The sequence below is a fragment of the Lutjanus erythropterus genome, chromosome 19 (genome assembly GCF_056507025.1).
Source record: "Lutjanus erythropterus isolate fLutEry1 chromosome 19, fLutEry1.hap2, whole genome shotgun sequence".
In the NCBI taxonomy this organism is placed as follows: Eukaryota; Metazoa; Chordata; class Actinopteri; order Lutjaniformes; family Lutjanidae; genus Lutjanus; species Lutjanus erythropterus.
This window is the reverse complement of record NC_139335.1, coordinates 3,394,907-3,466,296: the sequence shown is the minus strand read 5'-3', so window position 1 is coordinate 3,466,296 and position 71,390 is coordinate 3,394,907. Positions and strand designations below refer to the sequence as shown.

Sequence of the window (71,390 nt, the reverse complement as noted above, 5' to 3'; positions counted from 1 at the left end):
CCTCCACTCAGCCACACATGCCTTAAGTCTATTTTTTTCTTTTTAGGTGAACTTAATGCACTTACCATCTGGTGGTGGTGACTGGGGATGTTGGCCTCCTGGAAGAAGGAGCTTAAGGCCGTCTGCAGAGACAGAGACAGAGAGGAGACTGTAATGAGCATTTTAATTCATTTAAAATAAAAACACAACATACAGAAGTGAAGATATCACATTTGTCTTCTTTCTCCACCGACCACAGAGAGGAAGAACTGACCCATCCCCCTCCTCTAACCATCAGCCCACGGGTCAGTTAACACAACTGGTCACATGAGCTCAGGGTTAAAACTATTATCTCCACGCTGGGATCTAAACAGGGTCTGCAGAGAACAGAGAGGCTTTTTCAGATTAGCTGCGAGCAAACTGACTGACTGAGTGTGAGAGTTGAATCATTCAGCTGGGACTTCCTCTAAAACCTGTTTTGTTTTTTTTTAATAAAACTGCAAAATTGTCTTTCTGAGGTGCAACAAAGTTGAACTGGAACAGGCGGTTCATAAAATGCCAGAAAAAGTTAAAAACACCCATTGCAACTTCTAAAAAGTCAAAAGTGACCTATTCAAATTGTTTTTTCCCCCATCAAACAGTCAAAAACCAAAGTTGTTCAGTTTAATCTCACAGAAGACAAAGAAAACAGAAACAAGTTTATTTGTTTCTTTTCTCAGGCAACATTATTCAGAAGAGAAGATCATTTTGAAACGCTGAGCCAAAAAATTAAGTATGAAGAAATGTCAGTTCCTGGTACTCAGCTGATACTGAGATGTAATTGTTTTAATATTACCTTACTTCTTTTTTATGTATTACTTCTTGAAATCGGGGGTGAATTACTTATGAACTTAGGTAGAATTGATTTCTTTCATAATAGTTAAGATTTATGTAAATATGTGTATGTATATGTTTACTTATGTTTACTGTAAATTTATGGCTGAATATTCATATTAACTTCAATATTTGATTATTAAAATCGTTGGAGACTAATTTATAGTCGACTGATTAATCTACTCTGAGTTTGTTGTTCATTTTGGCACAACAATAAAACTGAGCAACTTATTTCTCAAGTACAACTAAGCAGAGCTGAGAACAACAGCTGCAATAAAACTGTAAAAATATCTTCCTGAGGCACAACAAAGTCAAACTGAATTACAGGGTTCACACAGCCACATTCAAGCACCTTCAAGGTACGTAAAAAAAAAAACATTTCTAGACTCTCGAGGGATTTATAATCACATCTAAATAGTTAAATTCTTCTTCACTACCTGCCTGTTAGGGCTGAATTTACTAATCCAATATGGCGGTTTACTTGCCCCAGGCAACCTGCTGACTCTTATTATTGAGCTCTATAGTTGATCGCCAGAAAAATAATCAGCTTCTTCTTTAAAACTTAATTAAACGTTTATGAAACGGTTCCAGCTGCTGATGTGTGGATTTTCAGTTTTTCTTCAGTTCGTATGAAGTTAAATTGAATATTTTTGGACTGTTGGTCACAAAATACAAGACTTCAGCTAAGATGAAGATTTCCACTGTATTTTATGCACCAAACTGATTAACCAATGAACTGAGAAAGTAATTCTTAATGAAAATCATCTTGATTGTCTGGTGTTGGAGGTGCAGACGTCGACTGGGTGGAAAACAGAGACACTATAAAATGTAAACAGCAGGTTTCATGGCTGCCTCCCTGTGCAAACAAGGAAATGAGCTGGCTTCTTGTATTGTTCCTCTTTGTTGTGAGCAGAGCCAAGGCCAGCGTGAACACAAACACACTTCATGACCTCTGAGAGACAGAAACAACAGGCCGATAACTGAGGCAGCCTAAACACGTCAGCGAGGAGAAAACATTCCTGTGCAGCCTGATTCATGTTGATGATGGGAAAGACTGAGGTGACGTCAGTCTGTAGATAGAAAACAACTCGTGTGTGAAGTGAAGATGGTCGACTTTACAACCGTGTGGACTTTATTCAGTGTCACAAGATTCGTGTTTGTCCAGAGGAAGTTCCAGCGGTCCCTCAGGCGCTGTTACACGTTTGAAAGGCTGAAAATCGGCCTCTTATGTTGAATGCAAGTGTTCTGAAAACTTGTTTTTCATGACCTCCTGAGACAAAGAGACTTCAGTTCAGACAGAGAGGGAAGTGAATTTTCATGTTTACATATACGCAAAACACGGTGGATGAAAACAAAAGTTTGTGTTTGTTGTCACATCTAATTTGTAGTATGTTGGGGCCAGGTATCATTCAAAGACAGTTACAGTTAACATTACGGATGGGCACCAATTTGGTGTCCACAGGGAGACATTGCCGGGCTGGCTGTCCAACAACGGAAAAGCCGACTTGCTCACAGGTAAAAATTAAATAACTGTGGGCGGGCAGCAGGTAAGAACCATTATACTACATGTACAATACAATATTATCTTTTGCCCCTGGTGTAATCAGGAATAAAAATGATTATTGCAGTATTTTTAACATTTATATCCACTGATACAGTAATATCAAGCATACTGAGCCTACAGGCTTTTATTGTGAAATCCCTTGACACAACCTTTGACCCTACATCCTGCCAAACAATGGGACGTTACTGTATGATTTAACAGCTATGGAGGGCTAGTTTCTGGTTAAAACAAAAGACTTAAAGGCAAAAAATAGCCAGTGGAGGATACCAGATTGTGGACAACACATCGTCAAAGACCAACCTGGACATCCGAGAGGACTTTGGTGTGTTCAAAGACAGTGATAATAACGTTGATTATCGTGAAAAGTTTTAAAAAGTATTAACTTTTGATAGTTGCAAGGTAGGCTTGACATCACTACTGAAACACATCAACAGCTGCAGGAGCAGAGGTTTTCACACTGTACGTGTGTTTAATTGGATGCTGAGGTGTATGAATATAATATAATGGGACCACATGACAAACAGAAAATAGTGTGAAGCCACAAGATATTTTTACCAGGACAGAAAGTATCAGACAGGGAGTGTGAGCTTGTTTTACTGCTCAGCGTAGCCTCCATTTCCCCTTCACTGGAGGCCTCTCTCTGGCCAACACTTCAATGAATGCAGTGGTCCCCCCACCCCCACCCCCGGTCTGGTTGTTTGACAACAGCAGCGGCGGTGCAGGAATGTCTGCCGTACAACGTGACACACATATCAAAGCGTGAAAGTGCTCTGCTGCTATTGTGTGAAGAGCCACCGAGTCCACGCCGCTCTTTGTCTCCTCTCAGTTTATTTTTCAGGACCAGGTTTGGTGAGCGTCACTTACTAATGTCACACTGTCAGCTCACATTTCCTGCTGCTGCCGCTGCACACACAAACACTTTGTTACAGAGGAACTAACCTACAACTGTGTTTACCAAGACTCTTTAAATGTTCCCTCACTGCAAAGAGGGCCGATTCATTTCCTCAGAAACACACAGAGGAAACTGACAACATGGTTTATGTAACATGACCACCAGCTCCTGTTAGTATAATGTAGCAGGGTATTTTTAAAGTGACACATTTTACTTTTAATTCAGTTAGCTGTTACTTAAAGGGATAGTTCAGAGTAGGGCTGGGCAATATATTAAGATCATATTGTATCGTGAAATGAGATTCTGATGGTCTCTACTGAACAAACATGTTTTCTTACATCTACAGAAGATATTTGGACCAGAGCATCTCTGCAGCACTACAGTACTTCAGTGTTATAAACACATTTTCCTTGTAAAACATGTCATGTAAATGACACACGTCAGGGCACAAAACAAATGATCTGCTGATCTTAACAAATCAAGACTTGATTGTATTTTTTTAAGTTAAAATTGAAGCCAAACATCACTTTCTTCTAAGCAACCAAACTCCACTGACAAAAACAGTCATTTTACCTCACAGAACAGTGGAATTGCTGGTCTCTCGCTGCCTCAACTGGGTAGTTTGTTTGTGTCGTGGTGATTCTGGTGTGTCTGAACCAACCTTTTAAAAATACTGAAGTCACACAAAAACACAAACAAACTAAGAGATTGAGGCAGCAGTAGACCAGCAACTCCTGTGTTCTGTGGGGTAAAATTGATGATTTTTTTAATGGAGTTTGGTTGGTTTGGAGACAGTGATATTTGGGGTCAGTCAGAGTACAGTTAAACTGATATTAATTTAAGGTGTCTTAAACATATTTGCTGCTGACTCCATTAACAGATGTGGCTTAGCTTCCTACACTGGCTCATGTCAAAGTTATTATACTATCAACATACTGCATCTATGATGTCTTATGAATGCAGTGTTCATGTTGTTGTGGAGTGACAGCCCTCAGGGTGCCAGCTGAGGACAGAAGCAGAACACCGAGAAAAAAACAAACAAAACAAAAACAAAAATCAGGCCACTGCTGTCACACAGAAACAAACAATAGCCTGTTTACTACGTTCTCACACTGAGCTTACAGACAGAGAGCAGCCAAACATCGTCTCCGATCTCAGATATTGAGCCGAGAAAGATTAGCCAAATAACAGATAAGTGGTTCGACAGACAATTAATTGTTTAAGCCGTTTATTGATACCAAACCATATCCAGTTCCAGCTTTTACCGGTTTAGTAATGAACTACATGTAACAAGATTACATGATTAGTACCCAAAATAAAGGTAACTGTATTCCATTCAAGTAAAAAAAAAAATACATAATCAGATTGAAGTTACATTTACTAACAATGGGGATAATCAGAAGGATTACAATATTAAAACACATTTTAAATAACATCTAATTTTAAGAGACATTTACAGGTAAGACCAACAACTCCACCTTCACAGACCAATCACTAACCGACAGAAATCTAGTTAGCTATCTAACCTGTTAATACTACTACTACTACAACTGAAAAATAAATAAATTTGAGGACTGTAGGTGGTGACGCTGGTGACCAGGATGGAGTGTTTGTGTGTGAATAAGTTTATGCCAGTTTACTTTAAGTTTGAGAGTGAAGTGTGGATAACATAATGTTATTAAACAAAGTACTTTTAAATGCTCATTATTGCAGTTATTAACCTAAATTTGCACATAACATAGAGAGGAATATTTGGATAAAAAAATAATAAAATCAACAACAAACATAAAAGACTATATTGAGTTTAACGATTTCACCATACTTGGTATTGAAATAATTCCAAAGTAACGGCAAGTAATCAAGTTAAATTATTTTTATAGTGTGATATTTCAATCCTCCAAATCCTGGATAAGAGAAGATATTCCTTTAGTCCCACCACAGGGAAATTTTCACTGTTACCGCAGCAAAGGAGGAAAAAAGAAGGAGCATCAATGAAAAGCAATGATGAACAGGAAGCTGTCAGTCTGGCAGTAAATGTACAGCGACGGCGCTGTAAATGTACAGCAGAAATACTGCTGCTATGACAATCTGTGTTGAGGGAGTACTACAGTACAGTGAAGTACAGAACTGTTGTACACAAATACTGGCGTGATACTGTATACTCCAGGGCGATATCAGCCTAGTTGCTGCCCTATATGATCCATATTGTTGTATATAACTCTTCGGGGGTTGTGCAGTGTTTTGCTGTCCAGGTACCATAAAGTTTAGTGACTCACTGCAGTGACAGAACAAAGGTCTCAAAATACTCGAGTCAGTTACCAAACATATTCTCAGCTTACACTCCTGCTTCACTTTACTATCATCCAACTGTCACAACATACAAGCTGAAACCATCAGATTTTTTACTCGAAAAATGACTGAAACCATTGATTATTTATCAAAATAGCAGCGGATTAATTTTCTGTTTGTTTCAGCTCTACCTGAAATCCGAAAGGACGGAATCTAAACTATAATAAACCTCCTCCCCGATTCACTACAGCTCTGAGTAAGTCCGACTCCTAAGTGAGTTAAGACGACGGCGTCAATCACAGCAAGCTCCTGAGCCTCCTCCCGCCCCTCCAGTTAAACCACCTGGCCCGGCTGCAGCCCAGCACCGACAGACTGGTCATTAAAGCAGACGGAGGAGCGGTCTGAGGAGGAGAACCATCTGGAGGATCAGCCTAGGAGTCAGAGATCCTTCAGGTGTCTGTCAGCTGTTCAACACACCTGATGTGTATCACAGAGCGGCAGACATGGACGGTGATGAAATGTCTGTAACAAGGAGGCCATTTTGAACTCCAGTGAGCTGACATTAACAGCAGTGTTGACTGCAGAGCTGCAGATAATGTTTATGTTGGATTAATCTGATAATTATTTTCTTGATTAATCATTTGGTTGATAAAATGTCTAGACTGTTCACCACAATGCGTTCAAATGGCCTGTTCTGTCTGAGCAACAGTTCAGAACCCAAAGTTGTTCGGTTTACTATCATATAAAACAGACAAAGGGAGCAAATCATCACATTGGAGACAGGGCTGCACACTTAATCGCAATATTATCAAATGGCAATATGGCTCAGTGCCATATCCAAATAAAAGATTTAGAACCAAAACATATTTTTTTGCAAAAAGGAAAAATGTTTGAGAAAACAGCATTTTAATGAAGTACTGTCCAGACCTAAAAATCTTGTTCTCCAGATGCAAGAAAACACGTTTCTTTGATTTAGAGTCCAACAAATATCACATTATCTCTAATTTAAGTTCTTTTTTTAATCAGTAAAAATAAAAACTGTAATGCAAAAATGATCATTTCCACTAATCGTTTTGCATATTGCAAACGCAGTTTCAGTCTCAATAATCGGTGCAGCTCTAATCAAAGAAACAATCATTAGCTGCAAATTGTATTCCTTTTTTTTTTTTTTTTTTGACAACTATCTCCTTGACTTATTGATTTATCACTTTGTTTGCAACATGTCTGTCCAACATGATGTGTCCAAATGTCTTATTGTGTCTGATCAACGGCTCAAAACCTAAAGATTTTCAGTTTACATTCATCTAAAACAGACAAAAGCCTGGAGCAGAGAATAGATTAATTTAGTCTGATCATTTCACCTTTAAAGAACTGTTAATAGCACAGCAGCACAGGCTTGTATATGAGAACAGCTGGAGGGATAATACATGTTAATCAGCCTATATATAACTGAACAAGACTGGGATCAGTGTCACACCACTTAGCTCTAAGTACAGTGAGTCTGACCTCTTTTTCTGTTCTTGTAAAATGACTGAAAACTAAAATAATCCCATGGTTTAGCAGTTAATAAAAACATTCTCTCAAAGAGAAGTTTCCTGGTTAAATAAGTCTGAACTCTTCATTCATACAGGAAACATGACTAAGGAATTGTTTTTAACCCGTCTGTCAGGGAGGGTTTGATTTATCATCCTGAGTGATTTGAGCTAAACAAACAAGTCAAACCTGTAGTTTATAATCTGTGAGTAATGGATGAGGGTGTTATGAGAACATGTTATCAGATGGGCATCGTCTGTCTGACCCTGATGGTGTCAGACTGTGATTTGGTTCACCATGTTGACATAAAGCCGTTTGTTATCAGTTTCAATTTAATTGACTTTATTGGTATGACGTTTTGTCTGCCAGTAACACAGCTGTTGTAGACGGGGTTTTTTTTTAAGTTAGGCATCCATTGCTATCTTATAAAGACTCGAAAACACTAGCCGCCATCAAACTTTAGAGGAAAAGGTGTGTAGGCTACATATATCTACAGTTGCTGAATGTAAGAGTCACTTTACACTGTAAATACACATTTGCAACAACTCAAAATATCAAAACAACGTACTGCAATAGACTGTTGAGTTTTGAGCCCAACTCAAACTCACTCACAAAACTTTAAAAAGTTTTCCCAACCTATAATCTTTAGTTGAGATAATTCACATTTCTTGTTTAGATAACCTTGAACCTTTGAGTTTTAGATACTCAAAAAACTAAAAAGTATTTCCAAAATTGGTCACAGTGAACTGAACTGATTAATTGATTATTAAATTAATCAGCTATTTTGATAACCTATTAATCGTTTTGAGACACTTTTTTAATAAAAATGTCCAAATCTTCTGATTTCAGCTTCTCAAATGTGAATATTTTCTGGTAACTTTAGTCCTCTTATAAGAGTAAACTTAATATCTTTGTGTTTTGGACATAACAAGACACTTGAGGACGTCAACTTGGGCTTTGAAAAACAGTGATCAGCATTTTTGACCATTTTCTGTCAATTTACGGTCCAAACCACTAATCAATTTCTAACTGATTGATCGAGAAAGTAATCAACAGATTAACTGATGATTAAAATAATTGTTAGTTGCAGCCCTAATTCACGTTCACTTGAATGAATTTACTCTTTTTTAAATACCTTTTTTTGGGGGGGTTCTAAAACGTAAATATCTAAGTTTATCTAAAGAAGAAAAATAATTTATCTCAACAAAAGACTAATGGTTTGTAAAACTTTTTCAAAACTTTAGAGTTTGAGAAAATATTACCTTGAAATTTAGAGTTGACTGAACTTTTTCATAGACCTACAACAACGATAAATGACGATTAAAATATTTAAAAAAAATAATTAATTTCCATATAATTTCTGCCAAAGTCGCAGGGAGCCACTGGAGCCCCGTGCTAAGCTAACAACAGCTAGCCTGGCGATGACACAGTGGATTCCTGCGGAGAATGTAAACAAACGGCCGCTGAGAGGAGCAGCACCACGTCCTCACTGCTGTTAGCTTAGCTTCATGTTAGCCACAGGAGCGCGTGGTCGCCAGCAGGACGCTAAATACTCAAAATGACCAACACAGAGACTCAGATTGATTCAGTGGACAGTTGATATACAACTGGAGGATGAAATAATCTGCCACACAGGGGAGGACGAGACGATAAACCCTCTCACTCACCTCAAACTGCCAGTGGGCCGCTTGTAGGAGCTGCTTCGCCTGATCGGCGGCGCATCCTGCCGTCAAAACAAACTGGTTGATCATCACTTGATGTCTCAGCTCGTCCATATTCACCGACATGGCCGCTTCACACGCAACACGCAGTTGCTTCAAAGTCGAAAACTTAACAAAAAAATGAAATCTCCTTTCCAATCGACACCTCTGAACCTTCAAACCCACAGTCCTCCTCCTCCTCCTGTCTGTCTGCCTGCCTGTCTGTCTCTCCGCTCCGCAGCTTCCAGCAGCAACAACAATATTTTCATGTCATCACCAACAACAAAGACGAGAGCGCCGCTGATTGGACGGCTCGGGGGCCACAGAGTACTACACAAGCGCTGATTGGCTAATAGGAGGAAGCGTTTAAATTCACCGGTGCGCTTGTTTTATTGTTCAGAGACGCTGCCGGTGAGCGGAGACAAGCGGAGCCTCAATGAATTACAACCTCTCCGCCCTCTGTGTTCATCCGGCAGATTTGTACACGCGCTTTTGTTCATGTCCGTTACACTGACGTAATGTGTCTGATTGGATAGTCAGCTGAATTCTTACAGCTGATTGGCTGCGTCGTTTGCAGGCATATATAACTGAGCACACAAATGTAAACACTGCAAATATTTTTATATTTAGTAATTTTTTTTTTTTACATATTTGTGTTATTTTTAACATATCCTGGCTCATTTTTCAAAACTTTATTAAGATGAATACTTTACATGCAGTCTGTAGGAATAATGATTTTGCTTTCCATAAACAACACAAGACATAAATAAAAAAACACATAAATAATTCTATTTAAGAGTACACTTGATGCTTACTATTATTATTATTATTATTATTATTATTATTATTACATTCATTTACAGTACCAGTACAACTTATTTTTTATAAAGAATGTTTCAGATTGCACACTTGTACTATCTGCATATTAATTGACAGCCATGCACTCAGTGGTGTCCTGAAGCAGCCTGACTCCTAACCTGACATGTCTAGACCGGAGAACGGTTCTCCTGATAGAACAACACTAACCTTGTTCTCCTGAGGGTGCAGCTCCTCCGTCCAGCCTGAATAATTCAGCTGCGGTGGAGGTGAAAGCACATGATGTGACAGAGGAAGCCCATCTATAATGTATCGTTGGAGGGTGTTATTATTACCTGATGGGTGTTCGGTGCTAACGTGTCCTGAAGAAAGACTGCCGGTTTACTGTCAAGTGTGAAACTTAAAGGATCACTGCAGCATTTTCCAACCTGTCCTCTCATGTTTTTGTGTGTGAAGTGATTAATGACTGATTTTTCATTAAAGGGATAGTTCACCCAAAAATGAAAATTCAGTTCAATTATCTACTCACCTTCATGCCAAGTGAAGGTCGTGTTTATTTTTGTTTGGTCCACAAAACACTGCTGGAGTTTCAAAGGAGGACTGTATTGCAGAAAATAATTTAAGTGAATGGTGACCAGTTTTCTAATAGAAACAAGCAAACGAACAATAAAAAATGCCTCCATACTACTCTTCTGGTGTAATCCAAGTCTCCTAAAGTTGTCGAGCGTTCCTCGCTGTCTGTTGCATCTTGTCACATCTCCTGTGTTGTTTGTCATTATGTCTTTTACGCCATTTTTGTCTTGTCACATTGATTTCATTGTGTAACTGTTTTTTTTTGTAATTGTTTTGTCTTGTTGTCTTTTGTTATGCATTTTACATCATTTTAGTTACGTTACATCATTTTCGTCTTGTTGTGTCTTTTGCAAAGTTTTTCATTTTGTTATGGCTTTTTCATCTTTGACATTGTTTTTCATCCTGTGTGTAGTTTTTGTGTTGTTATGTCTTTTATGCTGTTTTACGGACTCGTCAGACCACAGCACACTTTTCCACTTTGCGTCAGTCCATCTCAGATGAGCTCGGGCCCAGAGAAGTCTGCAGTGTTTCTGGATGTTGTTGATATATGTCCTTCTCTTTGCAGGGTAGAGTCATCCACACTCGTGAATGACTGAGCCTTTCCAGGACGCCCCTTTAAAACCTAATCATGACACTGTCACCTGTTACCAGTTCACCTGTTTACCTGTGGATGTTCCAAACTGGTGTTTTTGGATCATTTTGCAGTTTTCACAGTCTTTTATTGCTCCTGTCCCGATTTCTTTGGAACATGTTGAAGGCATCAAATTCATATTTAGAGTATTTTTTATACAAAAAACAGATACCATGGTTAGTTCATAAATCACTGACTTGTTTATTTCTGCTCCGTTATGAAGTATTCAGACCTCTCAGATGATCTGTGTTCAGGTCTGCTTACTGTCCACAGACTCCAAACTAAACAGATCTAAACAGATCTGAACCTGCAGGTCTCCTCCCACCCTCACTTCTTTCAAAACAGGGCTCAGGCCTTTTCTGTTTTGCACTGTACTAAACTGAATCTGGGACTATTTGTTCATGTTAACACTGCACTGCATCATTGGTCTTCAAACACCATTCTTATGAACAAATGTGAGGTACTTTGTACTTTAGCAGAGCTCCACCTTTTCCAGCTGCAACATCATGATGAACACATTAATACATCAGTAACTTAAATATACTAATAAATATTATTCTGAAATAAGCTATTCTGTCTAATGAGTACTTTTACTCAGTAAATTTACTCAGTGTATTTCTAGACTACAGTACTGGTACTTTTACTTAAGGTAAAGATCTGAGTACTTTATCCACCACTGTGACTGACACCCTCTTGTCTGTGTCAGTCATTAAATGGTATGTGGCGCCCTCATCTGTCCAAGAGTAAGAATTACATCTGAACGCAAACAAAGCTGGTCGAAACAAGCCACATTTACTGCTGTAGATTTCAAATTTTAATAATTATAACAATTTAAAAGAAGGATTTAAATGGTCCTTTGTTAGTGTATGAAGTGTAAATCCACTTTTGTTACTGGAGAACAAATATAATCCAATGGATTCGGTGGAAATCCAACTCCTCGTTTAACTGTTTGGGCTGAAGTGGCCATTTTGGGGCTTTTCCCCCAAGTGATGCCAGGTTACGCTGGTATTAATACACAGTATTTGCCGAGTCATGATTTAATATCTTGATTTAGCATCTTGAAATCATAACTTAGTATATATTAAGTCATTATTTCAAGATATATCTTGATCTCTCTCAAAGTAATGACTTAGTATCTTGAAAAGAAAGAAAGAAAGAAAGAAAGAAAGAAAGAAAGAAAGAAAGAAAGAAAGCTATCTAATTCACATGTTTGTGTTGCATTGATCCGTGTTATCTGACTGTGTTTATATGTGTGCACGTCCTCCTGGCTGTCAGTCTGTTTGTCTCTCAGTCAAGTCCAGCGACAGTCCTCTCTTTCAGTCTTCTCTGTGATTGTGACCGTCCTCTCTGTGTGGTTACTGTGGTTGGCTGCTCCTGCTCTGACCTCTGACTCCTGACCTCTGACCTCTGCTGGAGCTGATGTGATGGTTCTGTGGGGTGGAGGGGGCTGGAAAGTTCCCCTTTAAGTATATTTTGATTTTAATACTTTACTCAACCCCAGTTCCAAAAAAGTTGGGACATAAATAAAAACAGAATGCAATGATTTGCAAATCACTTTTGACTTGTGTTCAGTTGAACACAGTACAAAGACAAGATATTTAATGTTCAAACTAATACATTTTATTGGGTTTTTGTGAAAACAAACAAACAAACAAAAAAAAACACTCATTCTGAATTTGGTGCTGCAACACGTTTTAAAAAGTTGGGGACAGGAGCAACAAAAGACTGTGAAAGTTGTGGAATGTTTCAAAATCACCTGTTTGGAACCTTCAACAGGTAAACAGGTGAACTGGTAACAGGTGACAGCATCATGATTGGGTTTTAAAGGGGTGTCCTCGAAAGACTCAGTTGTTCAAAAGCATGAGTGGGGTGAGGTTCACCACTCTGTGAAAAACTACAAATAGTCCAACAGTTTAGGAACAACGTTTCTCAACACAAACCTGGAGGAATTTAGAGATTTCACCATCTATAATCCATGATGTCATTAAAAGATTCAGAGAATCCAGAGAAATCTCTGCACGTAAGGAGCGAGGCTGAAAACCAACACTGAATGTCTGTGACCTTTGACCCCTCAGGCAGCACTACATTAAAAACTACATTAAAAACCCACATCATTGTATAAAGGACACTACATGGACTCAGGAACACTTTGGAAAACTGTTGTCAGTAAACACAGTTTGTCTCTGCATCTACAAATGCAAGTTAAGACTCTACCATGCAAAGAGAAGGACATATATCAACAACATCCAGAAACACTGCAGACTTCTCTGGACCAGAGCTCATCTGAGATGGACTGATGCAAAGTGGAAAAGTCTGCTGTGGTCTGACGAGTCCACATTTCAGATTGTTTTTACTAATCATGGACGTCGTGTCCTCTGGGCTGAAGAAGAAAAGGACAATCCAGATTGTTACGAGCACTAACTTCCGAAGACAGGATCTATGAGGGTATGGCAGTGTGTTAATTCCCATGGCATCATGGGTAACTCACATCTTTGAAGGCCCCATTAATGCTGAAAGGTACATACAGGTTTTGGAGCGACATGTGCTTCCATCCAGATGATGACTTTTTCAGAGACGTCTCTGATTATTTCAGCCACACAATGCAGAGACACTTTGTGGACGTGTTCCAGCAGCGTAACTTCAAATTAAAAGAGTTCAGGTACTAGACTGACCTGCCTGCAGTCCAGACCTGTGTCCCACTGAAAACGTGTGGTGCATTATGAAGCACAAAATATGACAACAGAGACCCCAGACTGTTAAGCAGCTGAAGTCGTATGTGTTGCAGGCATCAAATTCAAAATAAGTGTATATTTACAAAAATCAATAAGGTTGAACTTAAATACCTTGTCTTTGTACTACACTGTGGTACTGCAACTTTTACTAAAGTGAAACATTTGAGTACTTCTTCTGTTTCTGATGTTCAGTGGATGAATCTGATAATAAAACCAGTTTTCTTGCTGAAGAGCAGTGAAGTTATATCTGATTAGTTTGATCTCTGTCGGTGTGTGTGTGAGCAGCAGTGGAGATAACAAGCGGTGTGTGTGCTGAGTGCGTGTGACCCATTAAAAGCAGCACACGGCGCTCCACGTCCAACTCTGCGGAGACGTCAGGACTCAAGAGATGAGGAAGCCTTTTTATTGCTTTACAGTTGCCTTTGTGAGGCGCCTCAGGAAACCACTCAGCCACACTAATAGAACGTTCAAGGGGCCAAACCTTTTTGTTTCGCCTTTCTCTTTCTGTCTGTCTTATGAACAAAAGTACATTCCTTCACACACGCCCCCCCCCTCCCAAAGTAAGTCCAAACACCGGGTCCAACTTTTAGCTTGTTACTGATTAAATATATTCACAGATGACGCCAGAACTGTGTTTTCGTCTTCTATTGTCAGCAGAAAATGGACAAACAAGCGGAGCAGAGGTGGAAATTTCGCATTCAGACCTGTTACTTAAGTAAAAGTATCAAAACCACAACACGAATCCTAATGAAAAATAAATATAGTGAATAAATATACTAATAAATTGTAGAAAAGCACAATTTTCAGAGTATTTAGTAACTTTTATGTGCTAAAGTAGATCAACTTCAGTATATGGCTGTGTACATGCTTGATTAATAAAATTAAAGTGGTACTGAAGTGCACATTATGTAAGAATGCTTAAAGAGACATTTCAAAATCAGAAATACATATTTTTCCACTGGCCTGCTGTTCAGCCTGTTCATTTTAGTGTGAGCTGCAGAGTTTTGGACATATCAGCTGTAGTGTTGATGTATATATTCTGTGTATTATATTTGAGCTGTTGACAATAAAACACTTTTAATGGTGTCACTTTGCATTCTGAGTACTTTTACTTTAGTTACATTAACTAGGTTACATTTTTAGTGATAATGCTTCTGTACTTTTACTCAAATATTCAGGACTGTTATTTGCAATGGAGTGCTTATATACTGTAGTATTTCTACTTTCACATAAGTATAGGATTTGAAAGTAGAGCTGCAACGATTAATTGATCATTAAATCAGGTGCCAACTATTTGGTGATTAATCTGTTTGAGTCATTTTTTTAAAAGAAAAAAATATCCCAAACTTCTGATTTCAGCTTCTTAAATGTGAATATATTCTGGCTTCTTTGCTCCTCTCTGACAGTAAACTCAAAATCTTTGAGTTGTGGACAAAACAAGACATTTGAGGACGTCATCTTGAGCTTTTGGGAAACACTGGTCAACATTTTCTGATATTTTATGTGCCAAACAACCAATCAATTTGTGGAGAAAAAGACTGATGAAAGATTGATCGATGATGAAAATAACTGTTACAGGAAAGACTTGACAAATACCTATTAACACATATTTTTTGACTGCCAAGGTTGTGACAGGATTAATTTATTGATTAATCAAGAAAATGGTTGACAGATTAATTGACAATGAAAATAATTGTTAGTTGCAGCCCTGTTTGTTTCTGAATGGTTCATATTTCATGTAAGTTCTTCTTTAAGTTATACTCTCACTCCTTTATGTTCTCAAATTAATTAAATTTTTATAGTTTAATTACTGTAGAATTATTTTAATCCTTAGTTTGCTTTAGAAAGTTCTCGGAGGTCCCCTGGTGCGTCCCCGGGCCTCAGTTTGGGAACCTGCGCGGCAGCAGCCACAGTTGACTTGAGAGTGATTAAAAATGAAGCGCTATAGAAACCAGCAGGCCAATGGAAGAGCTGGAAGCTGTTTACAGGGGGGGGTGTTCCGTTTCTATGGTTGCTGGACAAACCTCCTGCACCAGGTATTAAACTGCCTCCCCGGCGGATCCCGCAGCCCGCTGACACCCGCCAGAAAGACCTCCGGAGAGGAGAAGAAGAGGAGGAGGACAAACATCCAGAGGAATCCTCTGTCCTCTGCTTCCTTCAGTCCGCCTGTCGACAGGTGCACCTCAAACACCCTGAACACGAAACAAGCAACAAGTGCTGCTGCTCGTTTGGGATTTAAAAGGTCTCCAGTCAACAGATCAGCGCACAGAAGGTGAGTTTTTAACTTTATTCTGAGAAGATCAGATCATTTATCCCCTAAAAAAAAAACAAAAAAAAAAAAACGCTCCTGGAGGCCCCAGATGTCAAATACCGCCGCCTAAGTTTATTAAACTCTCATACTTACTCTTTTATATGATGGCATTAAAATATTAACACTAAAATAAACAGAATTTTATTAATTTTAGTGAAATAAAGTCTGCCTGAACATTGAAACGTCCCAAATGTCCCTCAAAGGTCGCAGGACACATTCCCTCTATATGGTAACACGAGTAGGCGTTTAAGGTTTTAACATTTAATGCAGCTGTGAGGATTAAAACATGGGTGGAAGTAACCAATTACAACTACTCAGATTTTTAGGTACTTGTAGATCTCCTTTTATGAGTTTTTCCTATTATTCATTTATAAATTCAGTATTCATTTCACTAAGTAATGTAGTTGACTACAATTTGAATTATCAAACCTTTCATATGCATGTTTGTAGCCAATAATGATGCCACTCGACTGTACATTGTTAGTTTTAGTGAATTTAAACCTGCCTGAACACGGAAACGTCTCAAATGTGATGTCACACATTCAGATTATAGTAATGCAGTTGCGTTTTTTTATTTTTATTTTTATCTTTCGTTTGTTTGTTTTTTCATTTAATGCAGTTGTGTGGGTTAAAAGCAGGGGAGGAGGTAAGCAATTACAATTAGGTACTTTCATTCTCTTAAGTCTGTAATCTTACGTACTTAAGTATTCATCACATTACAGAATTTAGTTACTTTTAAAATCATAACTAAATTCAATGTGAATTAATATACAAGCCTATATAAATGACTGAAATGATTAATCAGTTATCAAAATGGTGACTCATTTTCTTTCGACTAACCGATCAATTTATCAACTAATTGTTACAGCTCGTATTTAAACAGAATATTTGGAGAAACACAAACCCCTTTCGACTGAATGGCTGCTATTAATAATGCGTTAAACACGAATAGTTAAATAGTAAAAAAAAAAAAAAAAAAAAGTACTTGACAAGACAAAAATACTTTGTACCATTACTATGTGTACATAATAAGATTACAATTGCATTTAGTAAAAACTGGGATTATTAGCAGGATTACAATTTTAAAATCCATTTTAAATAAAGAACAATATACTACCATGTGCAGTGTGAACACGTTAGAACACTTTACTACACGGACTAACTGCTAACTTTAGCCACACGGACTAACTGCTAACTTTAGCTTCACAGACTAACTGCTAACTTTAGCTTCACAGACTAACTGCTAACTTTAGCCACACGGACTAACTGCTAACTTTAGCCACACGGACTAACTGATAACTTTAGCCACACGGACTAACTGCTAACTTTAGCCACATGGACTAACTGCTAACTTTAGCTTCACAGACTAACTACTAACTTTAGCCACACGGACTAACTGCTAACTTTAGCTTCACAGACTAACTGCTAACTTTAGCTTCACAGACTAACTGCTAACTTTAGCTTCACAGACTAACTGCTAACTTTACATTTTTAAAGTAACCCACCTAATCTTGGTAACTGAGTAATATTTTAGTAATGAGTATTTGTACTCGAGTGCAGCTTTTCCGGTACTGTTTCCACCACTGGTTAAAAGCCTACGGGAGGCGTTAATAATGACGTGTGATCTTTCTGTGCCCCAAGTGCAGCAGAGTTTTTCAGGGCAGATGTGGGGCAGAGAAAAAGCTGCTGGAGACAGATTTTAGATTTTCAGAGTTTTCTCAACTTTTAGTTCCCACATGTTGCCCCCACCCAGACACACAGGTGACAGACTCTCCACTAAGACAGGATTTAAATTGGGATCTGGAAGTCTTTACGCACACACTGACGCACACAAACACACAGAGGCTCTGTTTTCAAATAGGCCGTCATTGTCCTGCCTGTTCGCACTTTGTTGAAGCTGGGTATATATTTTCGGTCTTGTCAGGTGGTGTCAGGCTGAGGAGGAGGAGGAGGAGGAGGAGGAGGAGGAGCTGGGTGGCAGACGGAGAGGTGTTGGATGCAGCCATACTCTGAGCTCTGCCGATGTACAGATATTTGTGTTCAAATGCAGGACATAAAAGTAAAAATGTCATAATAAAATTGTCAGAATGATAACTTAACTAAATACAAATACTTTGTTACTGTATATTAGTAGAGTTTTCAGGTATCTGTACTTTTCCTGGGTATTTATCTTCTGACTTTTTACTTTTACTTCCTACATCTGAACACAAATATCTGTACTTTCTACTCCTTACATTTTCAAAACGGACTTGCTACTTTAGTTTTAATGCATTTTAGGGGAAATATTGATTATTTTTATGTTGTATCACAGACCGCAACTTTCCCAACATCAAGACTGATTTCAAACTAAAAGGATGAAACAATAACACAGAAATTTCTTGGTTTATCCATCAGTGCATATCACACATGACAGATGTACCAAGACGAAACAGACATAAGATGAAACAGACATAACAAGACAAAAAAAAATTTTTTTTTTTAAATGCAACATAAAAAAAAGACAAAAGAAGACAAAAACTAATGTAACAAAACATAACAAGACAAAAAGACAACAATTAGAAAAAGAAAGAAACAACATAATAAGACAAAAAAAAGTTACAAGATAAGAAATACATAAGAAAAAGACGTAACCAGACAAAAAATATTATAACAAAATGAAAAACTATGTAGTAAGTCAAAGAACGCAACAAGATGGAAAAACAGGTAAAAAAACGTAAGAAGACAAAAACACCGTAACAAGACAAAAAAAAAGTGTAACAAGATGAAAAAAGACATAAAAGACGCAACAGGACAAAAAGCTAATAATTTGAAAATAACGTAAAAACAATCAAAAGGACATAATAGGATGAAAAAAATTTATCAAGACAAGAAAGACATAACAAGATGAAGAAAAGTTTACTTTACTGTTATACTCTGAGTACATTTCAGAGCCTGTACTTTTTCACTTTTACTGCAGTAAAGAAGTTAAATCCGTAGTCCTACTTTTACCAGAGTCTTTTCCACACAAGCATCTGTACCTCTACTTGAGTACAGAATGTCTGTACTTTTGCCATTTCTGTCAATTGATAGTTTTCAAATAGGACGTCATTGTCCTGCCTGCTCGCACTTTGTTGAAATTGTGTGTATATTTTCCGTCCTGTCAGGTGGTGGCAGGAGGAGGAGGAGGAGGAGGAGGAGGAGAAGCTGGGTGACAGACAGAGAGGTCTTGGAGGGAGCCATGCTGTCTCTGAGCTGTGTTGACCCCTGGCCCGAAGGCTCAGTGGGGCTGGAGGAGGAGGTGGTGACCGCCGCTGCTCAGGCTGAGGAGCGGGACAACGTCACCACCACCACTAACAACAACAACAACAACAGCAGCATCAGCTGCAGCTCCATCAGCCTGGACGACAGCCTGACCAGCCTGCAGTGGCTGCAGGAGTTCTCCATCCTCAGTGCCAACGTGCCGCAGCAGGCCCACCACCAGCCGCACCTGTTCGGCCACCAGCCGCCGGTCTCCGACGCCCCGGCCTCCCCTCTGGCCGGGGATCCTGCCTCCATCGGTATGCCTCTGACCCCGGGGAAGCCCACGGCAGCAGCCTACAGCCGGATGCAGAGCTTGCCAGGCATCGTGGCTCACGGTCACTGCCCTGATGATGTGGACTACAAGACGAACGCACACATCAAACCGCCGTACTCGTACGCGACGCTCATCTGCATGGCAATGCAAGCGAGTAAGAAGAGCAAGATCACCCTGTCCTGCATCTACCAGTGGATCACCGACAACTTCTGCTACTACCGGCACGCTGATCCCACCTGGCAGGTATTATTATGCTATTCTGCTGTTTTCTGGCCTGGTTCATCAAATGTGTTTTTCCACTGTTAGCTAGCTAACACTCCCTCGGACGCAGTGACACAAAATAGACTGCTTTTTGAAATGAAAAAGTGATGCACAAGGCAGCCGTGCTCCATCCACTTTGTTCTGTTGGGAGTTGCAGAGTTTTGGAGATATTAGCTGTAGAGATATCTGCATGGAACTAAAGGGCGCTCAGTTTGTGGTGTTCAAGGCGCCAAAGAAAATATGTTTGAAAGATTCAAAACCAGTGTCTTTTTCCAGAAATCATGATCCAAAAAAATCCTGCATTTAAAGTAATTCATAAAGTACTGAAGTAAAAGTAAAGTAGTTCCCTAGTTAGTACTTTACTTTTACTTGAGTTCCTTACTTGCTACTTTTTTACTGAAGTACTATGGTAATAGTAAAAGTACTAATGTCTGCAGAAAACAGAACAGATATACATATTTTTCCTCCTGGGGGAGGATGGAGGACGCCCTCAGACCTCCCTGCAGGTGACTGTTTACGAACACGTCACCTTTTTCACCTCTTATGAGTTTGCAGGTCTGTTGGAAACACAATACACTCTAAAAAAAAGAGATGCGTTATTTCCAACACACTTTCTATTGTTTGAAAATGAGTCTCTTTCTCTCCGGTCTGCTTTCTGCTCAGGGGTCAAATCACAGCTGGTCACATGCTTTGTTGTTTCTATTCAAAGAGCAGTTCGGTTTCACAGGAACACAACATACTGAGAGTCCTGGGCCTGCTGCCACACGCTGATGAAGTCTGAGTGACTCAGCTGTGAGGGTAATTAATAACTCCTGAAGCCGGCAGCACAAAACCGCTACACAGAAAAGAAGAATTAAACGCTTAATTCTTATTTTATCACTTCGCTTTTGTCCATTCAGCGCAGCTCTGTGGTTGTTCTGCTTGAGCAAAAACCAGTGATGGAGGTAAAATGAGGGGCGTCAGATTCCCCCTGGAAAGGGCAGGAATTTTCAGGAAAAGTTTAATTTTGCTGGATAAATGATTGATGAAGCTGATAGCTGTACTCCCGTGTTTCAGCGTCTGGCTCAGACATTTCAGAGCATTCTGTTATTGTAAGGCAGTACATGGGGCAGATAATATTTAACAAAGGTCACTGGGTCACTGCTCTGTTTAGACTGCAGTGAAGGAGGGGGGCACAGGGACGAATGCAAAGGTGCACGGTGCACTGCCATCTGTACTTCCTGCCTCATTTTGGGGAATGTACTGATTTTCTTCCTTGCAGAGAATTAGACTGATTCCACTCTCATGTCTGTACAGTAAATATGAAGTTTCAGCCAGCAGACGGTTAGCTTAACTTAGCACAGAGACTGGAAACAGTTGTAAACAGCCAGCCTGGCTCTGTCCAAAAGTAACAAAATCCACCTGTTACCATACTTGGCAATCCTCCCGATTTCCCCAGTAGACTCACGTTTTTCACTGGCCTCCCCGTTTCCTCCCGGGATCACAGTTCTCCTGTATTTCTCCCAATTTCTGGCACATTTTCACACCGTTTTTGCCCCTTTTCATTAACATGTTTCTGACACTGTACAGTGTATATAAGCCTGGTAAAACTTTGCTGTTTCCACCCAGACAACAACAAAGCTGCACAGAATCAGACTTCCTAGGAAGAATTCCCATTTCTGAAGGAAAGTTTTAAAGAAATGTTGCATGCATTTAAAATCTGCTGTGTCAATTTTCTTGGAAGTGTTGATCAAATATGCATCAATACTCTGTCACGTCATTCCCTATTTTCAGAAACATATTTTATGGTACCTCTTAGGTGTAATACAAGAAATGTTGTAACCAGGTGGACACCATTTTGAGTCCTGCTTGGAAACAGACCAACCACCGCCACATCACAGGTTTTGTTGCTCTGATTGGTTGTAGGTCAATCCAGTTGCCTTGATCCAGAGTCATGTTGGCCTGCGCTTGTTGATAACACCTTAGAAATTGAAAATGAGCTGGTCTGGCGATGCCAAGCTACTTGACCAAACTGGTTTGGAACTGGGTGCCGCACAATGGTCACCGCTTCTTAGAATGGATTAAATTCAGGGATCAAACTTCACTGTTCATTGTAGTGACCAATAAAGTGGATTCTTCTTTATTCCTCTCCTGTTTCTTGGCCAGGGGCAGTGACTTCCTGGAGTATCTGCTGGTTGCCTGGCAACCTCATGGTTGTAGGGGGCACTAATGTGGGGCTGGATGGGGCAATAACCTCACTGTAGCCTCACCCAAAAAGAAAGACTTTGACTTTGAACTGACTGCTAGCTGTAGCTTCTTATTTATTGAACAGAGGTGAGAGTTTTATCGATCTGAACATCTAACACAGCAAGAACGCAAACAACCATATTTCCTAAAATATTAAACAATCCCTTCAAGGTGGCGTCCAAAGTAAGTAGTCGTTTGATGAAGTCATTATGTGAGCTATCATGTGAAAATATGTATTTGTATTTGCAGAACTCCATTCGACACAACCTGTCGCTCAACAAGTGCTTCATCAAGGTGCCGCGGCAGAAGGACGAGCCAGGGAAGGGTGGTTTCTGGAAGATTGACCCGCAGTACGCTGAGCGTCTCCTGAGCGGCGCCTATAAGAAGAGACGAATGCCACCGGTCCAGATCAACCCAGCTCTTCAGAACAGGCTCAGGGTGAACCTGCAGCCCCAGTCCAGAGGCCTCTGCAGCCCTGCAGGAGGTCAGAGCGGTCTGTGCATCAACCCAGAGTCCCAGCGGCTCCTCCGGGAGTTCGAAGAGGCAACCGGCGCTGACCAGAACTGGGACCCACATCTTGCTGAAGGCACCATGCTGGGGTCCTGGCCGGTGGTCAGAGGAAAAAGTGGGCACAAGAGGAAACAGTCGGTGGGCTCCAGAAATGGCGGTGCCAAAGCCCCCCGGCGCTCCAGCTCTCCGCTGCTCTCTGTGGACGAACAAAAGGAGATCGGACCTCTGAAGGGGGACTTTGACTGGGACGCCCTGCTGGACTCGGCCCTCAGTGGGGAGCTCAGCTTGGAGGGGGGAGAGCCTCTGAGCCCCATCATGAAAGAGGAGGACCTGACGGTGCGGGGGACCCACATCTCACCAGTTGAAGCCCCTGCAGGGACAGCAGACATCCACGTGCTGGTGGAGACCCAAAGGAATAATGACGTGTCAGACTTTGACGAGGAGACCTTCCTCGCCACAGCCTTCCTGGAGAGCCCTTGGAACGAGGAGGAGGAACAAGGCCGCAGTGACTTCCTCTGTAGCTCCACCGTCAACCTAGACCAGCTGTTTGACCTCGGAGACTCATTAGGCGGAGACCCGAGCACCCGGATTGACACCCTCCTTTGAGGAATAGTTGCTTTCCTGGTCCAAAACTCTTGGCTAAGCTACTGGGGAATACTGGGGACTCTTTTTTTTTTACACTCAAGCAACTTTTATCGTCCTTTTCAAGACGTTTAAAGTGTTTTTAGAACTACATTTGATGCTTATTCGTGCAGGAAGTACATTCGCAAAGCCTACTGAACAAAGATGCCACAATGTGCAGCAGCAGTTTGCGTCATCATGAGGGGATAAACATGTTGAATCCTTTTTGATGAAATGACATGAGACAAAGAAAACCACACATTTCCACTCCAGTAAATGTCAGAGCGAAATTAATCTGCATGTCTTTGTGAAATGTTTAGTTTTTGAAGCTCGCTGACTACCCGTAGGGCAGGTGGATGAACTTCTGTAGCAGGTGAGAGAGCTGCTAACATGCTAGCAAGCCAGGACATTTAACGCTAGTCAGTCAAATTAGCTTCCCAAGCTTCTACTTCCTGCGCACTGGGCTGTTGTCGGGACTGTACATCATTTAATTCAAAAAAGGTTTTATTGGAAAAGAAACACTGTGATAACTGTGCTTTTATGATGAAAAACTCCCAAACCCCCCAAAAGCATCTCCCCTATAGACAACACTTCAAAATAAGAGACATCAGTAAATCCACTGACAGGACATCTTGAACTGCAAAAATGAGATTGATTACTACTTTTTGTAAGGTTTTGTATTTGTAAAAACAGGGCTTAGAAAAGTGATTTTAAAACAATAATCTCAGACATTTTTACTGAAATAAATAAATTAGTCACTATCTATCGCCAAAGGAGTGCTCCAGGGACGACAAAGTGACAAAAAAGGGTTTAAATTGGAGTATAAATTTGACAGGTGACCAATTCTTACATATTGCACCAAAAAAAATTGGGTTAGTTTGGCATTTTAAATGTGCGTGTGAACATTTTGTCAGGGATAACACATCATGGTGTCTGTTTGCATCATAAAAAGTGTGTTTTCCTGTTGTTTTTGAACACAACGTCTGGTTCAACTCTCGGGACAAAGACAATAAGAACACAGGACCCGAATATTTTCAGAAGACAACAGCTCTTTTTGTTTTTAAAGGGGAAGAAATCACAGAGTTGTATCAGCAGGCTGCAGAGGTGGCAAAAGTACGCACATTATTTACTAAAGTGGAAGTACAGATACTCATAAAGAACTTCTTTACTGCAAAATCAGGCTCTGAAATGTATAAAAGTTAGTATGAAAGTTTTCTACTGACTGTTTCTGTGCAAAGCTAACTGAGTCTCACTTTTTTTTTACGGCTGAGTTTCCCTCTCTGTCTGTTTACGTCTTTCAGGTCTTTTATGTAATTTTTTACGTGTTTTTACATTTTTTATGTAATTTTTTGCCGTTGTCTTGTTGCGACATATATTTTACATTGTTTTTCACTTGCTGCGTCTTTAACGTAATTTTCATCTTACGTTACGTTCATCTTTTTTTTGTCTTTTTACCTATTATATGTAATTTTTCACCTTTAACTTTGTTTTTCTTTTACAATTTTTTTCTCACATTTTACATAATTTTTGTCTTGTTATGGCTTTTACGTCATTCTTCATCTTGTAACGTCTTTTACATCGTTTTACCTCTTTTCCGTTGTTTTTTGTGTTGTTACGTCTTTTGCGTCATTTTCGTCGTTACGTTGTTTACATTGTTTTCATATTGTTACGTCTTCTGTGTTATTTCTGTCTTATGTATTTTCTATCATTTTCATCTTGTAAAAGTAAAAAGTTGTCAGAAAAATACATACTCAAAGTACAGATACCTGAAAGCTCTACTTAAGTACAGTAATGAAGTATTTTTACTTTTTTTGTAGTTACTTCCCACCTCTGGCAGCCTGTGATATACAGAGATGCATTATGTTTGACAGGAGGTAACTTGTTTCTGTAAATACTGTGACAGCAGCACTATGATGATGAATTACGAGATATTTGCCAAATGATGTTGTTTGGTATAGAAGTGATTTACTGTATTAGTCTTTTTTTTTGTTTTGTTTTTTTTTTGTGCGTGGGGTTTTTGGTACTAACTGCTCTCCGTATGCATTTTTCAGACATAATTAGGACCAGTTGAGCTAAACTAATAATAATTAGGGAGTAATTTGCTTTTTTCAAGAGGAAGGGAAGCAGAGATGTCAGTTTTGTTGCTTATCAGACTGAAATATTCCTTGTAGAAGTACTTAGTAACCACTTTCTTTGATCCTGAGCTTTATGGTGTAAAAGTTCAGATGGACACAAAACAGCTCGAGGCAAAATTCTCCAACAAAGAACTATTAAGACTTTAAAATGTTCAGTTTAGGAAGGGCACGGTGCCTTGTAAATGAATACCTGACCTTCTATGTGCCAAGACCAACACTTGGGACTCGACAGGGTGGCAGTGTTAACAGTCTGAGGTTTTTTTTTTTTTTTGAACATCTCATATTAATTTAATTCAAATGTAAAATTAGGAAATTACATTTGACAGAAAACAACATGTTTCCAGTTTTACACACATGTAAAATAATTTGTTCTCATTAAATTTAATGTTACAGAAAATAGTCCGTGTGTTTTGTGGTCGCTGGATTTTGTTTTCAGAAAAGTTTTTCTTAATCAAGGTCATAATAATTGTTAAATTTACATTTTTTCCCATAACGAAAAATAAATTCACCAGTGAACAGAAAGGAAAAAGGTTGGTCAGTGTGTCTTTTGATTTTCCTCTCATGATTTGATATTGAAAAACAAACAAGGTTACGTTCATTTTCATTTGAGAAGACAGAAATTAAAAACTGAAATTCAAGGCATTTTTCTTTTTTTCATGATCAATAAAATATGAGCAACATTTCTTTTCTTTTCTTCATGTAACAAAAAATAAAAATCAGTGAACAACAGAAAAGAAAAATGCCTCTTTTTTCGTTATTTCACTTTTCATTTTTTGAGGAAATTAGAGTCTAGAGTTTGCTCAAATTATATTATACCAAAAAAAAAAAAAAACAACCTCAAAATTTCACATGGTTATAGTCAGGGTCATTGTCAACAGGACTGTATGGGAAATTAAGCAAACCCGTTGAAAAAATATGAATAAATTAAATGGTATGATGTAACTTGAGCTGCCTTTCCCTTTGTGTTATATAATGTGACAAATTCCTGCTGTTATGAAAGTCTTTCATCGTCTTTGGTCGCTCCAAGCACCGGCACTTTAACAGTGCAAATAAATCCCAATGACGGCTCCTTGACCACAGAAATTTCTGCAGATGACAGACCTTATTTTTATTCCCAGGGATAAAACAACACTGGCAGTCCCACATTTGGCGCTCTTGTCTCTTAAAGCATTCATTGATTGAGTTTTTCTGAGTTCCTAAACCTCAAAGATTCAAGCTTATCTAAAGAAGAAAAGTCTCAACACAAAATTTTAAGTTGGCAAAACTTTTTTGGGTTTATTTCAAAACTTAAGAGTCTGAGTTGGGCTCAAGACTCAAAAATCTGTTGCAGTAAGTTAACTTAAAATTTTGGGTTGTCCTTAACTTTTTTTTTAAGGTTTGTTTTCTTGATGAGAGGAAATAAAGACAATGAGATGGTCTATAAACTCGACCTAAATGCATTTATTTTAAGTATTTAACATGCATGAAAATGATATAAGGAGACATGGAAACTGCATTGAAAATGGTCAGAAACTGTGAATTAGATCATGATGGTTTGACACATTTTTTTTTTTCATTTGGGTTCTCTAGTGATTTTATTTATTTGTTCATACTTTGTATTTCAGTTCAAATTTTTGCATTTTAAAATGAAAATCAAAAGACTCACTGACAACTGGATATGAGGAGACGCAGAGAGCTGTTGGATATGGACTAACTAAACCAGATCACTCCATATGAAAACAAGTGGTCTCTTAACTTTAAAGATTTTTGCTCCTGTTTTCCTCTAACATGTGTGGAAGTGTAATGAATGTACAGTGATACTTCAGCTGCAGTTTCCTTCAGAGAGACCAGTTTCACAGGTTTGTGTATTACGAGGTGTGAATACACTCTTTTCAAAAAACTGAGCAAGCATGAAGCGTTTGTGTATCAGATCTTCTCGAACACTTTTAAAACAATAATGTTGGCATCTTACCTCATGATTTCTTCTGTAAAGTCAGACACACTGTATGCATTCTTAAGCTTTTCTGTTTTTATTTTATTTTCCGTCTTTCTTATGAGCAAAATAAAGAAAAAATAAGTTTTACTGCATCTTGCTTGTCTAAATTATTTAACATTTTATTTAATTTTAGCCACATTAGCAGCACGGCTCACTTGGGTTGACCAGGTGAGAATGAGTGAAATTAGAGACGGGGAGCTGGGGGGTGTGGACGTGTTGTCAGAAGGATTAAAACAGAATAATTTACATCAGCATTGTTATTCTGAAGGTCACAGGGCAAAAGTAGGGAGTAGGGAGTAAAAGTAAAACGTTTCCAGAAAAAAGAAGTTACTTCCTGCCATAGTACCATCAGTTTTTAAACTACTGGATGGATTGTGAAGTATTTTTGCACAGACCCTCCTGTTCCCCAGAAGATGTATTGTAATAACTCCTGACTTGTCATCCAGCATCATCATCATCATCATCATCAGGTCAAATTTGTCGGACCGTTCAGACTCAGCTGAACGTCATGTTTAACGCTATTAGCAAATGTTAGCACGCCAACACACTAACCTAAGAGGGTGAATGTGGTAAACATTTTACCAGCATGTCAACATTCTTATTGATGTTAGCATTAGCATTTAGCTCAAAGCAACAGCACACCTATGATCACAGCCTCACTGTGCTGCTGGCCTGTCTGCAGACTCTGAGTCTTGTTTTCCTCTCTGTCCCCCCCCCCCACCCCCTGCTTTAGTGTCCCTCTACGTGAGATTTACGTTGGTCTTTTCCTGCTCATCTCTTTTGGGAGTCTTGCTGTGATCAGGCAGTGGATGGGTAATAGTAGCAGGGGGTGGCTGGGTTTCTCTTTCAGGTCTTTGTCTGTGCTCAGTCAGACTCTTGTACTCTGCGGCGCTCAGATCTGTGGTCCTTCATTGGGTCGGTGTGGGGTCTAACAGGGACAAGTGTCCCACGGCCCCATATATCACCGCCTGTCTGCCCCGCCGTAGACCACACCGTCTCACTGACCCTGCTGCAGATTAGCAAGGTGGCTCGCGTTCAGAGAGCCGGGTGAATAGCCGCAGTAATCAAATGCAAATAGAATTTAAGAAGCCTGCGTCCCCCTGGGGTCGCGAACAGACGGGCTCTCTGTCAGTGAGCGTGTCTGTTTGTGGTCACTGATGAGGTAATGATGGCTGAGAGATGAAGGGCAGCGATAGAGTGCTGTAACGCTACACCTCTGTATGATGGACACCCAACACTCAGCTGGAAGGGCAGGATCCTGCATCTTCATGCCCAGCCCGAGTGCTGTTTTCCTGGAAAGGAGAGCTGACGTTTCCCCTTCCCCCCCAGCCTGAGCTCCCTGCAGGCCCCCCCTGGACAGCTATTACGTGCTGGACTGAGCTCTCCAGCTGGATTGCAGGGCTCATAATTATAATGTGGCAGGCTGGTTAGATGAGAGGCCCTCTGTAACCTGATGCAGGTATTATTCGCTGGGCCTGCTGACGGCTGCAGGTAAGAGGAGCCTCCTGGTGAAACGCTAACCCTTACTGCTCGTTCCAACCCAGAAACGCTGCAAACTGAAAGTGCTAAACGTCAACACCCGATGTGGCCAGGACGATGACGCAGCCGTTTACAGTTAGGTTCAACTAAAGTGAAGAATAGTTATATATATTTTTACATTTGCTGCCAATTAAGACCCTTGGAAATATGGCTTTAAAGTGACAGTTCAGACCAAAATCAAGAATACATATTTTTCCCCTGGCCTGTAGTGTTCTTTATCCATCTAGATAGTTTTGGTGTGAGTCACAGCGTTTTGGAGATCTCATCTGAAGAGATGCTCACCTTCTCTTCAATATAACATAACTAAATAATGCAAAACAAAACCGACGTAAAGTATGTAACATGGCAAGAAAAGATGTCAGAATGTAACAAGACAAAAAAGATGTAATGAGAAAACAAAGACGTTTAAAAAATGACGTAAAACATGTAACAAGACAAAAAAGATATAACAAGAAATGTTCAATATAATAGAACTAGATGGCACAAATAAAACTGACATAAAAGATGTAAGGCAAAAAAGACAGAACAAGATGAAAAGACGTAACAAAACATGTAACAAAATACATAAAACATGTAACAAGACAAACAGAAAACAAAACAGAAATGATGTAACAGATGTAACAAAGACAAAAAAAGTAGTTTGGTGTCGGTAACATTAACTGTTGGTTTAGATAAAGTTAGTTGTTGATCCGTGTAGGTAACCTTAGCCGTTGCTCTGTAAATGTTTCTTTAAATTGTCACTGTTCTGTGATGTCGTGAGACTCATGAAGTGTTGTAATGTGTGCACACTGCATATAGTTCTTTATTTTAAAATGTGTTAAAACTTTTTTATGCATCCTAAACACGTATTCCCATTAAACATAATCTGTCACTCCACAACTCTGATGAGTGATCTTTACGTTAAGAATCACCTTTCAGTCTAATCATTTGACAAGTTGTGTTGGAAATTCCTGCTTAAATTGTCAAAAGAAAAAAAATATCTGCTTGAATATGAAAATACAGTCAAAAGACTTCAGTTGTTTAACCCTAAATACACTGTTTCCCAGCTGAGGTGCCAGTTTTACTTCTTTTCTGGATGTGATGAATTTGATCGTGTCAGTTTGTGAGTGAAGGAGACAGAACTGAATATTGAGTTAAAGTTCAGACTGATAACTCAGAGGCAGAGGCTCTTGGACGACTAAAACTGATTAAAATATCAGTTCAGTCAGGACGTGTCTCTGTCCGTTGCCCCACGACGGAGGCTGGTGAGGGATCTGCTGGGAGCTGGGGCAGCCATCTCGAGCTGAAGCTTATCTACAGGTCCCCCCCCCCCCCCAAAAAAAAAAAAACACAAAGATGTGAAAAAGCGGATGGAGAAGAGACGGGGGAATACATCTTTTTTATCACACAGCTAATGAAAGGCCTGTTTCCTGGGTAACGGCTGGTACCATTGTCATGTGGGCCTTGGGGTGGGGTGGAGGGGGGGTCAGGAATGGGTGAGGCTCTCTGACTGGTCTCGCCGAGCCTCTGGGGTAGATTAGGACCGTGGAGGGATGGTGCAGCAGGCAGAAAGAGAAGCTGGATGGAGCCTCAGATTTATTGCAGCGCTGCTTTTTGTGAAAGTTCACTTACCTTCTCAAAGTGAGGCTCCACTGACTCCCTCCTGTCAGGAAAACAGACACCCAGGATCTTTACTTTAAAACACCACTATCCCTGCTGCTGCGTGACGGCTGCACTCGCTTTATACAGCACTGAACACCAGGGCTGGAGGAAGTATTCAGACTCTTTAGTTCGGTAAAAGTACTAATAAATACTCTGTTCAGTCCTGTAGTGAAAACATAACTCAAGTAAAAGCTCAAGTACTCAAGTAGAAGTAGAGATACTTGTGTTAAAAAAAAGACTCTAGAAAAAGTAGAAGTACTGATTCAACTTCTTTACTGCAGTAAAAGTGAATAAGTTCAGGCTCTGAAATGTCCTCAAAGTATAAAAGTAAAAAGTCATCTGCTTTGCCTGTTATGTCTTTTACGTCTTTTTTTTCCTTGTAATGTCTTTTGCATCTTGTTACATCTTATTTCGTCTTGTTTCGTCATGTTACATCTTTTACATCTTGATACGTCTTGTTACATTTTTTGCATCTTGTTAGCCTTTTACGTCTTGTCACAACTTCTTTTGTCTTGTTGTCTTTTACATCTTCTTACGTCTTTTGCGTCTTGTTGCATCTTTTAAATCTTGTTACGTCTTGTTACATGTTTTTTCATCTGAAATACCATTAAAATACCATAGAATATCAACAAAATTACTTTTGTCATTGCTGGGGCAGATGTTGGTGTATAGGAGATGTATAGTGCAATATACAATATACATGACAAAAAAACACTTAAACATTGATTTTGACTTCATGGGAACTGTACTGGGAAAGCAGCTTTTGTTTCAGGAATAATCTGTGTAATCTGTGATGAAAGTGTGAATCAGCCTCAACAATGAAGGAAAACAGACCCACTTCCATTCACAGCAGAGGTGGACTCGCAGCTTTCTGTTTCCCGTCTTGTCGCAGCAGAACGTGAAAAATCAGAACCATAAAACACATCAGAGCAGCTCTCAGGTTTTACAGGCTGCAGCTCTGTTTACTTAAACTATTCTCTGAAATGACCTCTGATACAAGGAGACACCTTAAAACAGTTTGGCGGAGAGTCCAACAGGTTTCAAAACACTTAAAAGATCGTATCGATCCGTCGATATGAACATTAACCTTTGATTAGTTTTTTTTTATTGTAAGCCAGATGAGGACTGATGTTTTTATGTAGAACAACAGTTCACTTTTTTTTTTCAATTGTTAACAAAATGTCACCCAAACAGAAGTTAACAGACCACATTTCCTGAAACCCTTGAACTCTTTTCTCATTGTCACTCTTTTCCCCACCTGCAAAACACTGTGTATGCAGCACATTTTAAAATGCTAACATGCCTTTTTTTTAACTGTTAAATAAACGTTCAGAACATAAGATTGGCAGATTTCATGCAAATCAAGTGTTACTGAAATATATTTAGTTTAGTTGACTTTATTTTATTTGCACGTGAATAAAAATAATAAAAAAGTTGGAACATTATGCAGAAGACTCCTCTATATAACTAAAAACGGTCATAGTTCAGTGTAATTGTCAAGACTAAGCAGTGATATAAAATTAATTAACAAAAACATTAACAATTTACATGTGAGATGCATTATAATGAGATATAAAAAGTGCAACAAATCTTTGCTAATTAATCACCTTTTCAGATGTTTTTGAATAATAATGTAGATGTTGATTGTAGTGATGGAGGTAGATTGTTCCAAAGAGATGGCATTTCACCTTATATTGATTAAGGGAAGTCTGACAATATGGAAGATTGATCCAAGATTGATTGAAGGTCTGTACTTCTTTTGACACCTCTGTCATCCTGTATATAATGCTGCCTGTTGTTGGTGTTTGTTGTAGTGAGAACTGTTGTTTGACACATGTATGTAGGTGAGATCAGTTGCTAGGCCGTGATGCATGTTGGTAATGCTGCAAACTGTACAAGGAGTTTTTAAAAAAGTGGCTTCAGTATTGACTGATGCCTGTTAGCAACTGAAAAAAACAGCATATCTGTGTGTGTCACATCCTTTTGTACCAGCAGCTATCAAAATGCACTAAAACACAACTCTTCACTATAAAAACATAAATATTCTGTCAGGGCTGTGTGGATGCTGCTGTGTTTGGGGTGTCGGGGTGACGGTGGGTGTATGTTTGGGGAGTGCATGAGTGTGTGTTTGCATGTTTGCCTGTGTGTGTGTGTTGCAGGGCAGGCTGATGCCTTCTTTGTCAGGAAGACACAGGCAGAGGGGTAATCCGACATCCATCACAGGCTTAGTTAGCAATACACACTCTGTGTAACAACAAGGAGACAATAGCCAGGGAAACAGTGGGAGGGCCTCTGTATTCATCGCGCAGCGCTGAGCGACGCTCCTTTGTAGGTGTTTCAGAGGACTGAATGAGGCAGCAGAAGACCAGCATGACAAAGCCGATTCTGGAGCGACCAGTAAACCTCCACAGAGAGCTGGGAAAGCGCCGTCAGAGAGACACTGGGAACTGTGGATGCTCACCAGCTCCATCCAAAATCAGTTTTCTTAGTATGAGGTGTGATGCCATTCTTCCAAAACCCCAACAGTCCGAAACAGTGATCGATCAGGGTGATCATCTGGCAATTTGATATGATCAGTATCATCTGATATCTTTGCTAAAACAAGCAACACTGGGCGTGTGTGTTGTGACAGTGTGCAAACGGCATGTCAGGACTTTATTTGAAAACTGGTCATCATTCACTTCCATTGCTTGGAAGATTCTGCAACACTGTTTTCTTGTGAAACTCCAGCAGTGTTTTGCAGACTAACAAAATAAACCCAGCCCTCATTTGGCATGAGGGGGAGTAGACAAGGACTAAATTTTCATTTTTAGGTGAACTATCCCTTTAAATTTTAAATAATGAGAAAACCTGTGTGACTCTGGTGAATAATTTCCAGATAGAAACATGTTGTCTTCACTTAGAGACTATTTTTACAGAAGAGGACAGAAGACTGATAGAGAGCTTAACATTATGACGTCGCAGTGAAGTTGACCTTTGACCTCTTGGATATACAATGTCATCACCTCATCATTTTATCCTATAGACATTTCTGTGAAATTTTGTCATAATTAGCATATGAATTCTTGAGTTACGGCCAAAAATGTGTCTAGTGAGGCCACCGTTGTCCACCTCGATCTAATCATTCATTTATTTTTAAGTCCAGATGGACCTTTGTAACAAGTTGGAGTAAATTCCCTCAATGTGATGACCTGAAAACATAATTCCTGTGGCCATAAAAGCATAAAAGTAATTAAAATATATATATATATAATCACAAATATGCACAGAAAATTTAACTGCCATACATAATTTTCTTCCAGAATAAGGAAGGGGATGGACTTTACCTCTCTGTGTGGGAGACAGTTACAAATGGTTCTGCCTGTAGAGCAGCTCTGCCTTGAATAAATTTTAACTAAACCTCCATTAAGACGCTGTAGTTCTGTCATCGGTCAGATGTTTTTCCTCTTTGTTGTCTTCCAGGGTTGTGCAGTGTTTATGCTGTCCAGGTAACATGAAGGTTAGTGACTCACTGCAGTGACAGAACAATGGTCTCTAAATACTAGAGTCAGTTACCAAACATATTCTCAGTTTACACTCCTGTCTGCCACGTTTCACACCGACTATGTGCATTGTTTCCTTCAAATACGGCTCCTGCATCTCTTCTCATGCAATGACGTGGAAAAAAAAAAAAAGAAATAACCATCAGAGGTTTCAGCAGAAAGGTAACATACAAATAACACGCACACGTCCACACGTTTTTTACTCAAGTACATGTGCAGATACTTGTGCAAAAAAAGACTAAAGTACTGATTCAACTTGTTAACTGAAGTGAAAAAGTGAAAAAGTACAGGCTCTGTCATGTTCTCAAAGTATAAAAGTAAAAAGTCATTCTCTGAAGGACATTTCTACCGGCTGTTTCTGTGCAAAGACAACTGAACCTAAACTTTTCTCCAACAGTCTCCCTCTGTTTCAGCTTCTTACGTCTTTTTAGTTTTTCATCTTGTTTGTTTGTCTTCCTGTTACATCTTGTTGTCTTGTTGCGTCTTTTTTGAGTCGTTATATTTTTCATCTTACGTCTTTTTTGTCTTGTTGCGTCTTTTGTGTCATTTTTCTGTCTTTTTACATAATTTTTGGTCGTATCATGTCATTTTTGTCTTGTTAAGTCTGTCATGTGTGATATGCACTGATGGATACACAAGGAATCATATTTACACACATATATATATATATATATATAGGTATATACATATGTACTCATATGTACTAAAACTAAAGTAATGAGCCCGTTTTGAAAATGTAAGGAGTAGAAAGTACAGATATTTGTGTTCAAATGTAGGGAGTAAAAGTAAATTGTCAGAAAAACAAGTTACCTGGAAAGTCTACTTATGTATAGTAAGAAAGTATTTGTACTTAGTTACTTCCCACCTGTGCTGAGGTGTTATTCAGAGTGATACTGAGACTGATGGTGAGGGAACTAACTCTCCTCGGACACGTCGTCACCTGACACCTGCGCGTGCTGCCGAAGCCTCCGGAGAGGCCGAGCTGCTGAGGTGATCCCCGTGGAGGCCGCCGGAGGGAAACGGGCCGACAAAACAAACATAAACAGAGCAGCGGCAGCTGGGGGCAGGCTGAGCCGTGTGCGCGTTCTTGGCGGCCACAGTTTGACCTTGGCCGGGCATGCCTGGGCCTGCCTCTCAATGCTGGGTGGGAGACTCACCAAGCCGCCTGCAGGACTTGGAGCGGCTCAATGAGAAAGGAAAATACCACGCCGGGCAAACAAGGGCACAGCGGCCTCCCTCCGCCCGGCTCCGTCTATTTAATGATTCCTTTCTTTTTCCATTTCTCAACACTCATCGGATTCCAACACATGGCTTGGCCCGGACCGTAAGCATCTCTTCTCGTCTCTTATTCCGCTCGTTACTCACTGCTTTCCAAACTTTAATTTGATTTCTTTATTTCTTTGTTTGTTCCACAGCGGAGGGAACGCTTTGAAACGCTGCTGCTTTACATATCTTAGACTGGACCCTCAATAGGTGAGCTGCCGTGGAGACAACGGTGACAAAGGCCTCCTCCACACACTCCGAGAAACAAGGGTTCCACAAGGGTTCCTCCTGAAGGCCTGAGGTTCTACACAGACACATTTGCTTCTGAGGAACCCCCTTTTTTAAAGAAAGGGTTTGTCAGGGGTTCTTTGTCAGACTAACTGTTCCACTGAGAGCCCTTTTCATTCAAAAAAAACAATTTGGAAGACTCTTTCATCCAGGGTTCCTCAGGTGGGTTCTAGATAAAACCCTTCTCCATAAAACTCTTGTAATACAAAAGGGTTCTCAGTAGAACCCCCTGGGTGGGTTCTGGATACAGCCATTGACATATAAAAGGGTTTTTGGTAGAAACCCTTGATAGTGGGTTCTAGATTGAACCCTTGAAATACAAAAGGGTTCTTTGTAGAACCCCTTGGGTGAGTTCTAGACAAAACACTTGAAGTACAAAAGGGTTCTCAGTAGAACCCCTTAGGTGGGTTCCAGAGGAAGCACTTTCAATACAAAAGAGTTCTTGATAGAACCCTCTGGTTGGATTCTATATAAAAACCCTTTGAATATGAAAGGGTTCTCATTAGAACCACCTACGTGGTTTCTACATCAAACTTTTTCAATATATAAGGATTTATATAAGGATTATCAGTAGAACCCTTCAGTTGGTTCTTGCCCAGAGAAAGCCCAGAGAGGATTCTGGGTGGAACCAGTACACCATGAAAGGTTCTCTTGTAGAATCTCTCACGGGGGGTTCTGGGTGAAACCTTTTACAGACGGGTCTAGGTAAAACCTTTTATGTTGGGTTATAGCAGAACCTTTATAAACGGTTGTAACCAGGTTCAGAGAAGAACCCATTCTGGTTCTGGTCAGAACCTTTATTTCTCAGAGGCCTGTTTGAGCCTCAAACCCCCCCTCTGCTCAGAGATGTGCCCCCCCCCCCACCCTCCAGCGGCCTCACACCCCCAGCAGAGAACCTCCTGTCTGCTGTGTTCAGTCCATCCACAGACTGACGTGATGAGAGTGGACGTGGGATGGAGCGGGAGAAAGACCCTCCGGAACGTTTCCCAAACAGCTCACAGTTGGGATGTTCCTGGCACGGTTCTTTAAAATCGCGTTCTTTCTCCTTCTGCTATCAGTCTGCAGCAGCGGGGCGTTTTAACGGCAGCTGGCTGAGCTGTGATTTCACCCGGCAACATGTTTTATCACCACACCAGAGTCAGAACCAGCCTCTCTGTTCTCCTCGTCTTCATCACATGTCATCAGAACCCCGGTCGCATCATGACCACATGAGAACAGGTGAAATTCGGGACTGGGAGTTGTGTCGCATCAGAGGGATCAAAATATAACAACTATCCAACATAATAATGTAATTTGTTGTTAATTTTATGAAGTTTGGTTACAGATTCTGAGGATTTCCTGGAACAGGGGACCACATGTGTATCACCAGCTGACGTCCCGTTATCCCGAAAACAAAAACCCACTGCTCTAAAAATACACTCTCTACCTGCAGAGTTCTTTGTGGCTGTTTAACAAGTTAATTTAGTTAATAAATTAGGTTAATAAGTCAGTTGTTTTGAAAATAAAGAATTTAAAGGAAAGATGAGTTATGGGCCTTTTAATGTTTTTGTATTAACTGATAAATAACCTTATTATTATTGTTTGTTCATTAACTCCCACATAAAACAAGTTCAGTATCCGTGCTGTGGACTCTTGGTCTGATTTTCTTCTACGTTCCCCTGATCTTCCCAAAATGAGAATAAAAAACAACGCAAGAGTTCCAGGTTTGGGTTTAATATGTGATCTAATAACCTCGTTAGTCAGAGAATGATTGACTTCACAGGAGGGAAGAGAAACTGACGGTTAGAAACAGTCGCAGCTTCCAAAATGTGCAGAAACTTTTTTACTGCAGACTTAGAGGGAACCAGAGATTTTTATTTATTCATTTCCAGCTGTGGATTCTCCTGTAAATGAAACCGCCCCCACAGGTGGGAAGTAACTAAGTACAAATGCTTAGTTACTGAGATTTTTAGCTACTGTTCTGACACTAGATTTGTCAGGTATCTGTACTTTACTTGAGTATTTATTTTTCTGACAACTTGCTTTTACTCCTTACATTTAACACAAATATCTGTACTTTATACTCATATTTTCAAAACAGGTTCATTACTTTAGTGCATGCAACAATGTTATGAAAGGAAAAAAACGTAAAATGCATCAAGATGTAATAAGAAGGAAATGATGTGACACGATGAAAACTACGTAAAAGATGTCACAAGGTGAAAACAATGTAAAAGACAAGAAGAAAACAGCAAAATGAAACAAAGACATGTCAAAATGAAAACAATTTAAAAGACTCAACAAGATGAAACAGACAAGTGACAGAGACTCTCTGGTGAAGAAAAGGTGAGGTTCAGTTACAAACTTTTTACTTTTATTTTTTGAGTACATTTCAGAGCCTGAACTTTTTAATGAAGAAAAGAAGTTGAATCAGTAATTCTATTTCTCCATTTTTGTCTTTACACAGGTATTCGTACTTGTGTGGACGTTTGCCACCTCTGACCTTTTTAATCAGGCTTTGTGTGGACGTGTCCTGTTTATTCTGTGTGGATCCACAACAAACTGCTGGTTATTATAAAACTTAATGGCAGAGCAGCGTGTCTGTGAAATTTATGACACCTCCTCCTCCTCCTCCTCCTCTGTCCCTCGCAGCATCACCCCTATCGTCTTTACAGCTGGGTGAGCTGGGGGGGGGGGCGCTGCTGTGTTTGTGTGTGTGGGAGGGATCTTTACACCCCCCGTCAGGGATCAGACAAACACTTATTAACTGAGAGGAATGCAAACAGGCCGGAGCTGCTGAGACGCAGCAGAGCACAGGGTGGAGGGTGGAGGGTGAGGGGTCAGGGTGGGAGGTAGTGGGGGGGTGAAGAAAGGGAAAGGAGAAAAAGGAGAAGACCCCCCCCTACCCCTTCCCTCCTCCCTTTACTTCTTGTAAACTCCCCACCCAGGAGATTGATCCAGAGTTTTCCAGAACAATGCAGCTGCCGCAGCAGAGGAGGTCCGAGGACGTGGTGACCTTATGGGCCACAGACGGCGGCAGACCCCCTGAACGTGATCTCCATCAGGGGGCCTCAACCTTTAGCAACCGAAGGCCACTTCTGACTGTCAAAAACAATGTCCAAGAAACTCAGAGCAATCTCTGATGCAGATCTCTGATTTGAGGCTCATGTTACAGTTTTTCTTTTAGTGGTATTTTAGTGGTATTAATGCTTTTGCTTAAGTAAAGTATCTCAGTACTTTGTCCATGACTGCAGATCACAGAATCTGACGGGTCACCAAATACGGTGCAACACCATCACAAGTACTGCGACTTACAGTTTGGCAACAGAAGTATGGTGGACCACAACAGCTTTTCAGTGGGTGCTGCAAACACAAGCAGTTTTGATTGCATCGTCGTAAATCCTGTACAACTTGAGTCGGCCAGTTGAATATTAATTCTGCCGTACATGCAAAATTTAATGATTTTGGTGCTTCTTAACCATCTGATTCAATGTTTGCAGCTTGATAACTCATCTGGATGTCTGGGGAAGACCGCCACATCTGTCACCGAAATGCACAAGCAGCTTTTTGATGACGTCGGTATTAAAAGTGTCTGTTTTGCTGAGTCACCAGTTAACACTCGGACAAATACTGATTCGGCCTTTAAATGTAAATCTAACCATTTGGCAATGCAGCTGCCTCCACCAGATGGCGCTCTGATGGCGCAACAGGGAGCCACAGCCCAGTGGTTGAGAACAGTTTATTTCAATCTGACTCATGTTTTTATTTCAGTGTTTTTCTTGACTATTGATCACCTTGTTCTCTTAAAGATATAAGAAGATAGAAGAAGATTTTATTGATCCACAGAAGACGTCACTTTGAGCATTAGGAACTTGTGATCAACATTTTTCTGTGTTTAGATTCAGTTTATTGCACCTTATCCAGTTAGTCCACATGTGGATTACTGCAGAAGAGCCGCAGAGGAGGCAGGGTCTTTGTCAACGAGGACAAATGACAACAGATTTATCAGATTAGTGAGTGTGTGGCTGCAGCAGTGAGTGTAGGAATGAGAGGGCAGATAGTGTCGAGGATGTCAGCTGGTGGCTTTGTTTGCTAATGGATTTGCCTTTTCCCAACGCTTGAGATCTGTTTGCAAACGATTCAGACCTCTCAGATGTCAGAGGATACGAGGGCGTCGCTGAGTGGGCTCACTGATACCCTCTTTCTGTCGCTCAGGGCAGAAGTGGAAGAAGTATCTGGATCCTTTACTAAAGTGAAAGTAAAAGTAACCATGTAAAAATACTCAGTTACAAGTAAAATTTAAAGGCTACTTTCAGTGTTTTTCTGCCTGGCAGTATCAAGTAAAAGTACAGAATCAGTACTTCTCGTAAAAGTAGACGTGCTGATTCAACTTCTGTACTTGAATGAAAGTGGAAAAATCTTTTATCTTGTTTGTGTGTTATTTTGTTTTTGTCCTGTAATATAATTTTCATCTTATCTTGTTTTTGTCTTTCATCTTTTTTTTCTTATGTCATTTCTGTCTTGTCCTATTACGTCTTTTACATCATTATCATCTTGTTTCGTCCTGTTACATCTTTTATCTCGTTTTTGTCTTGTTACATCTTTTGCATCGTTTTCCTTGTTTACTTCATTTTTGTCTTGTTACATCTTATGTCAGCTGTCTTGCTAGAACTTTTCCTTCGTTTTCATCTTGTGATGTAACTTTTGTCTTATGTCATTTTTGTCTTGTATCTTTTATATAACATTTTTTTGTAACATCTTGTCATGTCATTTTCATATTGTTACGTCTTGGTACATAATTTTTCTCTTACCTTTTTACCTTTTTAATCGTTTTCATCTTGCATGAAACCTACAATAACACTCCTCTTGTGTAAGGAGCATGTAAGGAATGGAAGATACAGATATTTGTGTTATAATGTAGGGAGCAAAAGTAAAGTGTACTTAGTTTCTTCCCATCTCTCTTTCTTTCCGTTGTATAATCCTGTGTTGTATAATGACAATAAACTACACCTAATAAACTTCTTGAGGCAGATTTGTGATTTGTTATGTTGGTTTGTGTAAATAAAATGAGACTTGTCTTGAATCTAACTCAGACGTGTTGCTCTCTCTCAGTTTCTTCTTGTTTCTCTGCACCATCCACATGTGAGCAGTACGACTGACCTTTCACCATGACCTTGCTGGCAGTCGTCCCCTCAGTGTATCAGTCACTCGCTGTCCTCAGGGCGTGTTTTGCAAGTCAACAATTCACATAAAGCAGAAGCACCCCGCCACCCCTGGACCGAGCATACAAACGGCCGCTTATTCAGTGCCTTAAAAAACCAGCGGATTAAGGAATCAGAGCTCCTGAAAGGCCAACGCGCAGCCCCGGACTCAGGAGTTAAGCGGCCGTGAATGAGATGTGGCGATTCCAAAACAAAGCTACTGTGTCACTCATGCAGCCCTGAGGGGAACGCTGACGTCACGGCTCACAAAAGAGGGGACACTGAGGCTGTAAAATATCGAACGCCACGACCACTTGTGTTTTCTCTCTGTTTGAGTCCTGCTTCTGCAGTCAAATATGCACCAGAGCTGCTGCCAAGTCTTTCCTTTGTGTCCACACAGAGAAAACAGAGAGGAGACTTTGCTCTGTGTCTCGGTGCAGATCTACATTTTGATCCATATCGGGTAAAATATAGGCTCTAAGTCCTCATGGGTGGCCCGGTTTGGCTGGAGGACACAGGACTGTGGACTCTCGTAGTGGTCTCCATGGGGATGAGCAGGACGTGGGGAGGTATCCGGCTTACTGGAAACGTGGTTTATTGTTGACTTTCAGGAATGGGGAGGGGGCTGCTGCACTGTTGGGGGGGATGGGGGCGGAGATGGGGTTTGGTGCAGCACTTCCTGGTAGTGTGAACGTTGACTCACGTTGTTTTTTGTTTTTTTTTCATCAGCTCACAGGTCAGGTGAGATGAGCTGTGGTCTGGTTTGGGAAAACATGTTAGACAGCAATGCAATCCAAGAATCACAATATTAGAGTAATGTAACTGCTTTCTGTTGCTTTTGGATTACATCATCACATAGCTGTGCAAAATGATGTGCATGTGGGGTGGCATGAGAGGGGCGCTGATGTGTGCAGCAGTGGTATGTTGTCTGTGAAGGTACGCACATGAATGTACCATTTCTCATATCTACTTTAATTATGAACATTACAGGATTTTGCAATTTCTTACATTCCAGTGTTAAATGTACTTATAAATAGTATAGTATATGTATGTTTTCTTTTTCCTTTTCTTTTCTGTTGTATGTTTAGAGTATGTCCATAAATATGTATTCATACATCATCTCTGGTGGGTGACCAGACCACAGGAATTGTTCTTTCTTTTGTTGTTATTTTATTACATGTTAATTAAGGGTTCGCATAGAATAACTACACATTTTCCAGAAAAAGTATGGTGTTAATATTTTCTTCATTCCTTTATTATTATTATTCTATTACTATTACTACTACTATCATCATTTCTATGAATATTATATAAAGCTCCTTGTATGCCTTGAAACTTTTAATAAAGAAAACTGAGGAAAGTGAAAACTGTGAACAAAGAAAGTTATACATTGTTTTGTTTTTTTAAGGAAACTGTTGCATATTGTTCCTTTAACATAAAACACTCTGTTGCAAAAAAAAAAACCCTCCTGAATTTAAAATCCAACTTAAGTAAAAGTACAGAAGTATTATCCGCTAAACATAAATTAAAATAATAAAAGTACTCGTCCCTGTGACTGAAACATCTTTATTGTAAAACTAACATCTCATAGCAACATGCATTAAATGTCATCTGATAGAAAGCCTGTCTGTTTTCTGATTATAGTTGTAGTGTAATTGAAAATATATGCACACGATGCTGCGAAATAAGCATTATGCTCTCATACAACTAAAGAACACAATGCAGCAAAAGTACACTTATAACACTTGTGGTACAAAAACCCACACAGCTGATCAGAAGAGAAGCCGAAACAGGGTTCTGTTCATGGACGAATATCAAATGTTGTGCTTTAGCTCCCTCTGCTGGGGATGTACCTTTGACTACACACACACACACGCACACACACACACACACACACACACACACACACACACGTCACAAAGTGTTTGAGGCCCATTAATCATCTGACGACCCCTCAGATGTAAACTGATCAGCCACAACATTAAAACCACTGACAGATGAAGTGAATAACATCAGCAGCAACACATAACTGGATGCATCCCTGTTGCAAATAAAAAAAAATCCCACAAATTCCACAGGCTATCGTTTGAGAACGTAATTGAATTTTCATTTTTGGGTGAACTATCCCTTTAAGGCACACACGCCAAACTCAAGGCCCGCGGACCCCATCATAAACGGCCCGCGAGATAATTTCATGTGTCTATTATGAATGGTAAATAGCTTTCCCGCCACTCACACTACAAATCCCAAGGTGCACTGCAACACCTGCCGCGCAAGTCAAGACCGGCGCACCAGCCCCGCCTCCCGCTGCTTAAATGACATTGAGCAGCGGTTAGCGGTTAGCGGTGTTAAAAGTTAAAACTAAGCTAACCCCCAAAATAAATGACCAAACGAAAAGTGGACTTTGAAAGCAGGTGGGAGGCGGAGGACCTGTCTGTCGACATCCGAGGTAAACCTGTGTGCCTTGTTTTGTGGAGTTAATGTGGCCGTAATTAAAGAATATAACATAAGACGGCACTGTGAGACGTAACATCAGGAAAGTGCAACAAGCTGGACACACAGCAAAAGCTAAAAAAAAAAAAAAGAGTCTGGTGTCACAGCAGGATGTTTTCACAAAAGCAAACTCACAAAGTGAAGCAGCTGTGAAAGTTAGTTTTATAGTGGCAGAAGAGAAGTTTTTGTAGTTTTTGAAGCGCTGTGTGATTAAAGTGTGCGACGTCTTGTGTCCAGACAAAAAGCATTTTCAAATGTAAATGCTGATCGGATATGTGAGCTTAAATATTCTGAGTTGAAATATTCTCATTTTGCTTTATGTCATTGTTGAAGAAATGTATTATTTATTTTATTGAGGAAAAGTTGTTGCAGTCTGGCTGTTCAAATTCATATTTCTGAATAAAAGTCAGTTTTAGACTGTTTAATAAATGTTAATCCTGTTCTGTTTTACATTTTGGCCCCTTCTTTGATTGAGTTTCACTCCCCTGTTTTTATTTTACAGACCAATTACAAGAAAAAAACGGATACAACCGGAGCTGCACCTAATACAGCCACTGTTAAATTACTTGACAGTCTGAAAAACAGCAGACTCATGAAAGTGACCATTTTTATCTGCTTTTACAGCTGAGACTCTGATTCTGTCCATTTGTTGTTGGTTGACATTTATGAGCTGCCACCAGACTTTTATAGATGAACTGGTTAGACTTTGAACGAGGCCTGCATAAAAATATATCTTTTATTTAACAAGGTAAAAACACTGTTACAAGTTAACAGACGAATACAACTGTCACACACAACAAATGGGTGAAACCACAGAATCCAGTTAATATGGAACACAAGGCCAAGGTAAAAAAAAAAGATGATTTTGGTAAAAATTTAGGAGCAGTCAACATCGACCGAGGGAGCTTTTTCAATTCCCCCACAGTGATTATCTCTATTAGAGCTCCTTCTGTAGATTATTCCAGGACAAAGGAGCAGCATATTTAAAAGCTTTTTTCTGCTGAGTTCTGTTCTCACTCTTGGAACCAGCATTTGCAGAACATAATGAGAGTGAAGGCCATATTGATTTTGGTTTCTCCACATGTATGTAGACAGATAAGAAGGAAACAGGCCAAGAATAGTTTTACACAGTACAGTGGTGTGTGTTGTTTCAGTGATAAAATGTAAAGCACAATGGATTTGGAATGAATGGAGTTTTTACTACTGAAGGGGATGAACTATAGGTGACAATATTATCTGTGTAGAAATGGTTGGCAGCGTTGTCTCAAAGATTGTTTACATACATTGAAAGCAGCAGCAGTCCCAGAGTGGAAACCTGGGGCACATCTTTTGACATGGGGGCGGAGGTTTGAACACATTATGTTCTAGCTGATAAGTAGTGAGGGCTACATACAGCATGCTCACACACACACACACACACACACACAGCTTTTTACTGTATATGGAGAGGGGAGGAGCACCACTGACCATGGCACCATGAGAACAAGGGCGGATGTCTCCACTCACTTAGCCCATACTCCATTTTGAACTGACAGCGGAAAGAAGCAGGAGGAGAGCAGAAGGCTGAGGCAGGGTGAGCGTTAATCAATCTTTTTATTGTTGCTGTTTAAGTCTCCGAGTCCGTTTTCTCCCTGCGGCCAGCAGAGGAAAGAAACATTAGACTGGACGTCAGTAAAAATGAGAGCAAGATAAGAGAGTGATAAGACTGTTTTTATTGTCTGAGCTCACAGTCAGTGTTTCAACTCTCAGACTGCCTTCAGATCAGAAGATGGATGTCTGTGTGGAGGAAGAGGAGGACAGAGCAGGGCCTCCAGTGTCTTCGAAGAGCAACCTTTCCAAAGATATTCCTCTGGACTTCAGTAATGAACCTAAACCTGCAGACACAAAGTAAGAGAACTGATACTAACTCATTTTCAGTTTGGGTTAAACATCCCCATAGAGTCCACGTATAGCCATCTGATCCCACTTGCAACTTCTGACACTTTTTATAATGTATGTGTATGGCATGTGTTTGTTGATCCAAGAGGAAGTTCAAAACCAAAACCAAAACTTAAGTTATTTTGGTACGCTGAGAAGAGAACAAGAAGAGAAGAAAGAAGAAACAAGAGAAAAATAATAAAATATTTTATTTTTTTTTTTGAAACATACAGCTCTTCTTCTAAAGCCCTGTCTGTACATGTGTGTACTTGTGTGTGCATGTGCATGTGTGTATGTGCGTGTGCGTTCAGCCCAGATGTTTCCTTGTTGAAGCGACCCCCACATTCCCCACTTACTTCATTGTTTTGCTGCACGTTTTATAACTCATGACGAAGACAAATCGTCTTCTTATATCTGTGACACTCATATAGAAAAGAAAAGCTGTAATCTAATCTAAGAGGACTGATAGAAATTGTTAAAATTCCTGAATTTATCGGCGATTCCTGTGATGAATAATAATATGTTTGTGTTTGCAGAGTTCAGACCAACAGACAGAGAGCGGAGTCTCCAGTGTCCAGCTGTCTGTCTATGAGGAGTGACTGGTCCAAACAGTCACCTCCAAACTTCAGTATTGAACTTCCACCTTCAGACGCACAGTAAGAGAACTGATACTAACTCATCTATATGACTCTGTTCCACCTACATAATTAAACGAGACGATGAGACAGAAAGAGGCAAAATTATGTTAAACAGTACGGCAAAAAGAAGCAGGGTATTTTTATTTAGATAATTTTATTGTTGATGTTATATTTCGTGGATATGGCAGAGTAAAGGATCTGAATACTTCCTCCACCACTGCTCAGATCCATAAACTTTCATACATGACTTTACCATCAGGATATTTATCAAGGATTCATGTGAAATGCATGAAAACATGTTTGTGTTTGCAGAGTTCAATCCAAAAGACAGAGAGCGGAGTCTCCAGTGTCCAGCTGTCTGTCTATGAAGAGCGACTGGTCCAAACAGTCACCTCCAAACTTGGGGATTGAACCTCGATCATCAGACGCACAGTAAGAAAACCAACCCAGTTATGTACCTCGTTTTCAGTTACCTCTGACAATGCCATGTTTGTATGTTTTGCTGATTTTGTGTGGCGTATAAAAATCCTGCTAAAATGTTATTACCACCTTGGTGTTTGAACAGACGGAGAGCAGACTCTGAAATGTCCAGCTGTCTGTCTATGAAGAGCGACTGGTCCAAACAGTCACCTCCAAACTTCAGTATTGAACCTCGGCCTTCTCACGCACAGTAAGAGAACTGATACCAGCTCATTTATATTGCTCATTTTCATTTGCCTCAGACGTTTGTTTGTTTTGTTGATTTTGTGTTGCAAATAAAAATGTGTTTCCCACCCAAATTTAAGCAGCTTTGTTGTGACACATGATGAAGAGAAATCCCTTCATCCTCTTTTTAACCACGTTTTCGCTTGTGTATGAGTAGCGTCAGTTTCTGAAGATGTGCCAAACGGATGCAGGATACGCAAGACAGCATGATGCATATTAGTGCATAAGAAAACGCGTAGTTAAAAGCAAGAATATCTCCAACCGTAGTGTCTGTGACAGCTGTCAGAGCTGTAATCTACTCTGAGAGGACGTCTGCAAACTTTTAAACCTCCTAATTATTGATATTAGAAACAGTTGGTGAACTTCTGTGACATGAATGAAAACATGTTGGTGTTTCAACAGACAGAGTGCAGACTCTGGAATGTCCAGCTGTCTGTCTATGAAGAGCGACTGGTCCAAACAGTCACCTCCAAACTTGGGGATTGAACCTCGACCATCAGACGCACAGTAAGAAAACCAACCCAGTTATGTACCTCGTTTTCAGTTACCTCTGACAATGCCATGTTTGTTTGTTTTGCTGATTTTGTGTGGTGTATAAAAATCCTGCTAAAATGTATTTACCACCTTGGTGTTTGAACAGACGGAGAGCAGACTCTGGAATGTCCAGCTGTCTGTCTATGAAGAGCGACTGGTCCAAACAGTCACCTCCAAACTTGGGGATTGAACCTCGACCTTCAGACGCACAGTAAGAGAACTGATACCAGCTCATCTATATGACTCATTTTCAGTCACCTCTGATAGTGTCATGTTTGTTTGTTTTGTTGATTTTGTGTTGCTTATAAAAAAAAAACTCCTGCCAAGTACTGTTACATTACTGAAATATTAATTAAGTAAAAGTACTGGTTTTAGGAATATGCTTGAGAAATTACAAAGCGTTTGTCTCAAAAACCTCTCAGACTGTAAGTTACTTTTTAACCATTGATGTTTAATGCGTCTCCCTCTCTGTTATGCTAAGCTGTCCGTCACCTCTCCAAAATAGGGTTGCAAATTTTGTGCGTTTTCAATTAAGAATTATTAATTTATAAGATTTGAAACATTTGCTTTTTCTAATTTTCACATTTTCTCATTTTAAGTCTAAGTTTGAGTTTTCATATTCAACAAATGGCTCCGCCAGACAAACCGCTGTCAAATGAGGTGCAATTTATTGGTTAAATTCTTAGTGCCGATTAATCAATTATGATTAATCATTAACATCCTTACTGCTGCAGCTTTTTGCTTTATTTTTTGTTTTCATTGGTTCAGTTGTGATCGGATTGCCTGATTTGCTACAAAAATATTGATTAAAGGTTTGGATATTAATTCAAATTATTCTCAGCGCTCAATTATGATAAAAGTAATGAAGTGGATGCTTAATTAAGTGTGAGTAAAAGTACAGACTTGAAAATCTACTCATAAAAGTGCAAGTACCTAAAAAAACTACCTAATTACACTAATGTGAGTATTTGTAATTAGTTACTTAAACTCATATCCTACCAAAAAAACATTAAACACAGCCTACCAAACAGACAAACAAACAACACAACATAAAACAAACAGACAACAGGTAAACAAAGACAAGCACAAATAACAAAATGAGGAGGATGTAGGCCGGTACAGAGGCCGCCGCCGACACGTCTCTCTCTCTCTCTCTGGCTCACTCTCTGAGGTCTCTCTAGCTTACAGTTGAAATCTTTGAATCATTAGTAAGTGACCCTTTGAGGTCAGACTTTCTCCACCCTCCATTGTTCCCGAAGGTGAAGAACAAACATCAGTGTCCGGTTCATGTCAGAGTTATCAGTGGATAACAAAAGAGCAGAATATAGTCAGATGTAGATGTTGGCTACTTGTTTGTTATGAATATTTGAATTTATTTTTGCCTCCTTTTGTAACTGACAGTCAGAAAGGGGCACAAATACATGAAAAAGTATCTCCAAATACGTTTGTATTTGTAGTATCCTACAAATACAAACGTATTAATAATTAGTCAGTGAAAAATACAAAAATCCATACAAACTAATATTAGCACAGGGTTTGTGAAGCTAAAAAATGTATGCACTCTTCTGCAGTCGCTTCTTACATTTTGATTCATTTTTTCATTTACTGGTTTTAGGGCTGCAACAATTCATCAAATAATTGATTACTGATTGATTGTTAAATAAATCGTATATTTTGATAATTGGTTAATGAGTAATATTGAGTAAATAGCACGTGAATCGCTTGTATTTCACCGAAGTCCAACTCCTTTCACCGAAGGCTAACTGTTGTAACAAGACAAAAAATACATAAAAGGAATAACAAAACTAAAATGACTTAGAAGATGTGTACCACTTATGACAGCAATCCACTAATCAGTTTAACAATAAAGAAATGTCTTCGCAGAGAGTGGGACATGAGTCCTGTGTCTGTGGGGGAGCAGCTGTCCTGTTGTGTCCTGAAGGATCCAGTCTCTTCCTCCTGTCCCCACTGTGGAGACGGACCAAGAACACAGCCTGGACTGCAGTCAGCCGGTCAGAAAAGTAAGACTGTATGTCTCCCTGCTGATGTCTGACAACAAAACTTATTGCTTCAGTACATTTGATGTCTCTACCTTTGGTTAGCTTGTGTGGCTGCTGTACGTTAGCTGCTAGCTTTGATTAACCCGCTGTTAATGTATTCAGGATCCATCTTGAGACACAAACAGACACAACACAGTTATGGGGAAGGAAGACACAGAACGTTGTTTTTGTCTTACATCCTTTATGTCGTTCACTTCCTTGGTTCTTTAGATAGGAAGTGTGGTAGCTCTTGGAGGATCTGAGCATCTGTTAAGTCAAGGGAGGACCTGTAAGTATTAACAGACTTTAGACAGTCTTTTGGATGGATCACACAATCGGCAGCGAACACATTAGACTCCACTTTATCTTGTGCAGAGCAGCAGTGAGGACTTTATGTCTGTTTTTAGCACTATATTGACTTTGTCTCTCACTTTTCTTTCTCGTTCTCTTTTTAGTGAATAGTCCACTGAAGGGTTTTGATGATCATAAGATCAGTCTGAAGACAAGATATGAACGTGTGACTGAAGGAAGTGATAAAGCAGGAAGTGGAACCCTCCTCAACATGATCTACACTGAGCTCTACATCACAGAGGGTCAGTGTGAAGAGGTTAATACCCAACATGAGGTGAGTCAGCTGGAGACATCTTCCAAGATGGAGACCCTCCATGACACTCCAATCAAGTGCAAGGACATCTTTGAACCCTTACCTGACCAACAGAGACACATCAGAGTCGTTCTGACAAACGGCGTCGCTGGCGTTGGAAAAACCTTCTCAGTGCAGAAGTTCACTCTGGACTGGGCAGAGGGTTTGGAAAACCAAGATGTCAGTCTGCTGATTCTGCTTTCGTTCAGGGAGCTGAACTTGATCAAAGATGAGCAGTACAGTCTTCTCAGTCTGCTCCATGTTTTCCATCCAACATTACAGAAGGTCACAGCAGAGAAGCTGGCTGTCTGTAAACCTCTGTTCATCTTTGACGGCCTGGATGAAAGCAGACTTTCACTGGATTTCAACAACAGTCAGGTTGTGTCTGATGTCACACAGAAGTCATCAGTCAACGTGCTGCTGACAAACCTCATCAAGGGGAATCTGCTTCCCACGGCTCTCATCTGGATAACTTCCAGACCTGCAGCGGCCAGTCAGATCCCTCCTTCATGTGTTGACAGGGTAACAGAAGTACGAGGCTTCACTGACGCCCAGAAGGAGGAGTACTTCAGGAGGAGGTCCAGTGATGAAGATCTGTCGAACAGAATCATCTCACACATCAAGACATCCAAGAGTCTCCACATCATGTGCCAGATCCCAGTCTTCTGCTGGATCACTGCTACAGTTCTGGAGGACATGTTGACTACAGAGCAGAGAGGAGAGCTGCCCAAGACCCTGACTGACATGTACTCACACTTCCTGCTGGTTCAGACAAAGAGGAAGAAGCAGAAGTATGATGAGGCACAAGAGACAAGTCCACAGGAGCTGATGGAGGTTGACGGGGACGTTCTTCTAATGCTGGGGAGGCTGGCGTTTGAACAGCTGGAGGAAGGAAACATCATGTTCTACCAAGAAGACCTGGAGCGGTGTGGTCTGGACGTCACAGAGGCCTCGGTGTACTCAGGAGTTTGTACAGAGATCTTCAAAAGAGAGAGTGTGATCTTCCAGCAAACAGTCTACTGCTTTGTTCATTTGAGCATTCAGGAGTTTTTGGCTGCAGTCTACATGTTCCACTGTTTCACCAACAGGAACAAAAAGGTACTGGAGGCTTTTCTGGGGAAAAAACATGTTGAATCGTCCCTGGATATGTTCCTGATGGGAGTAATGACAAAATCCCAGCAGAGTAAGAATGGCCACCTGGACCTGTTTGTCCGCTTCCTTCATGGCCTCTCTGTGAAGTCCAACCAGAAACTCTTAGGAGGCCTGCTGGGTCAGACAGATGACAGTCCAGAAATCATCCAGAGAGCCATTGAAAATCTAAAAAAGAAAAAATCAAAAATCTCTCCTGACAGGAGCATAAACATTTTCCACTGTCTGACAGAGATGAACGACCACTTGGTACATCAGGAGATCCAAGATTTCTTGAAGTCAGAGGACCATTCAGAGAAGAAACTCTCTGAGATCCACTGCTCAGCTCTGGCCTACATGCTGCAGATGTCAGAGGTTTTGGATGAGTTTGACCTGAAGAAGTACAACACAACAGTGGAGGGACGACTGAGACTGATTCCAGCTGTGAGGAACTGCAGGAAGGCTGTGTAAGTTCAGATGTGATTAAAATTATACAGTATTTCACTATAAAAGTTTTCAGTATTTGTGATGTGCTGGAAGTAACACCACTTGGAGTTTCTTTATTTTATTTCTTTTTTTTAGCGCTTTGTTTGGGGTTCATAATGTTGCTTGAGAACACTTTGACATGTGGACATGAGAAGTTTTCAAACTAGAAATGTTGCGATCAGTGACAATCAATGTGATCTAAATGCACAGTCTAATTGTATATTAAAATATGTTTAAGATTTTATTATATTTTAATTGTTGTATTATCTTTGTTCACAGACTTTATGACTGCCGACTCGCAGAGACTCACTGTGAAGTCGTGGCTTCAACTCTGAAGTCCAGCGCCTCCCCTCTGAGAGAGTTGGACATGGGTACCAACGACCTGCCCGATTCAAGAATAAAACTGCTGTGTGCTGGACTGGAGAGTCCAAACTGTAGACTGGAGATTCTGAGGTCAGTTCATTTCCCCCGCTTTCTGGTTTGGTCTGAGCACAAATCACATTGGTTCTTTTTATAAAGGAACAGTTAACCACAAAATCAGAAATACATATTTCCACCCTGACCTGAATCGTTATTTATCCATCTAGACTTTTTTTATGTGAAATCATCACCTGGTTTGTTTGTAAGGCTCATGTTTGGCTCAGAATTTGGTCTGTACTCAAGTTTGATTAGCTTTTAAATTGATTTTTTTACCAACATCATTCACTCTTTATTCAGATTGAGCTTCTGCAAGTTGACAGAGACCAGCTGTGCTCTTCTGGTCTCAGCTCTGAAGTCCAACCCCCACTACCTGAGAGTGCTGGACCTGCCTACCAACAAGAAGCTGCAGGATTCAGGAGTGAAGCAGCTGTGTGGTTTTCTGGAGAGTCCACACTGTAGACTGGAGAATCTAAGGTCAGATGCCGTTTTCAGTTTTGTGGGGAGACTAACATGATGTGAAAGTTGTGGTATTACTAAAATGCATATGCATATCTAAATGGTTGAAAGTAAGTTTTAAAATTGTCAACTCAGATTTCAAAACTGAAAAATAGGAATTAAATGTTTTGTTTTGTTGCAGTTTATGTTGGCAAGTTAATTCAGCTTTATTTATTCAGAAAGTCTCATTGAGATCAGAATCTATTTTACAACAGAGCAGAGTACAAATCACAGACACACAACATTACAACAAGACAGTTCATTCACACAAAGCATTTATCGGCTCGGGAGCGCCACCAGACAGGTGACCTGAAAGGCAGAGCAGCTCTGGAGGATGGCCTGGAGACCGCTGATACAGGCGGGGTCACTCAGGAGGCTGTCAACAACGAAGGCTGGACTGCTCTGGAGGCTGACAAAGAGGCTGGAGTGCAGAACTGAAGACTAGCTGCTTGAGTGCAGAACAGGAGGCTGGCAACTGAGAGTCAGACCAGTGCAGCCAGGAAAACTAGCGGCTGCTGAAGTACATCCACTGGGCATTGCTACAGCTCAAACTGGTGATGGTTCTGTAGATTGCTGAGGCACCAGAACAGGGTACTGCAAATGGTCTCTACAGATTATTTCGGTTCATGAACTGGTGATGGCTGCAGCTCAGGAACAAGGGACTCCTGTAAGTTAGCAAGAACAGAGGATCTCTGCAGCTCAGCAAGGACAGGGCACCACTGCAGCCCAGCAGATAAAGGAGAATACTACAACCCAGGAACTGGTGACGGCTGAACAGGCAACTGCTGCAGCACAAAAACTGTGATGGCTGCAGCTCATGAACAGAGTCCTGCTGCAGCTTAGCAGGAACAGGAAACTGCTACAACCTGGCAGGAAAAGGGGATACAGCTTCAGTTAAGGATCAGGTTAGTGCTGTATCTCAGGAATGGGTGGTGCTGCAAAACAGGAACTGGTGACTGCTCTAGCAAAGGAATAGGGAACTACTGCCGCTCAGCAGGAGCAGGGAGCCACTTTGGCCCAGAAACAAGGGACTGCTGCAACTCAGGAAACGATGGCTGCAGTTCAGGAACAAGGGACTGCTGCAGCGTGGAATCTGCAGGTTGCTCCTGCACCGGACCAGGAAATGCTGCAGCTTAGAAACTGGTGATGGCTGCAGCTCAGACTACTTACACACTTATAAATCTTCATTTTAAAACGAAGTTCAGCTGGCAGAGTTTTAGAGGTGAAGTGACTTAAAGTATCTGGTCATTGTCATTGATAAGGGCTTGATTTTACTTTTTGTATTTTACAGCTTTGAACCTGTATCCTGCTGTTTTTTTTGTTTTTTTTAGATTGATGGACTGCAATTTGACAGAGGTCAGCTGTGCTTCTCTGGCTTCAGCTCTGAAGTCCAACCCCTCCCATCTGAGACACCTGGATCTGGGTAGAAACAAGCTGCAGGATTCAGGAGTGAAGCTGCTGTGTGATCTTGTGAAGAGTCCAGAATTTAGACTAGAGACGCTGAGGTCAGTTCAGTCGTTACGCTGCGATGCTCATCTGGCTTGTGATTAAAGCTGTGTACTGGCAAGGATCTGAAGTCAGACACCATTTTTTACCTCTGTACTGAGATTAATATAATGTCAAAGTATATAAATAAGAAAATACAATAAATAAATTAATTTACATAATTTATTCTTTAATCAGATTGGCAATTTGCAGTTTTTGTCCACACTGTAGACTGAGTAATTAAGGTCAGACACAATGTTTTACTTCTGTGCTGAGATTAGTATGTTGTGGAAGTTGGTGTGTTGACAATAAACTGCCGACATAAGGCTGATATTATACTGATCCACACTGAGTATCTTAATATTAACGTGTATATTCTTCCTTGGTGGTTTAATCCATTGAGTGTGGCAGACCAATACACATTTAAAACCATAATATAACAAGAAAAATAATGTTAACAATTAACTAAAAATTCTAGTGATCTAATTTCTAATCTGATCTAAATGTCTTTATCTCCTGTGTGTATGACTTCAGAACAGGTGAAAGCAGGTATTATTCTCTTCTTAGGATACAGTTTCTAAGTGTGTGAAGCTCTAAAATTAATTTCATGGTAACCCTTTATTATAGCCATCATTAATAAATGATAAATCAATTAGTTGATAGTTATTAAGACAAAGCTGCAGTAGGTAGAAAGCCTGAAAAAGGTTGATTCTTGAGTCTCATCTCCAGGATGTCAGTTAGGTTTCACACTTGTCTAGATGGTACACACCAGTTTTGAAGTCACTTGGATTATCTGTGTAGGAGAAGTTCGACACGAATATGACGTGTGGAAAACGCCAAAATTGAAAACTGTTTTTTTTGATATGATAAAGCCTCCAAAAAGGCAATTCATTTGGAGGAAAAATAATAATTCCTTCAGTTTCAATAGGGTCCTTGCACCTGAGGGTGCTCAGGCCCTATAAATGTTTTGATATTGCCTTAAACATCATCAGTTTAGAAGAATAATTTTACTTAAGTAAACCAATACTTCTACTTCTGATTGAGTAATAATTTAATAATGTAGATTTTCAGTGCTTTTTCCACCCCTGATTATCATAAAGTGTTGCCAGTCAAAATGTGTGAGACTATAGCAAAATACACTCTGAAATGTAACAGCCAGCTCACCAGTGGTCACAAATCTTCAAGCTCACTGCAAGATGCCACTAAATGCTACACAGCTGCCCTTTAAAAAATGGAAGATTTCAAGCAGAAGCATTGTCCCCTAAAGTTTCACCTTTTTTTTTTTTGTTCTTCAGATTGGTTGAATGCAGTTTGACAGGGGTTGGATGTGCTTACCTGGTCTCAGCTCTGAAGTCCGACCCCTCCCATTTGAGAGATCTGGACCTGACTGACAACGACCTGAACGATGCAGATGTGAAGCTGCTGTGTGATCTTCTGGAGAGTCCACAGTTTAGACTGGAGAAGCTGAGGTCAGTTCAGTCATTACGCTGCGATGCTCACCTGGTTCGTGATTGAGGCTGTGCACTGGATCTGAAGTCAGACAACATTTTTTACTTCTGTACTGAGTTTAATATAATGTCAAAGTATATAAATAAGAAAATACAATGCATACATTTATTTACATAATTTATTCTTTATTCAGATTGGCAATTTGCCATTTGACAGAGGTCAGCTGTGTTTCCCTGGCCTCAGCTCTGAAGTCCAACCCCTCCCATCTGAGAGAGCTGGATCTCTTGGGAAACAGTCTGAAGGAATCAGATGTGAAGCCGCTGTGTGAGCTTGTAGAGAGTCCAGACTTCAGACTGGAGACACTGAGGTCAGTTCATTTCCTACGCTGCTGTGCTAACCTGGCTCCTGATTAGGGCTGTGCATTGGCAAGAACGAAGTGCTCAAATGTCTTCTTTTTGTTCACAGGTCAATGATATTCAGTTTATTGTCAGAGAGGAGTAAAGAAACCAGAAAAATATTCACATTTAAGAAGCTGAAATCAGAGAATTTAGATCAGTCATTGCAGCTTTAGCAATAGCACTCCAATCTAGTGGTTGAGGGCTTAAATAAGAGACAAAATTAACCACTATCACAAGTCTTTGCATGTATCAAAATATCACAATACAGTGTTTTAACAATCAATGTAGTATCACAAAATATGATATTGTGATATTGTGATATTGTGTGAAACTCTACTTAAGTGCAGTAACAAAATATTTGTTCTCCGTTACTTTCCACCTCTGTTTTCTCCACTATGGCAGGATGGTCTTTTCAGGTCGATAGGTCTCACTATGTAAGACTAGTAAACACTGATCCATGACTGTTGTCTGTCTTCTTCTCTCGTCAGATGGAAGCGGTGAGGAAGGAGGTGGTGTTGAGAGGATCAGCTGTGCCTTGATATCCGTTTGAATTCATTCAGTTGTTTAAAAAATATGCAACTTTGATTAAAAATTTGTGTAAAATATATTTTGTGTAAAATATATTTTGTACTTTCATTTGTTTCGCATCTGTACAAAGTATTTGCAGAAGTGCTTTTATGTGGACAACTTTGTCTTTTTAAATTTGTTTTTAAATTTTTTGTCCTTTTCATGGTGTCTGCTGACAAAACAGAGAAAATAAATCCTCAGAAGACCTCTGTATGATGCATGGTCATTATTTCATTGGACCACTGTAATTATAGGACCTGCAGTCAGCATGTGCAAAAGTACACACTCGCTGTTCTCCAGCAGAAGTACAGATACACAGATAGTACAGATTTTAAAATTGTTTTCGTTTTGTTATATTTTTTCACTAGAGGCCAGAATAATGCATTGGCAACTGTGTGCACTGTCCAATTATTATTATTTTTACTGAGTAAGGAACATGAATATTCTTAAAACACTGGTCATACAATAAACTGCTCTTTTTTTTTTTTTTTAAGTTTTGATCAGCTGACCTGCAGCTCCGCTTCGTCACATGACATCCGTTTCCCCTGTTTCTATTCGACAGACTCAGCTGAACTGTGGACAGTAGAAACACCAGATAAGTACACTGACGCTGTAAAGTACTGGTTTCGTTATTTTAAAATGTTCATTGTTTAAAACAGCAGACGTGAAAAACGGAATGTACGGCCGCCGAACTCGGTTCAAAATACGGTAGTTTTCTGCAGCCGTGCTCCAGTATTTCTGTCGAAGAAGAGCGACGTGCTGACGGCTGGACAAGTTTGAATCCGCCCGGAATCAGAGTTGTATTGTGTATGTAGTATATGCCGAGTTGACAACCGGATTCTGCAAATTCTCCGACGTGTCACCTCTTTCTCTCTCACGGTGAGTAAATCAGGTTTGAGCTAAGTAGGTCTTAAATTGATTCTTTTCTAAGTGGAGTTTAGTATTGTGCATTTCAACGCGGAGCACAGACCAGAGTCAGAAGCAGCAGTTTCCCAAACACAGCAGGTGATATTATACGTGAACATAATTTGAAAGACGACGGCAAGATGCATTAAGAGTTTTATTTTATTTATTGCAACATCAGCCAAAAGCGCCATGAGAGCATAAAGAAGCTCAGAGGTCAAAGTCAGCTGCTGCACCTACAGTGATAAGATATCAGATATCATTTAATACTGCCGCATCTGTGGCTGCACGTCCAGTGACAGTTGTGCATTAAAAGGAAACTAAACCAAACATGATTTACCTGATTTTATTGCATTTTACTACATTTGTCCCTGTAGAGGAAGAAGATCCTTTACTTAAAGCCACTACAAGGAACTTTCATATTTTGTTTATTTTGGAGGCCTCTGTGGACAGAAGTATTTCCACCGCCATAAACACAAAATATACTGCTAAAAGTAAAAATCATGTAAATAAAAATCTCCTTGTCCTTCTGATTTCTTAATTGCAGGTATGGCTGTGTATTGTTTAAAAATTTCAGCAGGTTTGAGGAGTAACAGATTACATGTAACTGGATTATTTCATCTGTATACCATCTGTATACCAAATGTTGGTATTTGATGTCCTGATGCGTTTAGGAACAGTTCAGACAAATCCTGCTGGCTCTACCTTCAAATCTCTCCAGTGCTTAGAAGTGAGGTTGCAGTTTCTGTAACAAAAAGGAGCGTTTGATTTACTCTGCTGTGTTTTCCAGTCGTCTGAAGAGTGGACTGAGTTCGTCTCCGCTCGTCTGCTGAGGGGAACATGCCGTCCAACAAATCAGTGTCTGATGCTCCCATCACTCAGTTCATCAACTGCAGAATACTGAGAGACCACCAGCTGCAGAGGTACAACACACACACACACACACACACACACACACACACACCTCAAGTTAAAACATAGCAGATAGTTACTGTGTGTGTGTGTGTGTGTGTGTGTGTGTGTGTGTGTGCAGAGAGGACCTGTGGGTGCGTGACGGGAGGATTTTAGATCCAGAGAAGCTGTTCTTTGATGAGCAGGGTTACGCCGACAAGCGTGTGGACTGTGAAGGCAGCATCATCGCCCCAGGCTTTATTGATGTTCAGATCAATGGTATCACACACGAGCACACACACACACACACACACACACACGATCATGTCAAGTTTTATTTCAAATTGAAGTTTCAGCAGTAAATTACAGTCAGACACATCAAATTTAAAAGGAGAATATCACTCTGTGTGTCTGCAGTATTTAGAGTATTTTCACCACTTTACTTTGACATCAGCACAGCCTTTTCTGACAGGAAACCGCTGTTATAGAAGCCAAGTATCACTCTCTTCAAGCCAACCAAACTCCACAGGCAAAATCAGTAATTTTACCTCACAGAACACAGGAGTTGCTGCTCTGCTGCTGCCTCAGTCTGAAACTGATTATCTTCCTGCTCCGAACAGCTGATCAGTAGCTTGATTTTGAAACTGACACACAGGCTGTTCGCTGCGTTCACCAGGGCGTCTCTCGGTGGTCTCGTAGTTGGTCGGTGGACAGCGATGGTCTGTCTTAGCGAACATGTCCTCACCGCTCTGTCCTCTCCCTCCAGGAGGATATGGCATCGACTTCTCTCAGGCCTCCGAGGACGTCAGCAGCGGAATTTCTTTTGTAGCCAAAAAGATCTTGGAGCACGGCGTGACGTCCTTCTGTCCCACGCTGGTCACCTCTCCTCCTGCCGTCTACCACAAGGTACCTCGAACACACGGGCTGAGAATCAGACCGTACAGCTGCATCTCAGGACATTCAGACTAGTGTTGTCAAAAATATCTGTATATCGATACTGAACATTTGAAATTCTTTCAGTACTCGTTTTCACAGTATCAATACTAGGCTGCAACTAAGCATTTTCATTGTCAATTTATGTTTTGATTATTTTCTCCAATAATCCATTAATTAATCCTGTCGCAGTCTTGATAGTTGAAGTGAGTGTGGTGGAAAACAGGTTCTGGAAAAGAGGAAAAAATGACATAACAAGATGAAAAAGATGTAACACAATGATAAACAGCAAAAAAAAAAGATCTAATGAGATGAAAAACGCTCTAAAAACAAGAAAAAAACCCAATTGTTGATTATTTTCTTGGTTGATTGATTAGCAGGTAGGTAAGTGTCACTGACAGGCATCCATGTAGGATTTTGAGAGTTTTCAGGACTAAATTGACTTGTTCAAATGGATTTTGTTAGTTTTGTCTGACTTTAATATTTGTGAGATGAAGCTGCCCACCATCATTAAAATGTGTGTTTCAGGTTCTGCCTCAGATCAAAGTTCACAACGGAGGAGCGCATGGAGCTGGAGTTCTTGGTAAGATGTTACTTCTGCAGCAGAGGCGCTTGTCAACCATGGCGAATAGAATAAAATACCACATTTAAAATATTTGATTATTTTTTTAAAGTTTGATTTTTGTGTCTGCAGGTTTACATCTGGAGGGTCCGTTCATCAGTGTGGAGAAGAAAGGCGCTCACCCAGAACAGTTTCTCCGGACCTTCCGGTCCGGAGGCATTGAGGACCTGACGGAGGCCTATGGCAGCCTGGACAACGTAACCATGGTGACACTGGCTCCTGAGCTGGCCAGCAGCCAATCAGTGGTGAGGGAGCTCTCCCAGAGAGGCATCACTGTGTCTTTAGGTGAGCGTCATTCATTCACTCGCGTCTACTGTGATACAAGAACCTGACAGGCCTGATGAGACTCATGTGGCCTTTTGAAGGATCGTTTTGGATCTTAAAGGGATCGTTTGGATGTTTTAAGGTGTGGTTGTATGAGGTACATATCCATAACTAGATATAAATATAAGTTTAATTATACACTATATTTAGAATATTCTCACCACTTTACTTTGCTGTCAGACAGCCTTTTCTGATGAGAAACACAGCACACGAGAAAGACCAGCAGCAAAGGGCCGCATGCTGGAATCAAACCCATGGCTGCTGCTGAGGACTGATAACGTCTGTACATGGGCCACACGCTCTACCAACTAAGACACCAGGGTGCCCTATTGAGTTTTGAACACACATGAACAAAAGTGATGCATAATTACCTGCCAGCTGGAAACAAAACACACAGTTTAAAGTGAATAAAATGAAAAATTAATCAAATCTAAACTGCAAACTGCTGCTACAAACTGATGTGTTACTGTTCTGTCTTTAAATTTAAGAAAACCATAAAACCCCGACTCTGTTAACGGGATCCTTGTGCTTGTCACCGTTTCCCTCGTGCAGGTCACTCTGTGGCCAACCTGTCGCAGGCTGAGGAGGCTGTTCAGAACGGAGCCTCCTTCATCACTCACCTCTTCAACGCCATGCTGCCTGTGAGTCCCCTGATCAGACTCTGGGATCGTTGTTAACTGTTGTCTTTTCCCGGTTTTAAAGGCCTCACCACAGTAAAGTGCAGGCTGTTTTTGATTCCTTGTCGCTCTGGTTGTGTCTTTATTCGTTGCTCACAGCATCTTCTTTTGTCCTCTCCTGTGCTGTGATCCAGTTCCACCATCGGGACCCTGGTATAGTGGGTCTGCTGACCAGCGATCAGGTTCCTGCGGGACGGACGGTCTACTACGGCATGATCGCTGACGGGATCCACACCAACCCCGCAGCCTTACGAATCGCCCACAGAGCTCATCCTTCAGGTCAGTGAAGGTTAGCTTCAAAATGATTAGTGAAATCAAAGTCCTCTACTGCAAAATGTATTTTTATTTGATCTGTGATCGTCCACAATATGAATCGATTTGAGGAAACTGACTCGGAATGGAGGCACAAAGTAGCAGATGCCCTCGTAGCTCCTTAGCAGTCTGTAATAGACTGCGGCTGATCACACATAATTAGCTGAAGTGATTACATTGTTGGTTCTACTGTGTGTACAGTTGGTGTTCCCAGCTGAAGACGAGCACTTTTTACAGACCAGTACACCCAGTAAGTCGTTACCAGTGAGCGTAGCAGCTGGTACTTCTCTTTGTTCAGGCTTTTGTATTTTTTTTCTCAGAGTGTTAAAGGAGGCCGTAAAAATAGAACGGGATGTCTGTCACCGTCTCTCAGCTCCCCGAACACGCCTTCAGTTTCTCTCCCAGCTGTATTACAGCATACATGAAGCAGCAGAATGTAAAACTCGAATGTAAAACAGACTAAACATCTGCAGAGTCCGTCTGTAATAAAGGCTTATTTTGATTCTTTGCATTTTTCAGCACAAAAAATGTGTTGTCATTTCATACAGATATTCACTTTTGATGGTGAACATCAATACTAAGCTAGTCATTACCAAAGAACACACATTATTTACCGCAGTACAGATACTTGTGTAAAAAAAAATAATACTCTGGAAAAAGTAAAAATACTGATTGAAATTCTTTACTGCAGTAAAAGTGAAAAAGTACATTTTGTTAGATCACTTATGTCTTGTTACGTCTTCTACTTCTTGTCTGTTTACGTTTTCGTCTTGCAGCCGTAGAAACGAAGAGCTTTGATTCACACTCCAAAACTGAAACAAGGTCGGAGAAGCGGCATCAGGGCTGTTAATGCTGCACGTTTGACCATTTAAAATAATATGTGTACTTCAAAACACACACATCAGACATTTTCTGTGTGTCTGGCTCTTATCATTCAGTATCGAGTACTTTTACAGTGTGGTATTAATGTTTTTCTGCTTAAACATCTGAATACTGTCATCGTATTTGTTTGTACTCTCAGGTTTGGTGTTGGTGACGGATGCGATCACGGCGATGGGTCTTCCTCCCGGTCGTCACACTCTGGGCCAGCAGGTCATCGAGATCCAGGGTCTCCATGCTTACGTGGCAGGTCTCCATTTCTTCTCAGTTTTTAAAATATATTAAAGACCCCCTGCAGTGAAAACATGTTTTTAAACTTGACTGGAGGGGGACTTTGGCACATTATTGATTAGCAATGAAACTGATTGTGATGGATTTACAGAAGTAACAAAAATATATCTGCAGGTGTCTATAGCGAGATGTTTGGCTTTCTTAATCTATATTCCCCCTGATCAGTCTGATTGAGAATTAATTGATAAAGTTTTAATCTCTGCTGTAATGCTGCTGCTCTGTCTGTCTTTCAGGCACTAACACCCTCTGCGGCAGCATAGCCACAATGGACATGTGTGTGCGTCACTTTAAACAGGCGTCAGGTGAGTTTGTGTGATTTGGTTTCTTGGTTAACATTTTATAATATATAAATTATAATATAGAAAGTGTCAATGCAACCAGAATAAGAGTCTAGTTTAAAAATTCAGACAAAAATTTGGTCAAGTCTTAAAAATATCCCACCAGAGCAAAAGTCCCTCTGAAGTCTGAAACTTAACTGATGTAACTGGTGTATTTATTTTAACCCAAACCACAATCTTTTCCTAACACTCACCGAGCGTTTTTAGTATCTAAACCGAACTAAACTGCGACCGTTTCACAACGTGATTGTTATTGTTTCTATCATGACAAAGGTCACCTGCATCAAGTCGAGTTTTTACTGGAATTTTTCTCCCAGGATTCCCAGAGATTTCTCTCCATGTAACAGAACTGTGGATAATTAATCACAGAATTAAACTGTGTTTGGGGAAGGCATCTGTCTTCCAGTAATCTTTAATATTCACACACACAGACACATAAACACACACGTTAAAAATCCCAGACTTCCTGCAGATACCAGGAGTTACGGTGACGGATTTTGTTGAGAACGTCAGGTTTTCAGCTCAGTCTTCCACAGCAAGGCTGTGATGTTTTCTCTGAGTTTCCTTTTTCGCGCGTGTTTGAACAGGCTGCAGTGTGGAAGAAGCTCTGGAAGCTGCCTCGCTCCATCCAGCTCAACTTCTGGGTCTCAGAAAAAAAGGAAACCTGGACTACGGATCAGACGCAGGTCAGGATTCACGGCATTATCATCATCATCATCTACTTAGTATTTGTACCTCCCATCTCTGCAGCATATAAATTTAGTTACTGTCAAATATTAATTTTGTTTATTGACTCCACACAATACATACAACTGTTTTTCAGACCTCATTTTGCTCGATGACGCCCTCAACATCAAAACCACCTATATTTCTGGAGAGGAGGTTTGGAGAAAGGGACCATAGAAGAAGAAGAAACCCGGCCGACAGCTGGGACCCTCGGTGCCTTCAGGAGACGCTGTTTACCACAGAAACACAAACCTGTTGACTGGTTTAAATCCTCAGAACACAGTGAACTTTATCTTCAGTCCAAACCTACAGCAGAAATTCACAGTCCGCAGAGGACGATTTAATGACTTTTCTTCTAGTTTTGACGATAAATCAAAACTCTTTGTCCATTTTTCCATAACCATTTATCAAACACTTCCAAGGTTCATGTTTTTCTTCTGTTTTCAGGTGCTTTTGTCATCACCTACCTGAACTACATCTCTCTGTACTTGACACTGATTGGTTGGTAGACAGCTGACTGACGTCTGCATGTTGTCAGATCAGCTCCTCTTGGGAAATAATTCATAACTGAAGCATCTGAATTTTTGTGAGTTTTTCCAGTTGACTCTTTATAAAGTCCAAACGACAGTTAAACTTTTGGTCTCCTCTCCTCACGTGAAACTGCAGCTCATTTTGTTTTGTTTCATTGTTTTGCCTTTATCTGGTTCTATTGATGGCCTGCAAGAACCTCATGGAACTTCAAAGGTCTGAACTCGAGCTCTAATGATTAATCGACTATTAATTACTTTAATTATTGATTAATCAGTTTGACTATGTTTTTTAAGAAAATAGGTAAAACAAATTCTCTGATTTTTTCTGGTTTCTTTGCTCCTCTCTGACAGTAAACTGAATATATTTGTGAGTCTGCAGTAGTGATCGAGGCATGAAACCCACTTTTTTATATCATTAAATCACTAATTTAAAAAAAAACATGAGAAAAGCGAACACTTGAACAAACAGCGGGATAAAAAAAACTGCCTAAAATGACAGAAACCATCTTTGAGGGACATTTATTTGACGTGTGCATTGATGTTTTAGTTTGGTCCACATCCCATCTGCTAACATGGAAGGGGCGGAGTTTATGACTGATACTGCAGCCAGCCACCAGGGGGCCGTCCAGATGTTCTGGGAGCTGTTATTTTGTTCACTTTATAGAAATCTGAATGGTTTTGACAGGCGCTCCTCTTCTGAAACGGTGAAGTGGTTTTCTGAGTGGAGAATTGGCGCCACCTACTGTTTATCTCAATGAATCAACACTTTACGATCACACAAGTGTAATGGATGAAAACAAGCATTCATTCACAGTGAACCTGAGATTAAAATTTGTGATACAAGATCACATCAGCATATTTGATGAACTTACATTTTCTCTAATTTCACTTCTTCCTTTGTTTTATGAGCTGACTGATGTCAACAAGTGATCTACCAGGTTTATAAAGTCCCTTTTAGCTGATCAGACTGTAAAAACTGAGATAATATGTCTAAAATATCAAATGTCTCTGTGGGCTGAAATTACAGACAGACTGCCCGCCATCTACTCCTTCTACAAGATTCTTACAGTTCAAACAAACACTGACTCACTTGGTGAACATTCAACATTAATTTGGAGTCTTATTAACGTGAAGCAGACAAACAAAAACTGTTATTCTGGCTTGGAAATTAAATTTCAGAGGAGGAAGAGAAGCGAGTATTTCAACTTCAACGTGTTTCCTCCATCTCTGATGACACATTTATTATTTATTACAGTAAATATATTGCAGATTTCTCCTTTAAAACGTAGATGGAAACAGCACACAGACACGTGCACCGGAGGGGCCACCGGACAGCCTCTCACAGCTGAAGTAAACTTCACAGGGACGTCCTTGTCCTCGGCCAACATTACTGTCTTTCAGAGGCTTTAGCACATCTTTTCAATCAATCAATCAATCAATCAAATTTTATATATGTATATATAGCTTTGCCTCAGGGGGCTTTAAAAATCTGCACAGTGTGCGACACCCCCTGTCCCTCTAAAAACTAAGGAAGGCCTCGTCTAAAAACCTTTTAATAGGAAAAAAATTGTAAGAAACCTCACAGAAGAGGCGTCCCGCTCCCAGGATGGACAGACGTATACTGGAGTTAGTTACCTGTACTTTTTGATTAAAGTTGATTAAGCCAACTCAACTATTTTACAGTAGATGCAACTCAGAATTGTTATTTACTTTATTTTTCACTGCAATAAGTTAACAGAACTGAATATTTTTAAGTATAAAAACCCATGAATTCATCTTTAATAAACTTCATATTGATTAAAAATTCTGATTTTAACGGTAATGGAAGTTACTAATTTCAAGTCCTCAAATTAGTGTAATTAAATTGTTTTTGCCTTTTTTTTTTCTTTTGTCTTAACAGCCCAATGACCAAACTGACAAAAGGAAGGATACTCTCTACTTGTACTTTTTAAAACACAGTACTTTAACTTGTAACTGAGTAATATTTAAGTAATGTAACACTACTTGTACTTGAGGACAAATATTTACTTTCCACCACTTGAGTTAAGTAAACACAAAAGAAAGAAAAAAATATTGGCATTCAAATATTTTAAAGTTACTAGAACATGAAACAAATTTTAAGTTCTCACGACTCATTTTAGTTAATTAATTTGAGCATTAATTTTTACAGTGCAGGCAAAGTGATTAATAAATAACAGTAAACATCTGTAAAACCATATATGTAGTAAAAACTCTAAACTTTTCAAAATTTTCTGTAACTAAACTGCTTCTTGTTTTATTAAAGCAGCAGTAATTAGTTTGAAAAGGTTAATAATAAATGTTTTACAAGGTGCCTTTAACTCAGACAGTCTCACAGGCGGATCTATAATGGAGTTTCGTGGAGGACGTGGATCTGAACCGACGTGTTTCTGCGTTCACACCTTCATCATCCTCAACCGGACCAAGAGGAGGAAGAGGCTCATCTCGACCGGAGAACGGGTCGGTCGGTCCCGGCTGCTGCCCGGTGTCCTGTCCTGAAAATGTCCCCGGAGACAAGACGAACCCGGTCCACGCCGCGGCGGAGATCTGGAGGAGACGTGCGCCAAGCTGGACACGGTAAGACCGACATTAGAGGGAAGTCACCTTCAAAATAAAAGCGAAACGCATGTCTGAGCCAGAGACTGGATGTAAAGAATATAATATAAAAATATAATGACAGAATAAACAGATATTGTGTTTTTAAATTTACAGTTCAACTTTATTTGAGACACATCCATAGGTATGAAAACAATAATATTTGAGGACCAGGCTTGGGGAGTAACTGATTACATGAAACAGGATTACTGTATTCATTACAGTTACAGATTTAAAAAAGACATAACCAGATTATAGATACGTTCAGTAAAATTGGGGATTATTAGAGGGATTATAATTTAAAATAAAGAATGATATACTACCATGCACAGTGCACACAGCTGTTAAATCATCATCATGACCCCCAGTGAAAAAATGCTTCACTGGGTGGAAATTTCACCATTTTCATGTGTTTAAAAACCAGCAACCCCCGTATTCTGTGAGGTAAACAGCAGTGCATTGCTTTGCTTTCTATCCCGGTACACCTGCTGCTTCTGCTGCTGCTGCTAATTCACTGACTATGGATAATTACATCATACAACCACATTTTTAAAAAACCCTGAACTATCCCTTTAACCAAAGTTATTCATTTTAGAAGCTCTCATTCACTGTTTTTAAAATGTAATCAACTAGAAAGCAGATAACCACACTTCAAAAAGCCTGAACTATCCCTTTAATATATTAAGTTTTAAAAGTGCTTTATTTTAAATAGTGTCGTGTGCTTTCGGGGCATTAATAAAGTAGATTTTTCATTTTAATTTTAAAGTATGGAAGGTGGTATTACTCAAAAATATTGCAACCATGTTTTATTTTGAAATTTTTGACAGGAAGTGTTATTTATTCCCTGTGGCTTGACAGTGATGGTGAGAGGAGAGAGAGCGGTGGTGACGGTGCATCTCAGGGCTTAAAGGAAAGAGGATGCATGGAGATCTCAGACAGCTCGGCTGGAACATCCGTCCCCTTCTTGCACGACGTGTCTCCGCTCTGCAGTCAGGTGAGTCCGGCCGGTCGCAGGGCTGCTGTCCCTCCTCGTGTCCTCACGATGCTCTGCAGGTTCTCTGTCAGCCAGCAGCTGTACTGCAGGTGCACCAGGTTACCTAAAGTCTATGTGAACTTCAGTATCAGCAGGGATGCATCTGCAGTGAGGTACAGAGGAATTTACTTGCATGCATGCATTCTTGCATTAAACCACACAAAGAGTATTTACTCATCTTTAATATTCTTGTTTTTTTTTTGTTTTTTTGTTTTTTTTAATGAATTGATTGTTGTTTTATCACTCAGAGACACATAAAAGACAAAGAAGGAGACAAATGCTGTCAGGTTTGATTTATAAGGACAGAAGTAGTGGATTTTCAGTAGAGAACATGTGTCTTCTGATCAGTGTGTCGGTCTCAGACTCAGGTGAAGCCAGAGCTCCTGGTGTTATCAGACAGATTTTAAGTCCTTGTTCAAGGACAAAACTGTGGAGTGAGCCGGGAACGCAACCAGATGCCAAAATAAGCAATACATGACATCTGTATGCGCCCTCTGTGAGCCAAAGGAGCAGCCTGAGCAATGTCACTCACTAACAGAGCTTTGAACACTGTCTGTTTGCAGGACACTGATGACAATATTAGTTAAGTGTAAATATCATGCATTTTTAGACTGATCGACATAAAACAAGTCTTCAGTTTGAGGTCTGTGCAGGGTCAACATATTTTAATAAAGATGAAGGTTTGTACAAACTGTTAGGTGAAATTAATATGATGTTTTGAATGTGTTGTCATGATGGATGATACGTGTTATGATGTGTTACTGCAGGATGGAAGTGACGGTTTGGTGATTTTATTTAACGAAAACTAAAAAGCAGATTTGAGATTTAAAGTTCAATGTTGACCTTGGTAACAATCTCACTCAGGATCCATTTTGTAGCTGATCAGGAGCTTTCGATTGCATCCCATGATCTTTCTGATTATTTTGGCCTGCTTGCCATGGAATTGTAGACACAGTACAAGTACAGATACTTGTGTAAAATAAAACTGTTAAGCATAGAAGTATAAAAGTAAAAAGTTGTAGGACATTTCTACTTACTTTTTTCTGTTCTTACATTTATGTAATTTTTAGCGTTTTAGTGTTTTTTTTTATCTTGCTTATTTTTTGTCTTGTCACATCTTATATTATATTTTGTGTTGTTACGTCTTTTACGTTGTTTTTTGTTTGTCTTAGTCTTGTATAAGTTCTTCATCTCGTTCCATCTTTTTTGTCGTGTTACCTTTTTGTAGAGGTGGGTGCAATGGATCACAGCTGTCCCACGTCCTGTATGGATTGCCCCGAAGGTGCAGAACGCATGTGATCCATGGACTACATTTAACCGTCATGGTGTGAATCACAGCTTAACTGTCGCTGTTACTTTTATACAAGTACTTATACCCAAGATTTCAGTGCAGAGTTGCAGGACATATGCACACTGTGGTGCATCTCTGTGAACAGCGACTGAACCCGTCACATCGCCTCAAGTGAAACCCCGACTGTGACTTTCACTGCCGGTAGAACCTGACTTTTTTTCTTTCTCCTCCTTCAGGTCCCTTCCACTTGACCCGGCAGCATCATGGGAGGTTCCACCTCCTCGCTCGTCGAGGAGGCCGAGGGTGATGCGCCCCGGGGTGCAGCTCTGCCCCCCTCCCCCATCATGGGATGTCTGAGGAGCAGCCAAAGCACCTCCCTCCCCCGGCAGCTTCCCAGACCTGGCAGGCACAGAGAGCGCAGGTAAGATACGAGCACGCACACCTGACATCATCCCAACAATGTGCCGGCCGCTCAGCAACGAGTGATGCAAGTGTGAAAGTCAAAAAAAAAAAAAATCTCTAGTGGGGGTAGTGAGGGACTTTTACAAGACATTTCTCTGTGCTGCTCTGATTAATTACTGCAAAATGATCAGTCAATTACTCACCTGCTGAGCTTAATTTCACCTCATTACCGGTGTTACTAGATGAAGGACTAGACGATCTCCTGAATAAAATATGTGAGCTTTGCTGTGTAATGTTTTCCCTGAAAATTAAAGGAGCAAGGAATTGCAGGTGTTTCCCCTGCCCCCTCCTCCTTAGACTCAGGGAAGCTCTGCAGGCTACAGGAGCTCTGCAGGAGCTCTGCAGGATGAGTGCAACATCGTAAATTGTCAATAATTAGTGAGGATGAGTGGTTATAACTCTGTCAGCCGTCTGTCCATGTAAAGTTAAGCTGGTTATCCTGAGAACAAAAGCCCACTGCTCCGAAAATACATATCGTTGTCTTCCTTCCTTAGTGACTTTTCCTGCAGTTGATTCAAATTTTCCACTGAAGGGATGTGCATGCACAGACCTCCATCTAGGGTGTCCTTCCAGTGGATAAAACATGGAAAATTTAGCTCTAGGGCTCCCTTGGAAGCCACATAAAACAATTTTGATTTAAACCAAGGATTGGAACTGTTAGACCAAAAAAAGGCATCACGTATTTCACTGCATTTGTGCCACACTGCATACAGCTGAAGCCCCGCTGGGTGACTGGTAAATTGAGACCTTTCTCTTCCTGGCAAATGTGCAAATCTCACCGCTGCACCGTTTATTCACCTCAAACAACCAATGTACCAGCGGCATGGTTGTTAGCTGTGAGCTAGCCAGAAACGGACACACTGACCTTGTTTGTGTTTGTGTTCAGCTCAACCTCTGACTGATCTCAGAACTCACCACCGACTCTGGTTTCTTGTGTTATTTCCCTCCGGTCTCTCTCTCTTCTTTATAAGTTTTTGAAGCAGTTTCATAAAGCCGTGGGACGCCATCAGGGTTTCATATAATCAGGGCTCAGCTTGTGTAAACTCAGAGCTTTTGCCTTCAGGCTCAGTTCCCTCTTCGCTGCCAACACTGTACTAATTGGCCTGTTTATCTCATGCTGCATCTTTCCCACTCATAAACAAGACCTCCAGATACTTCAGTTCCTTCACTTGGGACAGCAACCTGCTCCCAGCCACCTTTTCACTGACATTTCTGGAGGTTTTCTTGGAGGTGCAGACACTCGTCCCAGCTGCTACACGTTCGGCACACTGGCACAGAGCACCCTGGAGGTCGCACTCCATTTCAGCCTCTGTAACCATGTTATCAGCAAAAAAACAGCGATGCAGTCCGGAGGTCGCCAAACCGTGTCCATCCATGGAAATCATAGAGAGATTTGCACAGAACGGGTTATACGGCATTTCAAGGGATCAAATTAGCAGATCTGGAACTATGGAGAGAAATATTTCTCAGTAGATGTGACAAAGAATCCAGAAAGTTCCAGAGTTGAGTCCCGTCCTTTTCTGTATGTTGGTCAACTTCTTCTTTTCTTGTTATGCAGTATGTTATGTGCCAGGCTTGTCTATGATGAAAAAGAAGACCTCATTCTGAAAATGTTTAAAAAATGTGTGGCCTGTAAAAGAAACGCATAGACCATTTTTGTGCCAATGACAAGATTACTTAGTAGTGGGAAGTAACTAACTACAAATACTCTGGTACTTAAGTAGTGTTTTAAGGTATCTGTACTTTACTTGAGTAAATTGTGCAGAAATGTCTGTACAGCCTCAAGAGCCCTTCTGGTGTTCAACTTCAGTGCAGGGAAAAACTGGCTAATGTCAGCAAAATGATCGATGTAGATTAGCTAGTTTGTTAGCTGGTGTTTCGCTAACATGAGCTATTTCAAGATGTGACAGTTTATGATGCTTTTACAGGTCAACCAGCAGCATCTTTAAACCATCTTCATAGTTTATTTTCCTTTTAACAGAGACAAGTCTAGCACACAACATATCTAAGTACAGGAAACAAGAAAGGAAAGTTCACTGAGGTTCTACCAAGCTCCCTCAACTGTTATTGGAGGACAGAGCAAAAAGGGGTGGGACTTAGGGGCAATTGAGGGTTCTGGGTATTACTTATCCAAATAAATACAAAACGTTTCTTGGTCCCATTATGATGATTTATTAATGTTATTACACCACGTATTGCACCTTAAATGTGACGGCTGAATGAAGTGGATCCTTGATTTATATTCTACACTTGAGAGGACGTCTTGGACTCGAGCATGTGATCATGAATTTTTCATGAATCGGTCGATATAAAGTAAACCCCAGCCTTACTGAGTTTTGTTCAAATCTCTACTTATTAATAATTACTGTGCCTCTGTCTAATGTACTGTCTAGTATAAGTCTGCTCTGCTGCCACATTGTCCCTGCAGCCTCCATCAGACGTGGTCCTAACAGGAGTCAAGTTACTCCCTGACAGGAAACGTAACGCTACCAGGGAAATCCCCAGTGATTGAACTGTAGACGGGAGTCTGGAAAAGCACCC

General features: G+C 40.3%; 5 protein-coding genes and 1 long non-coding RNA gene across 6 annotated transcripts in view; 5 read left to right on the top strand and 1 right to left on the bottom strand.

Annotated features, from left to right (window-relative positions):
- The window catches only part of ubald2 (UBA-like domain containing 2), a 14,483-nt gene extending 5,362 nt beyond the window's left edge, over positions 1-9,121 (bottom strand). The window contains exons 1-2 of the mRNA XM_084743421.1: positions 8,798-9,121; positions 66-122 (exon numbers count right to left, since the gene is read on the bottom strand). Coding sequence (XP_084599547.1) covers positions 66-122; positions 8,798-8,917 — 177 coding nt within the window. The 5' untranslated portion in view covers positions 8,918-9,121. The remainder of the gene's footprint in view (positions 1-65; positions 123-8,797) is intronic.
- Positions 9,122-19,044: 9,923 nt separating this feature from the next.
- On the top strand, positions 19,045-23,585 carry foxj1a (forkhead box J1a). The gene is made up of 2 exons (XM_084745093.1): positions 19,045-19,689; positions 22,183-23,585. The coding sequence occupies exons 1-2, from the start codon at positions 19,111-19,113 to the stop codon at positions 23,047-23,049; spliced, it is 1,446 nt and encodes a 481-aa protein (XP_084601219.1). The 5' UTR covers positions 19,045-19,110; the 3' UTR covers positions 23,050-23,585.
- Positions 23,586-34,897: 11,312 nt separating this feature from the next.
- On the top strand, positions 34,898-36,739 carry LOC146309071 (uncharacterized). Its single transcript, XR_014772472.1, has 3 exons — positions 34,898-35,220; positions 35,312-35,369; positions 36,506-36,739. It is a non-coding gene; the product is annotated as an uncharacterized LOC146309071 (long non-coding RNA).
- Positions 36,740-44,536: 7,797 nt separating this feature from the next.
- LOC146309070 (NACHT, LRR and PYD domains-containing protein 3-like) lies at positions 44,537-56,001 on the top strand. The gene is made up of 15 exons (XM_084744107.1): positions 44,537-44,693; positions 44,870-45,007; positions 45,574-45,693; positions 45,988-46,107; positions 46,226-46,345; positions 46,783-46,887; positions 47,021-47,125; positions 48,799-48,935; positions 49,409-51,191; positions 51,490-51,663; positions 51,928-52,104; positions 53,457-53,630; positions 54,906-55,079; positions 55,253-55,426; positions 55,946-56,001. The coding sequence occupies exons 2-15, from the start codon at positions 44,889-44,891 to the stop codon at positions 55,956-55,958; spliced, it is 3,495 nt and encodes a 1,164-aa protein (XP_084600233.1). The 5' UTR covers positions 44,537-44,693; positions 44,870-44,888; the 3' UTR covers positions 55,959-56,001.
- A 557-nt stretch (positions 56,002-56,558) lies between these two features.
- amdhd2 (amidohydrolase domain containing 2) lies at positions 56,559-63,553 on the top strand. Its single transcript, XM_084745040.1, has 12 exons — positions 56,559-56,903; positions 57,718-57,850; positions 57,961-58,097; positions 58,585-58,724; positions 59,280-59,334; positions 59,446-59,658; positions 60,250-60,338; positions 60,509-60,653; positions 61,708-61,815; positions 62,090-62,158; positions 62,782-62,880; positions 63,018-63,553. The coding sequence occupies exons 2-12, from the start codon at positions 57,768-57,770 to the stop codon at positions 63,095-63,097; spliced, it is 1,218 nt and encodes a 405-aa protein (XP_084601166.1). The 5' UTR covers positions 56,559-56,903; positions 57,718-57,767; the 3' UTR covers positions 63,098-63,553.
- A 5,077-nt stretch (positions 63,554-68,630) lies between these two features.
- LOC146309068 (calpain-15-like) overlaps positions 68,631-71,390 on the top strand; it is a 12,924-nt gene continuing 10,164 nt past the window's right edge. The window contains exon 1 of the mRNA XM_084745045.1: positions 68,631-68,808. Within this exon, the coding sequence (XP_084601171.1) occupies positions 68,651-68,808 (158 nt within the window). The 5' untranslated portion in view covers positions 68,631-68,650. The remainder of the gene's footprint in view (positions 68,809-71,390) is intronic.

Bases quoted from the DNA above. Each gene is read 5' to 3' on its own strand.
- foxj1a (XM_084745093.1), top strand. From the start codon at position 19,111: ATGCTGTCTCTGAGCTGTGTTGACCCCTGGCCCGAAGGCTCAGTGGGG. The intron at 19,690-22,182 runs GTATTATTATGC...TTGTATTTGCAG, and splicing joins ACGCTGATCCCACCTGGCAG to AACTCCATTCGACACAACCT.
- LOC146309070 (XM_084744107.1), top strand. From the start codon at position 44,889: ATGGATGTCTGTGTGGAGGAAGAGGAGGACAGAGCAGGGCCTCCAGTG. The intron at 46,346-46,782 runs GTAAGAGAACTG...GTGTTTCAACAG, and splicing joins CCTCGGCCTTCTCACGCACA to ACAGAGTGCAGACTCTGGAA. The intron at 47,126-48,798 runs GTAAGAGAACTG...ATGTCTTCGCAG, and splicing joins CCTCGACCTTCAGACGCACA to AGAGTGGGACATGAGTCCTG.
- amdhd2 (XM_084745040.1), top strand. From the start codon at position 57,768: ATGCCGTCCAACAAATCAGTGTCTGATGCTCCCATCACTCAGTTCATC. The intron at 59,659-60,249 runs GTGAGCGTCATT...TCCCTCGTGCAG, and splicing joins AGGCATCACTGTGTCTTTAG to GTCACTCTGTGGCCAACCTG. The intron at 60,339-60,508 runs GTGAGTCCCCTG...GCTGTGATCCAG, and splicing joins TCTTCAACGCCATGCTGCCT to TTCCACCATCGGGACCCTGG.